The following is a 72089-nucleotide window of genomic DNA, read 5'->3' as shown; positions in this document are numbered from 1 at the left end:
TTCAAAGAGAAAATAATGACACCATATGCGGTCCAGCATTACGTTATTCAACGCTCAGTAGTGGATTTCGCGTACGCAAACTTCAGTCAACCTTTCGACAAACACATCTGCATAACGAGAACCTTACTCACTAAGTATAACTACAGACTACCATTACAAATGAAAACTCATCCCATTCTATAAACAATCAAACATGACACACATTTATTAAATTATCAAGACTTGCGAAAGAAATGGTTAATGTCAAATATTGCTCATAATCTTCCAATTGTCAATCTAATAAATAAATATTCTAATTCCTAAATCAAATATCCTAAGTCAGCGCTGGCTTATTCCTAAACTAAGCTTTCATATCTTAACATTCTGGGTCGCGTATTCCTGAAATGAATTGTTGATTTGTTTCATCTTCCTATTAAAATTTACATCTGGTCATTTAAGTATACAGTATATCATAGTCTTCTGATCATGGTCAAAATTCGGTATATCAGTAAATTATTCCATCACTCACGGTGTTAATTATACACCCTCATCAAAAATACAATCATTACATTGTTCAAATTATCGTGGAAATGAACTGAATATGAATAAAAGTGTTCTGAATACTAATATTGTGACATCCCCTTTCGGAGAACAATCATTGAACGAGAAATGCAACCATGCAAGCTAAGGGCGCCAATCTTTAAGTTGATGACTTAAAGATAAAAATTTATAATCAAGCTTGGACGGACTCTTATCACAGGGGTGGGGTGAAAGTGCACTAATCATTAAGCAGGAGAATTAGAAATCAAAAGGCTAATTAAGGCAGATTGATTAAAGTGAACTAGAAAAATACTATTTATTATATTGAATATAAATGACGACGGTTTAACGAGAACTGAATTTAAAATAGGAAATGAATTTAACAAAAAGTTGAATGACTCTACTTCGCGAAAACTTGCAATATTTTTAACTCGCTTGCTCACCATGTAGTCTTGTTCTGCTGGTCCTTGGAAAGCTTCCATCCTTGTAGCTGGAACATCACCGGTCGTCTTTGAGATATCTTCATCTGCAGCTAAGTACCATTCCTGCCTTGCAAATTGCATCAACCACTCATTGGATGATGGCTCTGAAACTATCACTCCCTGTTATGCTCTATCCCATATATTGGAGATGAGCCCTAAGTCATAGTTAGAAAAACCTCCTTGGGTTATGTGGAGAGGATACTCGATTAATAATCCTTCCAACTTTACTGAAAATGTGCCCTGAAGTTTCATTTCTATCTAGTTTAATACTACCTATTGTCTTAGACTGGTACAAACCGGTCTAGTAGCCGAGCTGTACGTACTTCCTGATGAGAGTGGCTATACACCCCTCATTCAGAAATTCCTAAGTACCACGTGGTGGTAATGAAGTAATTAATGTAGAAGTGATAAACTATCACACTAGTCCACTATGGTACAACAACCATAAGACAAGTTCTCAGACCTACAGCGAATACAAGATCGAAGAATCAAGATGATTAATAATAACGAATGCAGAATACCAATCATGCCAAGAGCTCCAACACGCCCTTTTATAACCTTCTCTGGCTCTAATTACAGGTCGCTACACGTGGTCCAATCAGTTGACACGTCTCTCCCCACTCCAGATATTAGAGTAGATGGGTCCCAACCAAGATATCAACTGTTCTTCTATTAGCCCTTTCACTCAGTATCCATGGCAACATGACGCTCCTTTGAAAATATAGGCGGTGATCAGTTTGAATTAATCTGGTCGAAATACGGTAGCTGTCGTTACAACGCTTGAACACGTGCTCGCTTTTCCCAGAATTTGATGTCTAAATTTGTCCTTCCTTCTTCCTCGGTGATGTGGCAAGATAGAGGAAAATCTACTGCAAGTTAAATTTAAACGAATGTCGCAAGAATCTAAGTTAATATTAGGATATTCAGCCCTCGTTTACAAGTCGTAATTACAAAGTAATGAAATGATAGTGAGCAAATGATTAAATATGAATTATAATAAAATTACATACCAAGATAAATATCATGACGTTAAATTCCTGAATTAATTACACATAATAAAATTAACATAATTACACCGTGACGTCTGGAACGTTACATACGCCCCCATGAGTTCTTAACAAATATCACATGAGATGAGAACTCACACACTTACTCCCACATTGACTTGAAATACCTCTATTACCTGCCCATTACGAGCGACATTATTTTCATACAATTAATTATATCTCACTGTCTCCATATCTCTCTTAGACTGCTTACCATTGCGAATGTCTGTTATTTCAGTTCATCTTGAGGTTTAGATACTAAATTATTCCCAACATGAGCAACTTTCCATTTTTTAAAACAAGATTATCTTTGAGAATATAACATAATATATATACAATTCAGATTTCAAACTCTCCCGAGTGTCTATTAGTCCTTTTACTCTTCATCTTTCCGACATTCTTTGCTAGATAGCAGTAACACATTCTCTTCCAATCTTTTACATAAATAAAACCATGTAAAACAAATGATACAACCAATTTACACCTTAATCACTCTCTCGAATGTTTCAACCTTATCTTGAAGCAGGATGCTATACACTTCACACGAATACACACGCGATTTAAGCTCACGGTAAAATTATTGCAAGTTAGAAATGCACATACGGGAAGATTAATTATTTGCCGTCGTCAGCTTTAATTAGCCTTCGGTAACATCTCAGAAAACAGATAAGATATAAAATTTCATGGCCTCACATACAGAAAACAAATGATCTATTGTCAATGAACGAGCGTAAATCTACCGCTACACACAAACACCTCCCTTGTTTACAAACACAACTAGGAAATACCACCACAATTGAGAGGAAAACTCATTCCGCTCGTAGTCTGACATAACAGGTAGCAACTTCCCCGAGTTACTGACCTATATCTCACAATCCGGTTCAGCCACCTCACACGACAGGTATCTCCGTAAACTACTAATGTTATATGAACCATTCATTACGCTCTCGCCATCCGCTAACTTGTAAGCACAGGGTCCTAGTTTTCTATGTACTTTATAAGGACCTTGATATAAAAGAAAAAATTTCTTTGTTACCTTATCCTCACTGTTTGATAACATGGGAACTCTCACCAAAACCATATCACCTACCTCAATGTTATCAAGTACCTTACGTTTCTGCTGCCTTTTACGTTTATCTCCAGATTTAATCAGGTTCTCCCGTGCCAGTCGGACGTAAAATTCAGCATTACGAGGTGGTTCCTCAGGCAAACCTAACACTCTCACTAGTTCATTCTGGGGCTTACCACCAAAATGAACTTGTGACGGCGTCAATCTAGTGCTTTCATGTTGAACTGCATTGATCCATGTCTCTATGCGGGATAAATGAGCCACCCAGGCTGTATGCTTATCGAACACTAAGCATCTAAACATGCTAGATAACTCTTTCATAACGCGCCCACACATATTGCCCTGAGGGTACCTAATGGATGAATGAACCTGTGTAATACCTAGCTCTCTAATTATGGACTTCCATTTTCTCGAAATAAACTGCGGTCCACTGTCTGATAAGATTCTAAGAGGAGTACCTAATTCAGGGATATACTTCTCTTGGATTATACGACTACAAGATTTTCCAGTGGCTTTTCTCATACCGTATAATCTGACCAACTTCGAGAAGGCATCAATAATGACTAAAATATATTGGAAGCCGAACTGTCCCTTTACCACATGTCCAAACAGATCAGTACACAACAAGTCACCGGGTCTTTCTGAGATTACTGCCTGACGAGGTCCTGCTAAATAGCGGTTAGGAACTTTGCTACGCTGACACAGATCGCAAGTGGAAAGAATTTTTCTTATATCTCTTCCCATCTTGTCCCATATAAAATTCTGTCGGATCTCATACAGAACTTTATTAGCTCCATAATGTCCTAATTCCTTGTGGATAAACCAAATCAATTCCACACGTAGCGCTTTGGGTACACAAATCCCCCAGAGATCCTCGCCACATTTCCTGGCTAGAAACCCGTTAACCAGTTTGTACGTGTGTCTACCATGCGACACAGTGAGAGCTGCTCTCCTCCCTGAAGTACAGACAAAGGTTCCCGACATTCTTCGTCTACCGACTGTTCAACCAATAGGTTACGTAGTCTAATTAGAGCAGTTTCATTTTCCTTAGACAGACATGTACATATCGCACACTGAGAATAACACGGCCACAACTCAAAAGAGGTAAATTTTACAGGAGAGAGATTTGAAAGTTTGCTTCTTGTATATAAAATCAGATTATTCATAAATCAAAGTAACTGTTTACTACAATTACTTCGGTATTTACACTTTTTAATTTGGTCTACATACACTTTGATTTATGCAATTGTATGCGAGATAATCTGATTTATATTAATAAAATTTGTACTTGTGGCCTTATAATACCAGCAAGGTAGAAGATTTACTAACATTACTTCGAAATTGTAATGGAAAGTATGAATACCAACTTGCATAATGATCACAAGCACACTTTATTCTGCAACATTTACTACACAATAACTTAACCAAAACCAATTTTAGTATATTCAAAGTACAATAATTATGTCAACATAATTCTACAGCTCCTCACATTGGTAATCAGCTTCCGTAAGGTCCGCTTGTCTGTCCTCTTCATTTTGATCATGAGCTTGTAGGCTTTTAAAGAACTGGTGATGAACTCTAGGAATGACACCAGCTGAACACAAGTCGAGGAGGTCCTTAAGCTTGCTCAAAGATATTTTGGGTGGACATGAATAAGCCTGTTCCAGAAGTGGTAAACTTGGACGTCCTCGCAGTTTTCCTCTTACGTGTATTGTTTTAAAGTCCTGGTCTTCGTAGTCTGTTTTGTAGAACAGAACGTTGGGTGAATCCTTTCTTGTTTCGATGATTTTGAAGGAATTCCATTTCACTTTCTGGCCATCTTCGTTGACTGTGAAATTCTTACCCATATTCTTTGCCAGTTGTTTAAAATCTTTAATGTCCTCCGTCACAAGCTCTCTTACAACGTAGGGCTTTCCTTCTTTCTTAGCTAACTGTATCAGAGGCACCCACTGCGTTGGTGTATAAATTGGGCCTGATTTCAAACTCCTTGCTTTCTGCTTCTCGATTGTAGAATGCATACTATCTCCTTCGTTCTGTGTATGTCCAGCTATCAAATATTTATGGGTAATTTGTGGAATACTAAGTGTCTGTACAGCAAAGAGGTACAAAGATGCTATAAATTTATTCTTATTTTGTCCACCAGCATTATCTGAATAAAATACAACACGTTGATTCTGGCAATGTTCTTCTAGAAAAGTCAAAACACAAGTTCCAATTTCATTGACTCCACGATTAGCTATGGATTCGTTCCAAAAGAAACAGTACCCTTCCTTCTTTCCGATATCATAAACAGTAAAATTATAACAATTCAACTTTCTCTTATAGTGCAAAACTGAAATATCACCACATGGTGCTTGAAGGACTGCCTGTAAATCAAAGCATGATACAGTCAATGACCCTTCCTTAGCAAGAACACTATCTTTGGATTTCTCTTCTCTACTTAGAAGTTTGATTCTGCAATGATCTTCATACATTGCTCGTTTCTGTTCCTTTTCTTCATCACTGGCATTTTTGTAACTTTCACAGAGCGCATACTGATCTTTCTTTGGCACAAAAAAAGAAATATTGAAGTCTGTATTGAAAATTTCCCTATATAAACTGAGCTTCACTGAAGGAAGTCCGCTTTTGGTTTGATTTTCCAGATACAGTCGGTACATCTCAGCAACTGTTAAGCTCCCATCTAGATACTTATACTCTTTACTTGTTTGAGCTCGAAGATAATGAGACTCTTTTCTGGGGAACGAGCGTATATGGTTTCTAACCTGTTCCTTCAACGCCTCATCAACATTATGCTTTGTGTGTTTTCCGCGTTTCTCCTTCTCTAAAACTCCATGTTCGTCAACTTTATTCCAGCAGTTCCTTATGAACTTATCTCCTACATCAAGAGTTTTCATAAAAAACTGCTTACAGACCCTTATTTTATTTCCATCTACAAGGAAGTAGTACGCAATATTACTTCCCCTCTGGCTGCCTTCTTCTGAATATCTGTACCTTGGTTGCACTTTTTGGGAGTGACCCCTCTAGGAATGTGTCTATTTGCAGCGGCAAGTATTGCTTTAACAAATCTACAGTAGTTGTTGACAACAGGAGGAATCCATCTTATGCTGCTATCAAGATCAGCAGAGAAACTGTCACAGTTAGCTTTGACAAAATTCCACCGCGGAAGAGGAGACGATCTAATAATGGGGATTTGAGCGCCTATTTCCAAAAGAACAGGGCGGTGCTGACTGTGTGGGAAGTTTGTGAGCACTCTACGAATAGCAGGTAAACTGTATCCCTGGTGATCAGTGGACACAAAACATAAGTCAGGATTGGTTTCTGTATTCCACCCTGCTGATTTAAAGGAGCCCTTTTCCTTTGGGTTGAAGATGTGCTGAATATTGGACAAGTCTGACCATTCAATAAGTTTTTCTCCACAAAGGTCATTTGATCTGTATCCCCATTGGGTGTGATGGCTGTTAAAGTCACCCACATAGGCAGCAGGATGTGCAAAGTTTGGAAGCATATTATCAGGCCATGGGATACCTGGAGGTTTATAAGTGTTCACAACTGTCAAGTTGTTAACCTGAGTCACAATGTTAGAAATGTTGTTCTCATGGTGTGTAGACACTAGATGAGCATCCATGATGGAGTTGCAAACATAGGTCGCAGAACCGTATGATTGATGATAAGCAGCGGGATGATCCTGTATTGTTCATGTCCATTTTGATACATCCAAAATCACAGAATAAGGCAAAACTGATGAACACAACGCACAGAAGTTTCTCTACTATAGTCACTAAGGAATTCCCTCCAATTCAATGTAAATAATAAGTACATTATTAATGACAATAAGGAAACTGGATTTACATTGTAGCAACAAGAGCCCTCCATTCAGAAATGTGAGTGTAATAAGGCCACAACTTAAGATGCGTACCTGCACAACAGTGAATTGGTATGGAATGCAAGTATAATACAGCCATATGTCAAAATGTGGCTGTATTGTTCTCACCACTAAGATTAAGAAACCAAAATGTTATAAGGAATTATCTGCCCTCAGATGGAAAAAAATTAAAATATATGTATGGCCATGTTACACTAAATAGAGCATGACTAGATGATATTATTACTTGAATAAAACGAAAAATTTTTTTTTTGAGATGTGGCCTTATAATTCTCAGTATGCGATATAATAATGCCCTCACGTGGTTCTAGAAGGCTACCTTCTTCGCACAACTTCGGATCACGTGGCAATAAATCAGCAAGGACATTATTCTTTCCCTTAATGTGAGTTACCTTAAAATCATACTCTTGTAGGGCGAGTATCCATCAACTAACTCTGTTAGATGATAATTTACACTTGGATACAAAAGAAAGAGCATGATGATCCGTCCTAATTTCAAATTCGGTACCTAAAACGTACATCCTAAATTTACTCAGGGAGTATACGATAGCTAGGAATTCAAGTTCCGTTATAGTATAACGCTTTTCAGCAGCACTTAAACCTCTTGAAGCTAAAGACACAATCCCTAAATTACCATCATCATCTACTTGACATAGTGCACCAGCGATACCACAGTGAGATGCGTCCGTCAGCAACACATACTTCCTATCGGGCATGGGGTATCTCAAAACAACCGCCTGCCTGAATCCTTCTTTTAATTTTAGGAAAGCTCTATCATGACCTTGTGTCCATTCCCACTTACTGCCAGCTTTCAATAGTTCTCTAAATGGCTCTAGTAAGTTACCAAATCTCATTACAAATCGTCTGAAAAAATTACATACACCAATATACGATCTGAGCTCCTTAATATTTCTAGGTGTCGTAGTATTCAATATTTTTTTTAATTCTTGTGCTCTCAGGCGTCACTCCCAGTGCCGATACACGGTGCCCCAAAAAAAGTCACCTCTCGTCTACTGAAAACACACTTGTCAAGTTTCAGAGTAAAACCCGCATACTCTAATTTAGAAAAAACCCTCTCCAAGTGGTCCAAGTGCTCTTCAAAGGTACTAGATGCTATAACCAAGTCATCGATATAAATCGTAGCATAATCTCCAGTATCATCTGCCAAGGCAATACTTAGTGCGCGAATTAGAGCTGCCGAACTCGTACGGGTCCCAAAAGGAACACGCCTAAATTGGTACAAACTATGCTTATAGCTGAAAGCAGTAAGAGGCCTGTCTTCTGATCTCAAAGGTATCTGCCAAAAACTACTCCTAAGATCTAACGTAGAAAACCAACTCTTACCCTGAAAACTCTGTATCAACTCTTCAATGGTTTGTGATCTCAACTGATCAGCACCAATACGTCTGTTCATTTCCCTGCCATCAATACACAAATGTATTGATCCATCAGACTTAGGCACGACAATTAAGGGATTAACGTATTGACTGTTTGATAATTCAATCACATCGTCTGCTAACATAGCTTGAATTTGATCCTCTACGGCTATGGCATATTTGTGTGGTATCGGATACCGCGGTCCGCTAAATGGACTTTTATCCAGCACAGAAAAAGAATGCTCGTACAGATGGGTAACACCAGGTTTCTCAGAGAAAATCTCCACGTGTTCATATAACACTTCAAATAACTTGTCCTTCTGGACTTCATTTAACTGATTTCTACCTACGGCTTCTTTCAAGCCACATATTTTATCCTCATTAATCCACAACTGGCACAACTTCAGGCCCTCACTAGCCTCTTCATTAACTTTAGAAACCTCTCTCATTCTCCACACTGTACTAACTTCCGTTTTCCTCTGAATTTCCTCCTCAAACTTGACCTTGATATCCTCATTATTCCACCTCAAATTTAGCACTAAATCATTGTAATTTAACTGAGCCAATTTTAACGTTAACCAGTCAGATCCCAAGATAAGATCAAATATCAAATGCGGAATTACCAAACATATCTGAACGCTAATAAAATTATTAATACAGATCGGAACAGCTACTTGTTTACAAATTTGCTTAGACCTCTTTCCAACAGCCGTAATGATGAAAGTAGACTTAACAGGCATTTCCTCCAACTGAATACCCTGTTTCACTAATGACTCATACCACAGAGAACTAATACATGATATTTGGCTACCAGAATCAATCAAAACTTTAACCCACGCCCCCCAGACTTTCAATTTAACAACGGGATTGACTACTTTATTACTTGAATCTCCATTATTCTGCTCGGGTTCATACAGTAAATCGTCTCTAACATCTAGGTCATATGGTAACACTTTCATGACAAGACACTTCGCTACCTTCGTACTAGGCTGGAATTCTGACCTAAGATTACAGCCTCTAGTTAGTTTAAATGTTCCCTTTGTGTATTGACGTTGGACTCATTAGTACATTGCTCTGGCCCCCGTTGGGAATTTCCTGTCCTATATTCAGGTGCTCCGCTCCTACTGTTATGCTGAGGTCTGAACTGATTGCGAGCTTGGTGATTCTGTGTTCTTCCGTTATGTCTCATTCCGTTGTGATGACTAAAGCTCTGTATATTCTCCGTTCTACTCCTAAGGTTACCTAAAGCATCAAAACTGCCTAGTAGGTTCTCCATCTCCTGAATAGTACCAACTCTTTGCATGCAGGCCGCTTCTCTCACCCTGTCCGGAAAATGTCTCAAACGTAGTCTTACTACATCAGACCCCTCGGTTATACCATCTAAGTTCTGACAAATCATGACATGGGCCAGGAAGTATTCGGTCATAGTGACTCCCTCATGCTGTTTGTACCTCCCAAATACCACCCTTTCTCTCTCCCGAGCTTGTATCGCTTCATTCCAGAATTTCTCTCTAAACTTATTTCTGAATTCTTTCAGGTTCGTCATCGTTTGCCTATATACCATGAACCAAGACCGAGTTTCTCCTACAAAAGCATGGTCAATATTTTCCATAACGTCTTCCCAGTCCATAGACCCTTCCTCTAGACGCTTTTCAAATCGTTTTTCTATCATCTTAAGGAAATCTAGCGGGTTCGTTTGTTTCCCATTAAATTTAGGTAGTTCAATTTCCCTAATGTAGCTATTTCCTAGACATTGCCTTCCCGTGAAAACCTGTTTATCCTTTGCCACCTGTTTTAACTGATTTTCTGCTTTCTCCATCCGGCATTCTACATCTTTGTCTCTCCTATTAATTTCGCTCTCCAAATTAACCTGCTTCTCTTTCAATGTCCTAATTTCAATCTTATTCTCTTCAGCTATCGCAAACCTTTCTTCACTTGCCCGGGTCTCATCTTCTATTCTAAGCTTTACTGTGTCAATCTCTTGTTGGACGTGGTCTTTGAATACCCGTATTTCCCCTTTTTGAGTCTCAACTCTCTTATCAATACTAGTGACCTGCCTCATTACTTCCTCCCTAGTAGAGTTGTTTTCCTTCCCCATTAACTCCAGGAATTTACTTCTCTGCTCCGCAAACTTTTCTGCTACCTCTTTCCGTTGCCGTTCACATTCACTTTTCTGTCCCACTAATCGCTTATTAAAATGTTCATTTTTTACCACCAGATCACGTAACTGCCTTCTGTGTTCGTCCATTCTCCGATTCGCTTCCTCCTTATTTTCCCTCATCTCCCTGCTTAATTCAGCTTTAGTTTGCTCTAACTGTTCTTTAAGTTCATATTTAATATTCTCAATTTTAGTGTTAGTTTGTTCTAATTCACTTTTAAGCTCAGATTTAGTTTGCTCTACACCTGTTTTAATTTGTTCCAATTCATTTTGTTTTCAGATTTACTGTCCTCTATCTTACTCAACATTAACTGCGTCATTCCCATTAACTGATCATTATTATTACTTTCATTGTTAGTGTTTACTTACGCTTCGCCCCCCATCCTACTATCATCTGACTCCATACTGACTTCTTTCTGCTTGCCTTCACTCTCCATACTACTTACACTTCTATCTTCAATTTCCTCTACTAGACTACACAACTCTTCCTCTGAACTCAATACGTTATTGCCTTTTATCGCCCGTCCACTGCGCAACATCCTCTCCTCTTTCGTCTGATCAGCCATGACCCTCCCCACAATCAAACACTCCTAATACAACGTGGATATCCAAATTTTGCCCATAATACGAATTCTGATATCGTTACTGTCATTAACTGCTCCGTACTTAATGATTTACTCGCCCTACGTTGGAGCGGTATTTATGTGACTTCCCCTTTCGGAGAACAATCATTGAACGAGAAATGCAACCATGCAAGCTAAGGGCGCCAATCTTTAAGTTGATGACTTAAAGATAAAAATTTATAATCAAGCTTGGACGGACTCTTATCACAGGGGTGGGGTGAAAGTGCACTAATCATTAAGCAGGAGAATTAGAAATCAAAAGGCTAATTAAGGCAGATTGATTAAAGTGAACTAGAAAAATACTATTTATTATATTGAATATAAATGACGACGGTTTAACGAGAACTGAATTTAAAATAGGAAATGAATTTAACAAAAAGTTGAATGACTCTACTTCGCGAAAACTTGCAATATTTTTAACTCGCTTGCTCACCATGTAGTCTTGTTCTGCTGGTCCTTGGAAAGCTTCCATCCTTGTAGCTGGAACATCACCGGTCGTCTTTGAGATATCTTCATCTGCAGCTAAGTACCATTCCTGCCTTGCTAAGTGCACCGACCACTAATTGGAAGATGGCTTCGACACTAACACTCCCTATTATGCTCTATCCCATATATTGGAGATGAGCCCTAAGTCATAGTTAGAAAAACCTCCTTGGGTTATGTGGAGAGGATACTCAATTAATAATCCTTCCAACTTTACTGAAAATGTGCCCTGAAGTTTCATTTCTATCTAGTTTAATACTACCTATTGTCTTAGACTGGTACAAACCGGTCTAGTAGCCGAGCTGTACGTACTTCCTGATGAGAGTGGCTATACACCCCTCATTCAGAAATTCCTAAGTACCACGTCGTGGTAACGAAGTAATTAACGTAGAAGTGATAAACTATCACACTAGTCCACTATGGTACAACAACCATAAGACAAGTTCTCAGACCTACAGCGAATACAAGATCGAAGAATCAAGAAGATTAATAATAACGAATGCAGAATACCAATCATGCCAAGAGCTCCAACACGCCCTTTTATAACCTTCTCTGGCTCTAATTACAGGTCGCTACACGTGGTCCAATCAATTGACACGTCTCTCCCCACTCCAGATATTAGAGTAGATTGGTCCCAACCAAGATATCAACTGTTCTTCTATTAGCCCTTTCACTCAGTATCCATGGCAACATGATGCTCCTTTGAAAATATAGGCGGTGATCAGTTTGAATTATTCTGGTCGAAATACGGTAGCTGTCGTTACAACGCTTGAACACGTGCTCGCTTTTCCCAGAATTTGATGTCTAAATTTGTCCTTCCTTCTTCCTCGGTGATGTGGCAAGATAGAGGAAAATCTACTGCAAGTTAAATTTAAACGAATGTCGCAAGAATCTAAGTTAATATTAGGATATTCAGCCCTCGTTTACAAGTCGTAGTTACAAAGTAATGAAATGATAGTGAGCAAATGATTAAACATGAATTATAATAAAATTACATACCAAGATAAATATCATGACGTTAAATTCCTGAATTAATTACACATAATAAAATTAACATAATTACACCGTGACGTCTGGAAGGTTACAATATCAGTGACCTAAGTTACATTGAAAATTATCTGAGTTCGTTGGTGCAGACTACAGTGAAGAAAATGAAATATTGAATGACGCACTAAGCTTCTCGGTCCAATTGCCACTTAAGTATGGCTCCTAGCTAAATATTGGCTCTAATAATATTTCAGATTAATAAAGCATCGATGATATCCTACGTAAATCTCAAATAATTTCCCTACTCTAGCTATATAATTTCTTATGTAACGTATTCCAGTTCAATATGCACGTAGTCAATAAGTATTTTTTCATATATGGATGTGCAAGTGCCTACATTAAGATATTTCAACACTACATTACCATACTAGTTACATCCTAGTTTGATCTTCCACGCCATTAACATTCATTCAGAATACGACACAGTCATGCATTCATATACCCATCACCGGTTGTTATAATAGTCAAACCACTTTCACACTTCATTAAAATATGCGTAATTTTATTGTCCATACCGTGCTATAGTTCCTCCCTGGGGCATACTTATATTCCGTAGTCGCTTTACTTGTGCTCCTATATCGCACATTATATATATATACGTTTTATACTTCCTGTTAATCTGCGCAATAATACATTTAAAGTATCATATATACTTCATTATTTCATTACTAACCTTCGTTTCAACCCATATTTAATTCATTTAACATCTATAATTATCGCGTTTAACCTCCAATATTAATTAAACACAACGATACGTATCACTCCAATAGCGCAGAATTCGTTCCTCAAAACGCATTTTTACATACAATTTAACGTATAACCCCAAATTCAGTATCTATTTTTTAAAATATAATAACACGGCAAAGAGTATGGTAATTTAACTTAACCAATTCAAACATGCGTCCCTCTGTGACGTAAACAGGGTTTGACTGGTATTCCCCCTGTGGGTGGGGGCGGTAGAATAACACCCACCTGCCTGTCGTAAGAGGCGACTAAAAGGGGCCTCAGGGGCTCTGAAATTTGGAGCGTGGGTTGGCGTCCACGAGGTCCTAAGCTGAGTCCTGGCATTGCTTCCACTTACTTGTGCCAGGCTCCTCACCTTCATCTATCCTATCCGACCTCTCTTGGTCAACTCTTGTTCTTTTCCGACCCCGACGCTATAGGTTTGCGAGGGCTAGGGAGTCTTTCATTTTCACGCCCTTCGTGGCCCTTCTCTTATTTTGGTCGATATCTTCATTTTTCGAAGTATCGGACCCCTTCCATTTTTTCCCTCTGATTAGTGTTATATAGAGGATGGTTGCCTAGTTGTACTTCCTCTTAAAACAATAATCACCACCACCACCTTTGACTGGTATTACATCATTCATGGATCTTTCTAACTAACCGGGATTCTATGAAACATATGTTACACTACGTCACACTTTTAAATCGTATTCTTACTTCCTTGGATAAGATGATATAGTAAATACGTTACCAATCTGTCACGAGATATCGTCTTAAATATTTCACCATGCACTTTCTTGTATTCACTGCACACTTAATTATCTCACGTTTAGGCTATTCAGATCTATTGCATATACTGGTAATACTCTACATAAGAAATTATACTACTTAATACTATTACTTAGCTCGCCATTCAATATCTCGGGCCTTAGTTGCTCTTCGGTCTGGTCACAGGCCTTGGATTGAGAACTGGGCAGGTTCTCCATCACTGGTATCTCGGGTAGAGTGACCTCCTCCACCCGGGTCGGGTGGTTTTAACTGCCAGGATGACATCTCCCTCCAGGTTGGTCTATGCCGATTTAGTAAGCCATTATCGGTTCAGGAACACAGTAGACAATATCCATCGATACTGGAAAATGTGAATTCATCATGGTTCTGCGAAGTATATATATATATATATATATATATATATATATATATATATATAATGATTGCCTCTTTATTTAGGCTATCGTTGCTATTATTTCCACTTAATATAGCTCAATTTCAAGCTCTCGCGACTCAATCAACTTCTTGTTTCCGAACGATTTTGCGTGTAAGTATTTTGACGACCTTTTCGAAATTTCTGGATTTTATTTCTTCTTTACTGTATTTCAACGTTTATCTCTTCGTTTTCTTCAATATTATCGACCTCTGAGCTTAAAATTCACGTTAGATACTGCAAATCTTGCTTATTTTTTTAGAGCGATGTTCAGGAAGTCTTATCCTTACGAGGTCAATTTTTTAAGTCAGTTTTTATAATAATCCGATTGACCCTTCTTATTTTTTTAAAACAATTCTATCGATTCTACACCATTGTACACCGCCTTCATAGTGGTAGGTTCAAGTTAGTCATGGCCTTCTGACATATATAAGTATCGATATCCTACTACACATTTCTTTGCCTTGGCTGGCCTCTATCTTCCGTAGGCGCCGTTTTGTAATACGTCCAGTAAATGCATCTGGTACACTGGGAAATATTTGATTCTTTCCAGGAAAAAGTAATAATTATATGTATTTACCCGTCACACTATACATAATGATGTACACGAGTTCGGCAGTCATTGAGACTGTGACCCCAAAAGCAGTGCATTCAACACTAATCTTGGTCATGTTATACTTTTTACTGTATCCGCTCACCTCCTGAGTCCCAGACTAGCCTTAATCTCGGGGGTGATCAGTTCGTAAAAGATGTTAAAAATTTTTAATCAATAACAATAAAAATATATATATAGGCGCACCAAATGAACACAGCGATGAACGGACCATGCAAATTAAGGTAAAGGGGGACGGCTCATTCATAGATACTAATTATAGACTCCACAATAGGACTGGGAAGTGACAACTTAAATTCTTTTTTTTTTTTTTGCTAGTTGCTTTACGTCGCACCGACACGGACAGGTCTTATGGCGACGTTGGGACAGGAAATGGCAAGGAGTGGGAAGGAAGCGGACGTGGTCTTAATTAAGGTACAGCCCAAGCATTTGCCTGATGTGAAAATGGGAAACCACGGAAAACCAATTTAAGATCTGCCGATAGTGGGGTTCGAACCTACTATCTCCCGAATACTGGATACTGGCCGCAATTAAGCAACTGCAGCTATCGAGCTCGGTCAACTTAAATTCCATGGGCATACTGTACTAACTACAATAAAAAGATATGAAAACTGTTTCGTATTGAATTTGCAATAAGGAGCAATTTATTTACATAATTCGCACATAGCAGGTGATTACAATTATTACACTTAGAAATTTCCATCCTTAAAAGGAATACATACATTTGAATTCACCTCACTACTCTGGTAGTGTGAAATATTCGGTGAATTCGCCGCATTGGTTACTGGGGATCAAATCCACATCCGTGTGAGTGGACGTTTCACTGCTGGAGATCTTCTATCGGAGACGTGGACACTAGAGTAACTATTTACTGTCCTCTCCACGTTCCGTTGGACATGAGTCACTTCCGATATGTACATTCTAGTAGGCCGGATCCCCACCGTGGAAATGTTATCGTATCTAAAAACGGGAATTTATTGCACGGACAAACTCTAGCCTATATTTCCAGATTCAAAACCATGCCAGATGTAGCTCCTTAACTCAAAGCTTATTTCAATATTTACATTTGTCAATATGACAAGACATACGGAAAGGTTCATTACTATGATCGCACAATATAGACAAGTAGTATAATTGGACAATTCAGCGGCCGCATGCGCCTCCGGCTCTCGGGAGAGGCCACCGCCTCCCGGGGGAATTTTGAATTTTGGCGGGAAATTTGAATTTTGGCGCGAGATTTGAATTTGTAAACAAAGCCACTTGCTTTTTGACAGCTGTCATCGACAACAACGCATCGCTAACCTCACTGCTGCCATCTTGACGGGCCTAAACCTCAGAAGTACCAACTGAACCTTACTAGCGCGAGATTTGAATTTGTAAACAAAGCCACGTGTTTTTTGACAGCCACGTGCTTTTTGACAGACAACAACGCATCGCTAACCTCAGTACTGCCATCTTGACAGGCCTAAACCTCAGTATTACCAACTTTACCTAACTAGCTCGAGATAAACAAATCCACGTGCTTTTGTGACAGCTGTAATCCGCCATCTTTAAACTACAGAGCACCGTGCTGCCCTCTTTATCGCAGTAGCTGCAAATTCGTCACCGGTCATCGGCAGTGCTGCCATCTTGGCGGGCCTAAACCTTAGTGCTTCCAACTTAACCTCACTAGCGCGAGATAAACAAATCCACGTGCTTTTCTGACAGCTGTCATCCGCCATCTTCAATCTATAGAGCACAGTGCTGCCCTCTTTAGCTACTTACCTTTGAAATGTGGTGGCGGATAATTTGAAAAATGCTTTTTGACAGCAGCCATCTTTGAGCACCGAGCTGCCCTCTTTAGCTATATACCTTTGAAATGTGGTGGCAGGCAATTCCACGTGACAGCAGCCATCTTTAATCAAGAGAGCACTGTGCTGCCCTCTTTGTGGTGGCGGGAAATTCCTCGTGCTCTTGTTTGGGAAACAAACTCACGTGCTTTTTTCTGACAACTGTCATCTTGCATCACAAACCTCAGTGATGTACTCTTTAGCTAGATACCTTTGAAATCTGTCATCCGCCATGAATTATTTTTGATGAGTTTAATTTCTTTCCGAGCGATTGTTCTACATTTCTGAAATTGGGCATTATTTTCAGGCGTGTGATTTTTTTGTAGAGGTAGAAAGCGTGACTTCTATTCTTAATAGCCTCCTTACAAGTGTCGTTCCACCAAGGTACTGTTTTCTTAAAGGGAATTGAGATTGCTTTTGGAACACTCATGTCCGCAGATTCTGTGAAATCTTGAACAATAGTATTTATGTGCTTAGAAGGGAAATCATTTGGAGGGGCTAAGTCTTTTAGGTGATTATTGACTGTCTGCCTAAATTTCGTCCATTCTGCCTTATTTAAGTTCCATTTAGAGTTGTTAATAAATAAGGAGGTGACAGAAGAATTTTCATTATTGATTAGTATCGGGAAGTGGTCACTATTTCTTTGGAGTGTTGAATAATCAGACCAGTTGAAAAGGGTTGCTACGTCCGATGTGCAAATGGTTAGGTCTATACTACTACAGGTGCCGTGGGCTATGCCAAAGCGAGTTGGAGCAGTAGAGTTAATTAGAATTAAATCAAATTCATCAAGTATCTTTTCTATCTCTTTTCCTCTTGCATCAGAATTATGGCTACCCCATAACGTGTTGTGGCTGTTGCAGTCACCTACTAGGATGAATAGTTTAGGTAGTTGGTGGATAAGGTTTCGTAGTTCGTCACCTTGAAACAAATAACTGATTGGAATATAAACATTTCTGATACATAGAGAAGGTGGTAGATGGACTAAAATTCCTACAACTTCCCAATTAGTGTTAGCAGTAATTTCTTTGGCATAGATATTTTTTGATATAAGTTGCTACTCCTCCACTTCACATTAGTTCTATTTTTGTGATAGACACTGTAGAGTCTTAGATTGGCAGCAAAGTCTTTCTGAAAGTTTGTTTCTTGGAGACAGATAACAGATGGTTGGTGTTCATTTATTAGGAGTTGTAGATATTCTAACTGTGATCGATAACTCTTAATATTCCATTGGCGTAATGTTGTCATAATAATGATTAAAAGCAGAACGAGGTTTATCTCCATTGTTATACTGGGAAGGAATTGTCGTCACTGGAATAGTCTGGCGTTACATTGATATGGGTTGGGTCTTCACTTTGACTGGTGGATTTCAGTAGTTCTTTTACTATTCGTGTGCTTTTGTTTCTTATGCTCTTATCGGTATAGTAAGGATAGAGTTTTTGAAGGGCTTTAGCAAGGCCTTCTATGTCTTGTGTGTAGTTTGAAGCAATTGCTGATATGTCCTTGGCATCAACTGTATTTTCAAGGAAGGATTGGAGCTGTAGGTGGCTGAGGGGGAATATTGATGGGTCGGCTTCCAGAACTTGTTTTACTGGCAGGAGCATATCACTAATTAATTTTTGCGTGTCTGTCTTGGGTTTCTTGGAAGTGTGATTTGCCTTGGGGTTTTCGATTTGTTCAGGAGAGGCCAGTATGGATTTGTTGATATCAGGATGATTAGGATTAGTTGTTTCACTACTAGGTAGTGAAATTGGCCATTTACATCCAGGAAAATTCATTGTTGTAGGGGTGGCGTGTGTTTACTGTACATAGGTGCTGCAATTTCGCTCTCAATTTGAATTCTGGAGGAGGGAGGATCATTACAGACTTGGCTAAGTGCTAAGTCAGGATTGGTCAGTGAAGTGGCTTCTTGAATAGGCCTATCTTTTTGAAGAGAGCTAGAAGTACCGATGTCTTTTTTTGGGTTCTCGACCTTTGACTTTTGTGAAATCTCTTGGAGCTGAGGAAAATGATTCGAAGAAGATTCATCTTTTGGAAGTGATACGTTGTTAGGACAATCTTTGGACAGATGTCCTTCGGTATGGCAAAGAAAACAAGTGGGTGAGTTGGATGATAGGTGAATCCAGTAGTTTGTACCATCGTATTCGAGATAAAGGGATTCGGGGAGTTTATCAAAGTCTTCATTTTGAATGTACATTTGTCTTCGAAAGATTAAAATGTGGGAGAATCCTGGAATTGACAAACCTGCTCTGATTGGAGTAATCCTAGACATGATTTTCACACCAAGTGTTAACAATTCCTCTTCAATAACATAGTTTGTGATCACAGGATAGACGTTGGATAATATAATACGCTTGTTTTTTGTTAGAAGGGGTCGTATTTCCAGTTATACATTGTTTATTAAGATCATAGGTTTTGTCAATATCAGATCTTCAACATTTTCTTAGTAGAGAGAAAGATGCATATCTTTCCGTTCGATATACGTGAAACAAACCGAATGTTGCTAGCGGTTGTAAGTTTCCCTATAGCTAGCACATAATCCTTGATACTGATCCCATCTTGAGATTCGATTACAATAGCTTGTTCTTTGGAGGGGTACGACTGTATTGCAGCAGAATAGCTTAAGCTTGAATTACGTTCGTTACTAGGCCTACTTGTGACGGTTGTCATTTGGTTACCTGATACACTGTTAGGATGTGGAGGGTTATTTACGGTGTTGTTATTATTTGTTGGATTACTTGGTGTCTGTTGAGGAAAAGTATCATTGATTTTTCAATCATTGAATTCGATAGATGCCGACCTCTATCAACAGAGGTGGCCATTTTTAGTGAGTCAGCAAAGGGTTTTAGGTTATCTACATAGTTCTTCACTGCTCACAAAGACCACGGATATAATGTCAGGTATCTTACTTACAAGAATGTAGTAGGTGATCTAAATATTTAGTTCTGATCAGTCTTACACTAACGTAACGATTACGAACCTCTATTACATAGCAAAACTTGAGCAAGATAATTACTCGCGAACATCATCCGTCACTGCCTTCTCTTTTTTCTTGTCACGAAGTTATTCCGCTGAATTCAAACAATTTCTCACTGCAATAATGCTTTGTTTGCCATTTGTAATTTTATATTTAAATCCCATTATTCTCCCATAAGATTCCGCCAAATATAACAGAATGTGTATGGTATATGTTGAAGCCGAGGACTCGTTCCTGTTTCCCTGACGTCGTGTGTGTGAGTCTCTTGGAGCCGGCTGGTAGAGAAGAGCAGCGCGAAGGGATCACTGTGTGCCGACGTGTGCACACTGCGAACGGGGTTCGACGGGTTGAGTGAACAGCGGATACTATCCCGACCTGCGAGACTGACGTGTAGGCTGCTGACCGGGACAGCGCTGTTCTCTCTGGATTAAAGATGGCTGCTTGTCAAAAAGGAATTTTTCAAATTATCCGCCACCACAAAGAGGGCAGCACGGTGCTCCCTTGATTAAAGATGGCGGATGACAGCTGAAGAGCACGTAGAATTTGTTTCCAAACAAGAGCACGTGGAATTTGCACTGTTCTCTCTGGATTAAAGATGGCGGATAACAGCTGTCAGAAAAGCACATGGGTTTGTTTCCAAACAAGAGCGCGTAGAATTTGCCGCCACCACATTTCAAAGGTAAGTAGCTAAAGAGAGCAGTACCCAAACCAGGGAAAGACAGCTCAATTGCAGAAAATTATCGCCCTATTGCTTTAACTAATGCGATGTGTAAACTCATGGAGAAAATAGTCAACAGAAGATTACGCTGGTATCTCGAGCACATACATTTCTTCAGTAATGTGCAGAACGGGTTCCGTAAAGCACACTCCACAACAGACACTTTGATAAGTCTGGAATCTGAAATACAGGAAGCGTTCCTCAATAACCAACACCTAATAGCAGTCAGTTTAGATATTAATAAACCATATGACATGGTATGGAAAGACTATGTAATCAAAGTACTAATGACACATAATATATCTGGAAATATCCTATATTTCATTTATAATTTTCTCCAAATGCGCCGAATTCAAGTTAGAGTAAATGGAATGCTGTCAAAAGAAGTAGTAATCAACAATGGAGTCCCACAAGGATCAGTTATCAGTGTAACACTGTTTCTTGTGGCAATTAATGGTATAGTCTCTAACATCCACTCACCAGTTAAGTGTTGCCATTTGCTGACGATTTGATAATCTTCTGCCCAGGGAAAAGCATTATGACAACTCAACTCATATTACAAGAATCAATTGTAAATATTCAGAACTGGACTAAAACCACAGGGTTCAAATTTTCTAAAAAAAAACCAAATGTATTCACCTCTCCAAAAATAAACATATCATCCCTAACCCTGAATTATATATAGAAGACCATAAAATTGAATCAGTTAAAACTATTAAAATTCTAGGACGTTTATTTGATAACAATACCCCATACCTTAAAAATCTTAAAGACGAGTGTCAAAGAAGAATGAATATCATGAAAATTCTCTCAGCAAAAAACTGGGGAGTAGACTACCATATCCTAATGAACACATACGGAGCCACAATCAGAGGCAAACTGGATTATGGCAGTATAGTATTGAACCCGAATGGTTCGGATCATTGGTATAAAATATTATAAATTATAGAAAATTACGGGAGAATGGAGTGAAGTTACAGGAGAGGCCGGATGTGTGTTGAACGTTCGCTTGCCTGAGCTTGAAGCTAGAGTCCACGTGTCGAGGTCATTGGATGGCGCAATATAGAAGCTATGGAATATTCCACGCTAGAGGGGAAAGGAAGTGTGATCGAGCTACTTAGATTTTAAGTTGGTATCCCTTCTGAGTAGCAAATCAGAGCATAGCATGTTCGAGGTGATGGGGGAAAGAAATATGGCCGCCAGTATGAAATCCCTCCAATAATGGATAAATTTTCGCCAAGGAATCAATTTTAGGCTCTTATTTAGACGAGAATTTAAGACGATATTTTCCTGATAAACTATTGCAACCAATAAATGTAGTTACATCAGAGAGGATATTGCACCATTGATGAGGTGTGCCGACGTGCCGGAAGATAGCCACGCGCTGCTTTTGAGGAGCACTCTGCTACGCGATTTGGTACGGGTCGGAAGGACGGTGCATGGCGCTCGCCATTTATAGAAATCTTGAGCATTTCTCAGCCTAATAACTGTAATAATGTTAACGTATAACTGGATCCGACGCACTTTACTTTCACTTATTTAATGAGAATAAAATAAAAGTATAGAATTTGAAGAGCTTTGGGACGCTTTGTTGTGCCACGTGTCGTGTATCGCCGAATATTGCAGAGACAGAGTATTCTTTTTATTTGTGTAAATAAGAGTGAAAAGTGTATTTATAAGTAACTCACGTCTATTTTTCCTGTGTGATTTTAGTGTGATAATATGTGTGAAGCAGTGTGAAATATAAATGCCAGCAAGTATGAAGAGCATGAATATCCAGGAAGGCATTGGTGCAAATCTTAATGCCACCAGTACGATGCACTAATCCACATCATGGGGCCTACATGAGGATCCAGATGTTGTGTGGCTCAACGGGACGTCACCGAATTCGATAAGTACTACCTGATTCATTATATGTCACTTATGCACGGCTTGCTGTTAACTTGTAAATAATTTTTCTTTTTCTTGCATGAAAGTTCATTTTTATATTTTTTTCCTGCTGTAGCAAAGGGTAGCTAGCTGTAGGGAATAATATTATAAACTGATGCGTGGGGGGAAATAATTTGTATAGAATAAGACTCGTGTGTGAATATGATCTTCTTTAACACCATGATTATGTGCGTGGAAATACGATCTTCGATAGTACTAAGATACGTGTGTGGAAATACGATTTGCTTCGTGCGTGATCTTCCGATACGATATCCGTGAGTGTGTAAATACTTAAGTAAGATAGATGGCATTCAGTATGTGTTTATAATCCTGGGAATAGGGTAAGACAGGTATGGCATGTGTATGATATTATGTTAGATCATCGAGAGAAAATTTATTGACGTTGTGACGAGTCGAACCCTTGGCCACCTGTGTACATTACAGTGAAATTTTAGAATCCATTTATCACTCAGTAACCTCTATATTTTGACCATTAGATGAAAATGTGCTGTGAGATATTCTGGCATATAATTCAAGTGAGGTTTAGGGAGATAGTTCGAAGTAAGGCCTTTAAGAGTCATATACCAGTCGTAGGAAACGAGCCGAGGATATTGCGGAATGTAATATGAAAATATAGTGCCGGCAAATTGATAAGTGTTTCTTGAGAAGATATGAAATCCACGAGAAGTGTACAAGTTAAATATGTGATGTGTAGAATGAATAAGATGCATTGAAAGCGCTGAATACTTGAGAATAATCGTTGTCGTTCGCCCGAGGAGGCCTAATAATATGAAAGATGATTTAAAAGAGACGTGGATTAAATTAGAACGAAGAGATATTCATTTAGTGTCTACATAAATTTTGCCGTGTCAGTGGAGTAAACAGATGCGAGTTATGCTCGGAGATAAGAATGTCGTTTACCGGATGGATATGTGTATTAGAGGAGTTTCAAACTGCGTTGGCTAGGGTCCTATACAATGTAAGAATTAATGTAATTTATTATAGAACTCTACTCGATGAGATTTTAGGAACAGCACATTGATATTAAAATATTAATTACACTTCGTGACAGCCCATTGTGTTGAGGGAATGATAGGTCACTCTAGTGTTGCGATGCTGAGGGTCTGGAGTTCGATGCCCGACCAGGTCAATGGACATGATGTTCCTGTAATGATGTGTTTGATTGCCTTTGTGTGTTGTACATATGATGTGTAATCTATTACGCACTTGTCAATGCAAATTCTGGTTTTGCAGTGGCAAATTTTGGTTTGATGTGTGAATTCATTTCACTTGTGGTTGACATTTTTGCGACAATATGGTTCTGCCCTGTTGTCATAGAGTCAGTGTAGAATACGTTGTGATTTTTTAATTCAGTGTAGGTCCTTTGTTACAGAGTTGGTGTTTAATTTTGGTATTGTTTAAAACAGCTGAGTGTGCGTACGTGAGATATTTTTCTTTCCAATGATGAATCAGAATAGTAACTTAATTAAATCCGTGTCAGGGGTATTTGTCGATTCGGTCGCGTTTTCCGTGTTAGTTGTACATATATGAGAGGAAGAAGCAATGTATAAGAATGAGTTAATGAAATGTTGTGGACTTAATGAAGTTAGGAATGAGTTTGTAAAATAATTGAGGATTAATAACTTAACAACATAACAAATTTGCGGCCTTAATAATTTAATGAGGTAGCGAAATTGAATGATTGAATAATTTTTGATGGTTTCGGACTTAATGATTTAATGAGGTGATGACCTCAGATTTCATGATCACTAATGATTTAATGATTTTAAATTCATACTTGTAGATTTCATGAATGATAGAATGAGTGCTGGGATTTTAAAATTTCAAATAGCTTCATGATTACATGATGATAATATTGTAATAATTATAAATAATCGTATAATTATGATATGATTTTATAACTTAATAACTAAATGATTCTTGGGAGTGCGAAAAGTGGATATTGATTTTAAACTCAGGCAATGGACAAATGCATTTTGAATTTTTTCTTTTTGGATTTCAAAGGTCACTCTGACAAATAAATGATGGATGTAATGATGGTCAACTACATTAATATTATTATTATTATTATTATTATTATTATTATTATTATTATTATTATGATTATTATTATTATTATTATTATTATTATTATTATTATTATTATTATTATTATTATTATTATTGAAATATGGTGTTTACCAAATATCATGGAAACCGAATAATGAATTTGAGCAAAGAGTTAGTGGAGTAAAGTAATGTTGGTAAATGACAAGGAAATGTAATATGAGCTAAATTAAGTAATGCGTTGGATGAATCTTTAATCCACTGATAAGATTGATGGTTATGGTCATAGTTGACAAAGTAGAAATATTTATGTTGATAATTGGGTTGACGAAGTTTTCAATAGATGATGATTTTATGGATTGACCTAAAGTAAATAATTGTAAAATTTTGAATTAACAAAAAAAGTTCATATGAGTTGGCGAAGGTATGACGTATCCATGTACAGTCCGAACATTGTTTATTGATGTAGGGATGTTTACTTTGCCAGAGTTTAATCTTTTATTCTAATAAAATCTTGTTTTACTAAAAAGGTTCTCATTCAGATCTTTTTATTTAATCTTCTCTCTTATCCTTCCCGCTTAATAATTTGAGGTTAGTTTGTAACATTAGAAGATGTCTCTGTGGGTAAGACCCAGTCAGCGACCCTGTGATTGTCTCATGCCGGTGCCACATTTCAAAGGCTGGAAGGGTAGAGGGTTGAGTATATTGTTCTGCCAGACCATCTACTCTTAAGATCCTAGATACCAGCCAATCTTCAGCTCTTCGAATTGCTCTAGGAGCCCATCGCACCAGCCCCATAGCTAGTATAGAGATTGAAGCCAACGAGCCACCACTTGAAATCAGACGTAAACAGCAGAGTCTGACATACGCACACAAGATAGCTGGCTCAAGTAACCAATACTTGAAAAAACACCTACTTTCAAAGAAACATAAAGGAAAACTCACTGGATCTCAACCCCAACCTTTTAACATCATAATATACAATCTTCTCAAAGAACTAAACCTCAGCCTTCCACCCATTTTATTTCCACACAACTCAGTAGATACGCCTCCATGGAAAGCTCATTTGCCTCCAATCAACTGGGAATTGAACAACAATCTTAAAGCTTAAACTGACACAGCAAAATTCCAACAGTTATTTAATGAAATTGGTAATCGATACTCATCATACAGTGAAATTTATACTGATGGATCAAAATTCAATGAGAGAAATGGTTGTGCAGTGAAATATGAAGACTATAGTAATCTCTACAGATTGCCAGATCTTTTCACAGTTTTTACAAGTGAACTGTATGCTCTTAAACAGGCCATGATTCATATTTCAAAAGCAAGCTACAATAACTCATTCATAATATTCTCTGATTCCAAAAGTGCATTAACTTCAATACAAAATCCATCAACAACACACCTCCTTGTTAAAGAAATTCAGATGCTGTACGACAAGATCAAGATTGCAGGAAAAAATGTTATTTTTATGTGGATACCATCTCACACAGGAATACTGGGCAACGAATCAGCTGATCAAGCAGCTAAAGAGGCTACTAGTCTTCCAATCAACAAGTGTCAAATTGCCACGCCACATTCTGATATCATCGCTTATATCAAAATCAATGTACACGAACAATGGAAAATGAACTGGCTTAAATCTTCCACTAGCGACCTCCAAAAAATTAATATGATATCTACGAGAACATATCCTCTCCAAACCCTCACCAGACATGAACAAGTCTTAATCTTCCGACTAGGGATAGGACACACGAAGATCACCCACAACTATCTGCTAGGAAAGAAACAACCTCCCACCTGCAGCAAATGTAACAGCTCTCTCAGTGTCAAGCATATCATCTCAGAATGTCAACTGTATGACCATTGGCGCCAACACCACAACCAACTGACACTGGCTTCTCCAGCACAGAGTCATCAAGTCATCAACTTCCTCAAGGACACTGGCTTGCACTCCAAAATCTAATTACATCATACTTATTTATTTTTTCCTTTACAATATTATTATTATTATTATTATTATTATTATTATTATTATTATTATTATTATTATTATTATTACTATTACTCTGTAATCATATGTAAGAGTCGCTAGGAGTTAAAGCGACTATAAACAACCCTAATACAAAAAGAAGAAAGAAAAAAGAAATTCAATCCTTTCAATTTCAGTCATAAAAAAAGTTCACCAAAATGACAGAAATCTCGAGTTTTATTTCCGGAGTGTCGCCTTAATGTATGGGCATGTTTTTACAAATAGTTGTGCGTACCCGTCGTTATTGTGGTGATTATTGTGTTAGGAAGTACAATCAGTAACACTAACTAGAGGGAAGAGGGAAAGGTGCGACACTTCGAAAAATGGAGATATCGGCCAAAGAAAGACAAAGACCACGGAGAGCGTGAAAATGAAAGGCTCCCTAGGCCTCAGACGCTCTAATACCGTCAGGGTCGGAAAAGAACAAGAGTTTACCGAGGGAGGTTGGATAGGGCAGAAGAAAGTGAGAAGTCTGGCACAAGTAAGTGGAAACAATGCTCATCTATGAGCCCTGTGGTCGCCAACCAACGCTCCCAATTTTAGAGCCTCTGAGCTCCGTTTAATCACCTCTGGGGATACCGTGGGTGTTTCCACCCACAGGGGGATTACCCAGACACTGGAAACAAAAACATGTATTTGTTAAAATTTAAGTTATACAATTTTTTGCTGGAGAATCTCTTGAACATATGTTTTTCTTAGCAGCAGAAGGAAACTCCTCTGTCTGGTGGGGCTAAACTGTGACAGTCATCACATACTACGGGCAAGAGAAATCTTTTGTTAAGATTAAAGTTAAGAATATGAGCTGTGTGCGAATGCAAAGCCCGACTTTCACAACGCTCTAAACATATTCATGATTTTACGTTCCACTAACTACTTTTCGACTTTCGGATGTAAACATAGTGACTCCACCACATTTACAATGATATTGGCACCTCGAATGTACGCATACATTATGTGGTGGTTTTTTTTCCTTCCCCGGGACGGTAAGGCCATCTCTCAGACCAGTTGTCTTCGCGTGTTCATTGTCTGTGAAGGCACTCACTGGCCAATTAGACCAATACAAACATGTTTGCAGTCCTTGAACTTAACAACTGTAAGTATGTAGAAAATACTGTCTCGTCCGAGAGTTCCGTAGCAAACTTTACAAGGCATTTGTAAACATAAGTAATAACACTAAACATAGAATGGAAATTTAAATTAATTATATGACTTCAACATGTCTAGATGTTCCTCCCATCAGTCATCACCATCACAGTCTGCGAAATCATAGTTGTCCATAGAGGTATGTGCAGGTCTCTATGTATCGTGAGGATACAATAAACGTGTGTGTCGTCACGCCTAATCACCAAGTGGATCGACTAGTTGTCCGTGTATGCTTTAACCTAGTGTGGCGGAAGACTTTGTGGAGGACTTCTAAAGACTCTTCCGGAAACAGTCTTACGCGTAACTCGAAAGTCAGTAATATATTAACTCCATAGACTAGCAACATGTGAAAACTGCTTGACAAGTAATACCACTTGTATAACCTGACGTAAAAGTCTGTGGTGTCGCAAATAAGACTTTTAAGGCTGTCTACATCAATAACTGCCACTTGCAACTGACAGCAGTATTCATGATAGCCTGTTATTTCAGAAGTCTTTTTAGGATCAGCTAAAAGCTTTCTGGCCGTATTGCCATCGTTGGGATCGCTTCCGTAGCGTAACGGTCAGTGTTATTAGCTACTGTCTTCAGAAGCCCGGGTTCGATTCCCGGTACTGCCAGACATTTAAGAATGCCAGGAGGGCTGGTACATGCAGCTCACCTCTATTCGGGGTGCACCACTTCGGGATGAGGACACGAGTTGACTTACTTACCATCGCTGGAGGACCCAAAGCCTTGTTTGAGTTTATCAACATCGAGGCCCATTTTCTCTTTAAACGTAGTTTGGATTCTCTTTTGTTTTCTTCTCCAAAGCACCTTATTGTATGGACCCGCAACCTGCCAGAATTTGAAGGGTAACAAACATTCATGGCTTGAAGGGACGACAGAGCAGCTTTTATCACAAGGTTTAGCAGAATTCATTTTCGTTGGTTTCGAACCACCAATGAAACGATTGGAGGTTGCGTCGGAACGTTGTTTCATGGTGCATCCTCCTGAAAACTACGTCACAAAAGTCAAACTTACGCACAAATGCACACAAAGTATTGAAAACCCTAAAGAGAAATGTTAAAGGAAAATATTACCGCTGTTTTAACATATCCCTGATATAGCAGAGGAAACAGGTTTGCCAAATGTTCGTCGTGATGTACCTATAGAGAAACCGTGTGGTCCTAAGCACCGATGCACGCGCTGGACGAGTTGACTGGCAAGTGGGACGGTAACGACTCGGGTTGCTCGAACAGTGTCTCTGTTGACTGTGGGGTGCGCTTTATATCTTAGCAAGTTCATTCTGTGCTACACACAATTGTTTGTATTTGTTTATCTTTGTCCTTTGGTCGACGCACTGTGCGGTGGTGTGACTTTCCGAGAAGGTAATGTGGCCTATACTAGGAACTGCCTCAGTGCAGGAGACAGCCTACCAGCCCCTACACCTCCCGAATATAAAGCTGCAAAGCTACCGCCTACTAAATCGAAGCTAATTATTTCTTCTTCAGTGAGCCTCTGTGGTGTAGTAGTTAGTGTGATTATCTGCCACCCCCGAAGGCCCGGGTTCGATTCCCGGCTCTGCCACGAAATTTAAAAAGTGGTACGAGGGCTGGAACGGGGTCCACTCAGCCTCGAAAGGTCAACTGAGTAGAGGTGGGTTCGATTCCCACCTCAGCCATCCTGGAAGTGGTTTCCCGTGGTTTCCCACTTCTCCTCCAGGCAAATGCCGAGATGGTACTTAACTTAAGGTCACGGCCGCTTCCTTCCCTCTTCCTTGTCTATCCCTTCCAAACTTCCCATTCCCCCTTACAAGGCCCCTGTTCAGCACAGCAGGTGAGGCCACCTGGGTGAGGTACTGGTCATCGTCCCCAGTAGTATCCCCGACCCAGAGTCTGAAGCTCCAGGACACTGCCCTTGAGGCGGTAGAGGTGGGATCCCTCGATGAGTCCGAGGGAAAAGCCGACCCTGAAGGGTAAACAGGCAAAGAAGAATAAGAAGAAACACTGAACTGTCACCACTGCTTCCACTGTGAAGTTGAATTTACGTGATGTTCAGAACGTTCTGTGTGCGCGCAGTCGAGCTACATGGTTAAATGGGTAGCGTGTTTATCTTTGCTCAAAGGGGTACCGGGATCGATTCTCGGCAGAGTCGGAAATTTTAATCATATTTAGTCAAGTCCGCTGGCACGTGGGTTGAGTGTATGCGTTGTCTCCATCATTTCATTCTCATCTCGAAGAGCAGGTCGCGTACGGGAATCAAATCAAGACACCTGCACCTGGCGAGCCGGACTTGTCCTCGGACCCTAAAACTCATGCGGCAATTTATTTGTTGTGTGCCTCAAAACAAAAGAGAGCATTCTCTTGTTAGTCGTGGACAAGCAATTCCTCTCAACACGTGGAGAATTGTTTGTACATCGGACGCACACATAGCACATGAAAACTGGAAACTATCTGGAGATGGATAGGGAAGGTGGCGAGGTAGCCGTACCTGACCACCCAAAGGCAAATAAAGGTGGAAAGAAAACTACCGCAGAAGAAGACACCGCTCCTCACTTTCATCTTTACTGACCCCACCTTTAATAGGTTTGCGAGGCCTTCCATTTCTTCTCCAATCACGTTCATTCTACGCTCTGTTTACTGTAAATAGAGGATGGTGGTCCAGTTGTACTTAAAACAACAATCACCACCAGTACGACTGCTCGTGGGTTGCATGACTGAGAAATTGAGGCCGCCTTACTCTGAAAATATTGCTTATATTTCCGGAAAACACCATATGCTTGACTGTTCTCTTCCTCTACCGCTGTTCACACTTACTGGTGGCCCTTCCTGACGCCAACCACACGTGGACGGATGTATTGACTATTGCGTGCTGCCTTGAATGCATATGCATAGGAGTGTGTTGAACAAATACAAACACCCAGTCCCTGAGTCAGGAAATTACCTACGCGCTATTAAAATCCACGACCCGACCGGGAGTCGAAAATGAGGCCCTCTGAATGGAAGGCCTCAATTCTGCTAATCACTCAAGGAAGCGTGTGGTCGATTATATAATAAAAACAGACCAAACCCCATGGCGCAACATCCCCTACGGGCCATGGCCTACCGAGCGACCGCCACCCAGCCCAAAGGTCTGCAAATTACGAGCCGTCGTTTGGTGAGCACGACGAATCCTCTTGGCTTCAAGAACGGGGTCGGTTAGTCACCGTCAGATAGCACCTCAATTGTAATCACGCAGGTTGAGTGGATCTCGAAACAGTCGTGAGAGCCAGGTAACAATATCAGGGTAAGAGTCAGGCACGCTACCCCTACACCCCGGGACCGCTGGTTTAATTAGTATTATTTATCGTTTGATTATATGATTTGTAAGTTTCATAAGCACTGAAGGCAGCATTTAAAATTCAATTTTCTATACTTAATACTATTTAAGTATGTTGCCGTTGATGCTTTCACGGTCCGTACTGGGCTTATGGCGTGTCAAGAAAGTCTGGTGAAATTCTTTACGAACTGTGCTCTGCGTCATCAGAAGAAAATCTCGACTGTCCACGAGAAAGGCTTCAAGCTCTTCTCGTCACCACACGCTGCCCGTTCGAGTTCACTGGAAGGCGAGGAACTAAATTACACAGCTACCCATTTTTACCCTACTATATTTTCTATTTTTGTTACTCATACTTATCTTGACATATCAAGTTTATTTAGGCGGTTAAAATTAACAAAATTTCTAAATTCGTTTCAGATTGAACACTTAAATTAGACTCTCAGACTACTTGCAGTACAAATGTAGTATTTCATTTCCACACCACATTCTTCATAAAGCTTCAGGTGCACTACATGTTTTGTTTCCTGGTTCAAAACTTGGTTGTTAAGCGTGTGAGAGGCAAAGGAATAAATTTTGTTATTATATTTCTTATCAATTGACGTCTTATACAGTAACAACATTCTTCCTTATAAGAAGCACTGCGTTGATACTTTTCCCTTGCTATGACTCAGGGTATTTCCGAAAGTTTTAAACTACTATATTTTGTAAGTGGAAATTAATGTGGGTGTTTGAAGCTCGTCAGGTTACAACTGGTATATTTTTTAATTCTACAGGAAAACGCTTTAGAGAAAAAGAAAAGCTGAACTGGGTGTTCCCAGTTAAGACTGAGAGTTAAATGTATCCACAGGACAAGGAACGATATGTCATCTTAGGCAGCCAGTATATACTAACACCTAAACGTACGCACCCGATATTTTGCATCCTAGGTATTCCTTGCCTGTCGTAAGAGGCGACTGAAATAAGAAATATTGTCAAGTATGGAGCGTGGGGACCCCGAGCTTGTGCCAGGCTCCTCGCGTTGAACTTTAAAACTCATCTCTCAGAACGAGACAAGCAATCCCTGTACGTACATGAGCTTTGCCACGCCACATACATTCAATAATTCCAAATTTCCTTTTTCCGTTCAGTCTAAAGAAGGAAATAGTCAAAACACTCAGTGACGAGGTTAGAGGCACAAACAGAACTCCGAAATAAACCGCAACAGGCGCAGAATACCTGCGTGAGATTCACATGTAGCTTGGAATTCTCTGATCATGTTACCAAGTCCTAAATTGACCTCGGGTGGAAGACAGCCGCGTTATTTCACAACATTGCACCGAACCCTTGCCTTATAATGCCCAACCAACTTATTAGCCAACTGAAATAGTAAAGGAAATGACGGACGATTAGGTTCTGTACTACAGTAGTTGGTGAGCAAACCAGTATTCAGAATGGAATCCGTAATTTGAGAAACCTCACATGTCCATTTTTTGAGATTATTGAGTTATTATTGGATTCTTGTTCTATGAGGCAAGACAGAGCAGAACGCGGAGGAATATCACATGTTCGTTCACTACATATGTTATTACATTTTGGTTTAATTTTCCTTCTAAGCTGATGGTGAGATGGAAGTCTTTTTTTTTTAAAGTTATTTCTCAGGATATGTGGGGGTTTCTGAAACAACCAATTCAATGATATATTTTAACTGAAAACGTTAATTATTCGTTATTTCTATGATCAACATTTTATTACATAAATTTGTAAAAGTTTGATGAAGTTTTTAATTGAGAAGTGAAATTAAATCACAGCCTGATCTTCCTTACTAAAGCAAACCAAACCCCATGGCGGTCGAGTCCTGAAGCGACCACTGGTCAGCCCGCAGGCCTGTAAATTACGACCTTACTCATGGCTTTCCGAACGAGGACTACTATCTCACCCTCAGATAGCTCATCAATTATAACCATGTAGACAGAGTTGAACTCAAACCATCTCACATGTAGTTAAAAATTTCTGACCTGTTCTAAAACCACATTATGAGATTTTTTGGGGCTATTTTTGTTCCAACACCTCAGCAGGACCCTCTCCCAAGAAACAAATGCTATGGAAAGGCATGATTTCACGAAATAACGAAACAAAGTGTTTTTAATTAAAAATGTATTTGGTACAAATAGATATGGTTTACAGCACAGACTTTCACATCACAAGGTAGCTTCAAGCGCTCAGTAGTGCTTGCCCTTGACACCTTTCACGTGGCCAGAGCTGCCCGCGGAAGAGGACGCAGAGCTCTTCGCACTAGCGCCAGATTCAGAGCCATCACCGCCACTTCCCGAGGAGCTGCCTGCCTCAGCGCCTGATGACGAGCCGGCGTGAGCACCAGCGCCTCCTGAATGGGCGCCTGAAGAACTGTCTGAGTTGGCACCAGCCGAGCTACCACCTCCCAAACTTCCAGATCCTGAACCGCCATGAGCTCCTCCTATACTACCAGCTCCAGCTCCTCCATATCCTCCAGCACCAACACTTGATCCGCTTCCTCCATATCCTCCAGAACCTCCTAGTCCTCCAGCACCACCATGAGCTCCACCATGAGCTCCTCCTACACCGCCAGCTCCATCATATCCTCCAGGACCTCCTAGTCCTCCGGCACCACCATGAGCTCCTCCTATACCATTAGCTCCAGCTCCACCATATCCTCCAGCACCACCACTTGATCCAGCGCTGCCACTTGAGCCACTTCCTCCATATCCGCCAGAACCACCACTTGAACCAGTGCTGCCACTTGAGCCACTTCCTCCATATCCTCCAGAACCACCACTTGATCCTGTGCTGCCACTTGAGCCACTTCCTCCATATCCTCCAGAACCACCACTTGATCCTGTGCTGCCACTTGAGCCACTTCCTCCATATCCTCCAGAACCACCACTTGATCCTGTGCTTCCGCTTGAGCCGCTTCCCCCATATCCTCCAGAACCACCACTTGATCCAGTGCTGCCGGTTGATCCACTTCCTCCATATCCTCCAGAGCCTCCTAGTCCTCCAGCGCCACCATGAGCTCCACCGTGTCCTCCAGCTCCATCATATTCTCCAGAACCTCCTAGTCCTCCGGCACCACCATGAGCTCCTCCTACACCGCCAGCTCCAGCTCCTCCATATCCTCCAGCACCACCAACTGATCCGCTTCCACCATATCCTCCAGATCCACCACTTGATCCAGTGCTGCCGCTTGAGCCACTTCCTCCATATCCTCCAGAACCTCCTAGTCCTCCAGCGCCACCATGAGCTCCTCCTATACCACCAGCTCCAGCTCCACCATGTCCTCCAGAACCTCCTAGTCCTCCAGCGCCACCATGAGCTCCTCCTATACCACCAGCTCCAGCTCCGTCATATCCTCCAGAACCTCCTAGTCCTCCAGCGCCACCATGAGCTCCTCCTATACCACCAGCTCCAGCTCCACCATGTCCTCCAGAACCTCCTAGTCCTCCAGCGCCACCATGAGCTCCTCCTATACCACCAGCTCCAGCTCCGTCATATCCTCCAGAACCTCCTAGTCCTCCAGCGCCACCATGAGCTCCTCCTATACCACCAGCTCCAGCTCCACCATGTCCTCCAGCGCCACCATGAGCTCCTCCTATACCACCAGCTCCAGCTCCACCATGTCCTCCAGAACCTCCTAGTCCTCCAGCGCCACCATGAGCTCCTCCTATACTACCAGCTCCAGCTCCACCATGTCCTCCAGCGCCACCATGAGCTCCTCCTATACCACCAGCTCCAGCTCCATCATATCCTCCAGAACCTCCTAGTCCTCCAGCGCCACCATGAGCTCCTCCTATACCACCAGCTCCAGCTCCACCATGTCCTCCAGAACCTCCTAGTCCTCCAGCGCCACCATGAGCTCCTCCTATACCACCAGCTCCAGCTCCACCATGTCCTCCAGAACCTCCTAGTCCTCCAGCGCCACCATGAACTCCTCCTATACCACCAGCTCCAGCTCCACCATGTCCTCCAGAACCTCCTAATCCTCCAGCACCACCATGAGCTCCTCCTATACCACCAGCTCCAGATCCACTTCCAGCACCACCATGACCTCCTCCGGTAGAAGAGCCAGCTCCTAATTCACCAAATTCGATGCCACCTCCTGAACCGCCATGACCACCAGATCCACCTGTAGGGAGAAGTAGATTATTGGATAGTCTACATTTAGTTTTATTGTCAGCCTACAGTTTAAACGTCCACCTTATCAGTCATCGGTGGACAATCTCGACAAAGTATTGTCACATGTAGACCTCAAATTCGCGAGCTTGATGTAATCGATATCTGAAAGGTGGACATGAAATTGCTCACTCCATGTCATAACTGTAATGCCGCACTGGACAGCGAGTGGGCAAAACAAACTCAACCGCTGAAACTGTTCACTAGAGGTCCATTTGGCTGGCAGATGGGAGCGTCTTCTGAATTTTGAAATAGGTATACAGACCGCCTAAGTAGTATCACATCCAAACATCTACAGGCCTGTAGCTGAAGATATGGGAATATTTTCTTGAAACTGTACCTAGCAAAAAAAGAGGTAGGTCAGCAATCAGGAAAATAAATCTTCTTAATGAAACAGCAGAGAAAGTGGGGCTGCAAATCTCCTTTGAGAAGACGAAATATATGACGAACTCAAACATGATTCAGAATGGATGTTAAGGACCATGCAAGGATTGGAAGAGTCAAGAAGTTTAAGTACATGGGTGAAGGAATCCAAGAGAATGAGCTAGAACAACAAGCGACAAATATCCACATCCGGAAATTAGAGAAGAGTTCCAAATGACTAAAAACATCTATGGTAAGAAGATGCTGAGTTTCGGAGCCAAATTAAGACATTACAGCGCTGTTAGTAGAAGAGAAGGCTTATATGCATCGGAGAACGTGTGCATGAATCGAAAATGACACTACTAAAGAAGTATACAGCGAGATGGAACCGATAACAACAGCAATTAGAAAGATAAGACGGCTGTTTTATGGACACAACCGGCTCACAAACAAAACCTGGAATTTTCTAAAACCAAAGGCATCTAAGTTGAGATGGTTCCAAGAGTGTGAGAAAGATCTCAGAGAGGTGGGCATTACGGAGAATGAAGTTTCAGAAGGGAGGTGAAAAGCTATCAGTGTTTCATGGTGGAGACAGAACCCAGAGGAGCGGAAGAAAGTGCTGATCGTTGGGTTCAACAGATACTGGCAGGACGTCAAAGCCGGCAGATGAAATGAAATAGCGTATGGCTTTTAGTGTCGGGAGTGTCCGAGGAGAAGTTCGGCTAGCCAGATGCAAGTCTTTTGACGTGACACCCGTAGGTGACCTGCGCGTCGTGATGAAGATGAAATGATGATGAAGACGACACATACACCCAGCTCCCGTGCGAGCGAAATTAACCAATTAAGGTTAAAAATCCCGACGCAGCCGGGAATCGAACCCCGGACCCCTGTGACCAAAGCCCAGCATGCTAACCATTTAGCCATGGAGCCGGACGCCGGCAGTTGAACAAGACACAGACATTGAAAATGAGATTGATTGTTAAGACGCAGTCCATAGAGGCTCAGTTCGAAAAACAAAAGAAAAAGGGCCTGAAAATGTGTTTTGTAAGACGTACTGCTTTAATCATTCTGCTGAAGAGCTCATATTTATTTCTTCAGATTTCCCATTTATATATACACTTTCCTAGTTTTTAGCTAGAATATAACAATATAAGGAGACAAACAACACGTTACTAAGAGTTTGCATTCTATTATAGCAACGTGTAGACTGACGTAATGTACACAGACGATGAAAGATTGTTATGAGACCCCTGGGATTTACTATCTCCTCCTTCTAAATTCTTGTGCGGTTCTTCGAGAAATATTTACATTATAGCATATAATACGACCTACTATAGTGTACTGTTCGGAGACCATTACTTACTGTAGTTCTAGCAGTGCGCTTTAGTATAATCTTCTTATAAATTCTTGGCGTTACCAACAAGGGCACAAGAAATCATAAACAGTGATAGACAATGGTGATAGAACGACGGCATTTTGGTGGACGGAATGAGGAAGTAGCCGTAGTGCCGCAAAGAAGATAACGATGTCAAAATAAAGTAAATATGAGAGCTGGATTAAAGCCACTTATATATATTTAGCAAAGCCAAGCTTTTCTGCCAAACTGCATTGGCCTGAGCCGGAGTTTTAATTTAATGTCGTTTGGGTGACGCATGCACTTCAAGCTTCCTTGTCCTGGGAGCGGTGCGGAACTGTAGACGCACCCCGATGGGAATTTACGGCGACAGGCTAGCTACTTTAGGTAAGCTAATGTTAGTTTTAATACTTGACACTCGAAGTCTTCAGCGCCACACGCTAGAGACTGATAGAAAAATATCAACATCTTAACAGTATAGCGCCAACGGCCGTAGCCATGTTGACACACCGGATCACGTGAGATCTGCGAAGTTAAGCAACATCGGGCGTGGTCAAGAAGTGGATGGGTTGCCACGCGCTGTTGGTGGGGGTAAGGGAATGGAGGAGCGGAAAGCAACTGGCCGCCCTACCGTACGTAAACTCTGGCTCAGGCGAAACCTCTGCGGAGGTTCGGACCTGCCTTCGGGCAGAATACACCCTTACCTACCCTAACATTATAGCCACTTGCACATCGTCTTGCTAATAAAAATAGAGCCAGTATATGAAATCAATATATTTTAGTCTTGGGTTTCGGCATGTATACAGTTTACTGATGGCGCGTGTAGAGTTTGTGTTCCGATAGCCCAGCATGAACACAGTTGTCTGTGATGGTGGTACATAGGTGAAGGTTTCGCGAGTTCTGTGGTATTCTTCATGAATACAACGTGTGTTATACGTCGTGAAAAATATTTTCCCTCGTTTGTCGTTGATGCACTTACTCTCAGTGTATATTCAGTCTTCAGCCCTAAGGCTGGTTGGATCCTCAACACCTCTGCCATCAGCTGTCATAGACGGCCTAGGTATCACTGAAGAGGCGTACTAGGTAAATGAGGAGTGAGGTAGTTTCCCGTTGCTTTCCTCGTATGCGAGTTTAATTATAGAACTTCAGCGACGGTAAAATACCAGTTAAATTTTGCTGATTAATTTAGATTAGGCTTTTTAAGTAAAGAACAAATAGTTAGTCGCCGTGTATTTTGGTGAAAACCATGGCTGTACTATCACGAAGCGTCACTGAATGAAACTGTAAGTATATTGTTTAAAATCTGCTATAGATTAAGTTATGATGGTGTCACTGCCATGAATATCAATTTGGAAGTATGTGGGAGCGTGTGGTTGAAAATATTCTTGAGAGAGCAACCGACCTCAATTCGGGAGGTTGTGGGTTCGGATCCCACTGGTGTCCGGTTGGCCATTTTTGCTCTGTATTTAACGTCTCCTCAACACGTACTAAATGTACGTAACACGACCTAAAAGGTTGTAAGTCGGTTTCGATTCTTGAAAGATCTTTCTCAGGTAGACCTTTCCACGAAAAATGCAGCCTTATAAAATGGTAATGTTGACTTTAGAGAGTGTAGTGGGGCTACGAATGTTTAAACTAAAACGTTTTGCAGTTGGGGTAATGAATATGTGCACCGCACGCCACTAGTTATACATGTATTTCTGGAGTACAGGTCCCCATGTATTTCATAACTCTGTTGGGCGCAGCTCTGTCTCCACGTCTTCCCTCACAAGTCGAGCATAGCTTTGTTAAGTAGAATATATATAAGTGGCTTTAATGCAGTTACCGTATTTATTTATTTATTTTAATTCAATGAGCCATGAAAACTTAAGTTCATTAATTAAGGTAACTATGTAATTGCGAGAAAACACAATAGTACATGCTGTTTGTCCAGAGCGCATAATTCTTCCTTTGGCAGCGTTCAAAATGTTAATTAATGTTTTCCCGTTAAAATTATTCGTTATTACTTTGCTTATAGCCTCTCTTTATATAACTAATACGTCCAACATCAACATCTCATAAAAGCATGTATTTACGTCCACCAAAATGGCGTCGTTCTTCCATCCATGTGATGTACATTCGTTGCCTGGTTACGGTGTTCCCGCTAAACTGCTTACACTGTTACCAGAGAGATCGCCGGCCGAAACACATACTTTACGCGAACCTTTTCTTGAGCCCGATTTTTTTGGGGTGAGGAGTAAAGAGGGAGGCTGCCAGTTCCAGTTATACCGCCAACTGGATGGAAATGAAATCTGAATTGAATCGATAATATGATCGATCGATATGAATTTTATAAACATTGATTATCTTACGCCAACAACTGTGTCACACATACATTATTTAACATTAAATAACATTTCTCGATGCGAATCTTGTTCCTAGCATGAATTATATAGTTTGGCTTTGCTGTGTAAACAACAACAGTACTAGGTCGTAAGGTGTACGCCAGATGTCGCACAGCGATTCATAGTTTGTGTGTCAAAGGTTGCCAATGTGGAAGATAACCGAGGTCTACCGATTCAGCACTAGAGAGCTCAGGGCTCAAGAAAAGGTTCCCTTTTGATTAATGTTATTCAAGGTGTAACTTGCTGCTTCTAGATGTAAGATAATCGGAAAACGTGTTCCATTGTTGGACTACCGGACGGTGTTGGTGTTTCGCAAGGAACATAGTCTCTTTATGAGAAGAGTGTACCATGTGTTAGCGCCATGGTGTACAAGTAGCCTCTTACACGGAGGCACCAGCCAGTCCAAGAGTTTTAATACTGGAGCAAGGGCTGATGGGGAGTCACTATTGGTATCAGTTGAGAGGACGAAGTCGAGAAAAAGACGGTGTCGTTGTACTGATCACGGGAAACCTGCCGTCTATCTGATTGGGCAACAGCCACCTTGGCAGGATAAAATGGGTGGTATGTGCTCTGAGTTGCGATATTCATCTACACATTCACATACACCACTTCCCACAAGAAGTATTCTTACAAGTTCGGTTTCACTTGTTGAAGAGCCGGGCTGAGTAGCTCGGACGACAGAGCGCTGGCCCTCTGAGCACAACTTGGCAGGTTCGATCTTGTCTCAGTCCGGTGGTATTTGAAGATGCTCAAATACGTCAGTCTGGTTTCGCTAGATTTACTAGCACGTAAAAGAACACCTTCGGGCCAAAATGCCGGTACCTCGGCGTCTCCGAAAACCGTAAAAGTATTTAATGTTACGTAAAAACCAATTTCATTATTATTATTATTATTATTATTATTATTATTATTATTATTATTATTATTATTATTATTATTATTATTATTATTAATATTATTATTATTATCATCATGACTTGTTGAAGATCAACTGATAAAGTAATAATAATATTAATGTTATTTGCTTTACGTCCCACTAACGACTCTTTTACGGTTTCCGGAGACGCCGAGGTGCCGGAATTTTGTCCCGCAGGAGTTCTTTTACGTGCCAGTAAATCTACCGACACGAGGCTGACGTATTTGAGCACCTTCAAATAACCCCGGACACAGCCAGGATCGAACCTGCCAAGTTGGGGTCAGAAGGCCAGCGCCTCAACCGTCTGAGCCACTCAGCCCGGCAACTGATAAAGTAAGAGCAGAAAATAGTGAGGAATAGTTACTATTTAAATACAATCTTCTAAATATATATAGGCCTATGATATAAAAGATAATTTACTGTGTACACTCATATTTCTCTTTTATTTCACGTTACGTGTATGAAACTTCGAAAGCAGGTTAAGTTTAATTTTTGTCTGCCTCTTTGTTACGTGAAAATGACTTAACAGAATTTGTCGAACCTCAGGTATTTAATATCGAAGATAACCATGCTTTGGACTATTCTTTTACTTTTTAGTTAGATTGCGAAGACTGGCAAAAGCTTATAAAATTGTGAAAAAAGGACACAAAAAGAAATGAATATATTTTTAAAACCAAAACTTAAATCTAGAAAGCTGCAGTGTAGAGTGGCGCAGGAAGGAGACCAGCAAATATTAAGTCAAATTTCTCCCTGTATCCAAAAATTGTGTACCAGGCGAGTTGGCCGTGCGGTTAGGGTCGCGCAGCTGTGACCTTGCATCCGGGAGATAGTGAGTTCGAACCCCACTGTCGGCAGCCCTGAAGATGGTTTTCCGTGGTGTCCCATTTTCACACCAGGTATTAATTTAGGGCACGGCCGCTTCCTTCACATTCCTAGGCCTTTCCCATCCCTTCGTCGCCATAAGACCTATCTGCATCGGTGCGACGTAAAGCAAGTTGTGAAAAAAATGTACGCAAGTATTCGCGATTTTGTTACTTTCATAGATCTGTCTCTGTCTCAGCGATGCTAGTAATGCCGTTCCTTCTGCAGCCAGTCCCTGCTATGAATGGTGTGAAAATGTTGCTCATATTGTCGGTTGGGGCATGCATTTCAGTGGGCTTGGCAAACTGATATGTAATAGCAACTTCTGGCTCGGTGAGGAAAGCAACGGGAAACTACCTCACTCCTCATTTCCCTAGTACGCCTTTTCAGTGATGCCTAAGCCATCTATGACAGTTGATGGCAGAGCTGTTGAGGATCCAACCAGCCTTAGGGCTAAAGACTGAACATACACATACATTCGCCATTAATTCCCTTTTTAATCTTATAAATATCATTTTCTAAAAAATATACACAAAAGCATGAAATTTTTATATCCGGTACATTGTTACTTTACGAGCTAAATAAAGATATTCACGAATTTAGAATTTAAAACACAGTCCATCAACGCCAGGCTTCCCCCTGTGGGTGTGAGTGGTAAAATAAGCCCACAGTAACCCCTGTCTGACGTAAGAGGCGACTAAAAGGGGCCCAGGAACTCAAGTTTGGAGCGTGGATTGGTGATCACGGGGCACATAACTGATCCTGCATTGTTTCCACTTGTTTGTGGCATGTATCCTATCCGACCTCTCTTAGTCAACACTTGTTCTCTTCTCACCCCGACGGCATTAAGCTTGTGAGGCCTGAGTCCTTTGCCGATAACATCATTCTGTCTGAAATCTTACTTTTCGCTCCAATTAGCAGTTATACTTCCTCTTAAAATAATAATCACCTCCAAAATTTAACAAATCAGCTTCTGCAAAAATATGACAATAATTTGAAAAGGATTTTTAATCTGACCGACATAAAAGGTTTTGTCACATAAACCTTAAATTTAGATTAACACGCTCCATCCACAGAGCTACAATATCTCTTAGAGATAAGTGTCAAAGACAAGAGCAGTATTCACTGAAATACGGAAGGTAACACTCTAGTTTAAGAACAACAAGCTGATGTTCTTCCTAACCTTTTCCACAATACCTTGCGGTGGACAAGGCCGTGAAATCGACCCATTTTTTCGGCCCGATGCCTTCTCGACTTCAACATAATATATGAAGGCCTCATTGCTGCGTAATTCAGTGAAGATGTACAACCCCGCTGGGGGTGGGAGCGTTAGAATTCATCCAAGGTATCTGCTGCCTGTCGTACAAGGCGACTAAAGGGAAACCTAGCGACTCTTAACCTGTTAGCGTGGGTTGGCGACCACGGAGCCCTTAGTTGAGTAGTTTACACTTACTTGTGCCAGGCTCCTCACTTTTATCTATCCTTTCCGACCTCACTTCGTCAACTCTTGTTCTTTCCTTACCCCGACGGTATTAAGTTTCCGAGGCCTGGGGAGTCTTTTATTTTCACGCCCTTCGTGGCCGATACTTCTATTATTGAAGTGTGGGACCCCTTCGATTTTTCCCTCATATTAATGTTAATACAAGATGATTGCCACCACAGTCAATGAAAAGTAAAACGTCTCTGGAATGATCACATATAAAGGTGAATATACTTTATCTCACTGATAGGACGTACACTCTTTCATCTCCCCGGACGCACTGTGCAATTACAGAGTAATTGTGTTTATAACTGTTTGAACTGCCAGGAGTGCTGTTGACACCTGATCTCATTGACATACAACTTTATCATTGAACGTGAACATCTCACTTTCCACAAGAAGACGCATACCCCTGTTAATGTGTAACTGGAGAAAATATCTACCAGTATTTGGCATGGGACGACCTTCACTTCACATTTACATAGTCTGCATGTCGCCTATTAAGTTGAGCCTTGAATAAAGTCAGTAGTAATGTCTAACATTATAAGAGTACTAGTGAGAATGCAAGAAAGAGTATTACTTACTGCCGGAATGACTGCCAGAGTTGGACCCAGAACCAGATCCACCTCCGAAGGAAGATGACCCAGACTGACTTCCGGAACTAGACCCAGAGCCAGAATGTCCTCCACCGAAGGATGAAGATCCAGACTGACTTCCAGAGCTTGATCCAGAGCCAGCACCTCCCACTCCTCCATTGGTATAGGAAGACGAAGATGATCCTGACTCACTGCCAGTTTTGCCACCGGCGCCATCACTGCTCGACCATGACGAGGACGACGACTTGGAATAACTGCCGCTACCAGGGAGTCCGAACGGCGCATCTGCGTCAAGAGGATTACTGCGTCTTACCAAACAATTGAGCCAGTGCCGTGGTGTCTGGACGCTCCGGGTTCTATGCCCGGTTTGTCTAAAGAATTCTACTCTAAACTGAACGGGATTCACTCAGCCTGGTGAGATCACTCTAAGAGATGCCTGATATAAGATATTGCGTACCCGATTCGAAAAGCCATGGTGTCACCATACTACGTAAACTTCCTTTCTTACGATCTCCGTGACCTTTACTTAATAATAACAATAATTACCACACTCGTCTCCACCATACCTAAATATTATATTTAACAAACACTATGTCTCAATTCACTATCACCGGGTGAGTTGGCCGACCGGTTAGGGTCGCGCAGTTGTGAGTTTGCATCCGGGAGATAGTGGGTTCGAACCCCACTGTCGGCAGCCCTGAAGAAGGTTTTCCGTGGTTTTCCATTTTCACACCAGGAAAATGCTGGGGATGTGCCTTAATTAAGGCCACGGCCCCTTCCTTCCCATTCCTAGGCCTTATCTATCCCATCGTCGCCATAAGACCTCTCTGTGTCGGTGCGACGTAAAGCAAATAGCAAAAATAGCAATTCTCTATCAGACACCTTGCGAAGAATATCTTTAGAAACCGTATGGATTCACGCAAAAAACGATGTATTGATTCACGATCAATTGATTGATTCATCATATCTAGGAATCAAAAGGAATGAAAGGAGTGCATGTCTTGAAAAATGTTCTCGTTCCCTTCAACTTCCCAGCGTTTGCATTGGGAGAGAAAAGAGTAGTTCACTAGAAGGATGATGGAAACGAAAATGGAAATAGTACATCCTGAGGAAAGTACGTTGAAAATACTTGGTCCAGATAAACAGCTTCCCTAGAGGATGTAGAGCTCTGTTGATTAATTGAACTTAAGTTATTTTAAACGAGAAATATGGAAGACTTACTCGTTTATTCACCAAGGAAAAATCTGAGAGAAAAATAATAACTTATATCGAGAATTCAGATAACTAACAAGTCCTCAACAATCCTGAAGAAATATACCCATAATTATTCATAATCATTTCTTCTTGGATGCATTAGCTGGAAGAAGAAATACAAAAAATGTAGTTGTCAATTTGACTTGTTCAATTTGCCCTGTGATGAAATGAAGTGGCGTATGGCTTTTAGTGTCGGGATGTCCGAGGATATGTGCGGCTCGCCAGCTGCAGGTGTTTCGATTTGACACCCTTAGGTGACCTGCATGTCATGATGAGGATGAAATGATGATGGAGACGACGCTTACACCCAGGCCCCGCGCCAAAGAAATTAACCAATGGTGGTTAAAATTCCCGACCCTGCCGGGAATCGAACCCGGGACCCCTGAGACCAAATGCCAGCACGCTAACCATTTAGCCGTGGAGCCGCACTGTCCTATGATAAATCTAACATTTGCAATTCGAAACGTTGATAGCATGAAAACAAGTAATGTACAATGGTAGATTGTTTAGTTCTTGCAATAAAAACACAGGAGTTATTGCAGCATGACTATCACTGAGAAAGGTAACAACAGCAACAAACAAAAATGTACGGTTCCTGTTTTTGGACCATTGCACCTACTGACAATTTCTCTCTAATGCTGTTTCTTTTATTCTAAATATTGAACAGCTGGGATTATCTAATTTCTACTTCGAAATCTTCCTCCACAGATAGAACTAATTTATTTCTTATTTGTGATATGAATATTGCAAACATTCCATCTCGAGCACCGGTACCGGTACGTTATTTCGGTTCTTCCGAGCATGGCCATAGAGATGTGAACGTTCCATCGTTGCTAAAACAATTTTGTGAGCAGCTGAAGACACGCTATAAAGTAAACATGTCCTCTTAATATCACTTTCACTTCTCCTCGGCACCAAGTCATCGAAAAAAATGCAACTAAATATTATAAAATTTCAGCTAATTCCGGGCCAAATATGAAGGAATTATTAAAATTCATTATACGTATAGTGAAATCAGTTGAAATCTTGAGAAAAGCATACGTCCAGTCAATTTATGGCTAGATATATCGGTAATTCAAAGTAACTCGCTCAACTGAGTGATAAGTTAAAGTAAGTATTCAGTGTGTGAGAACTGACAAACTTAGAATCCCGTGGTATCTAATAAGTTTGTGTCCGGAAGTTTAATTTTAAAGTAAAGTCAACTACTGTTGAGTGAGGAGGACCGTATTCGAACTGAGAGTAAATAACGCGCAATGCTTCAGTTTATATAACGCAGATCACAGACTGAATTGAACATTATGAATTATACACGTTAGATTTGCCTTCGTTTGCATTAGTTGAACAGTATTTACTTACTATTAACATCTACAAATGATTGAGAGTTCTTTAGGAAACTACCGATTCGAACAGAATTGGAGAAACAAGGATGTGAATTATTGGGCGCATTCCATTGTTAAATGAGCATTCCCGCTCGTGAGATCAGTTATGTCAAAGAGAATGTTCCACGATTCTCAGAAGTACTCTACAAAGGAGGTTAAGTTGCTAAGATTATTTTCAATCAAAACAACGCACACAGCTACATAATTATAGTAATGAACTGGGTTTTGTTTTATATGAGAACAATAAAATGAAAATTGTGAATGATAATCGCTTGTCATGAATGAAAAGAAATCTAACTGCAGTGCATTCGAATCTATCTGATAATCATACGCCAATAAGTAAAGTAAACATTAAAAGCAGAAAGCATAGTTCTTCAAAGAAAGACACACAAGGCGAGTGTGGTATCAGAATATTAAAATATTCATTTCGGTGCATAATATTGTACTAATTGAATTGTATATGTTGCAGGTTACTCTATGATGGATCACATGGAGAATTGTCATATTGAAAGACCCGCTAATATGATGATGCAGGCCTAAACCGGGATGGAGCCCCGGCGGGCCTGGATGATGTGGTAGTATGAAGGAATGACAATGTTCCGAGGACCGGGATGACCGAATTATATCTTCAAGAGCTCACCAGTTAACCCGGCATTACTCGCTAGGTCTTTACGTGCGCCATTACTCGCTGGTGAGCGCAGCGCTCGCCTTTATGTTTAAAGGCCATAATATGTCCATATAATATGGAGGTATTTTTAATATGTCCATTTGAGATAGTTATTTATTTAGGAACACGGCCGAGTGGAGTGGCTATGGATGCAAGCTCAACATTCGGGAGACGCGTGAGTTCGATCCCCACCGTTAGCTGTCCTGAGAATGGTTTTCTGTTCACGCTTCCAGGCAAATACCGGGGCAGTTTCTATTCACAGACTACAGCCGATTCCTTACACCTATTTAGCCAACTTCGTTCACCATTATTTATTTCATCTTTATTAGCCCTTCAATTGAGGTTGGCGTCAGGAAGGGCATCCGGTTGTAAAACGAGCTATGTACATTGATATCACAGTTTGCTATAAAAGAAAGTTCCTCTCCTTCCCCAGAACTTGCAGACACTCTGAAACAGAGTTATGATCACTTCCGTAAACCTCATCTGTTTCATACCATCAGTCTCGATGTTCAAGACCTTCTCTCCTTCGTTTCACACAACCACGAAAGTATCTGATCACTGGATGCCACAATAATTGTAAATATTGTCTAACAACACCCACAGTATAAACATTTCGCATTAAACACAAGCATAAAACAAAACCTGACTTATTACAATGAGCCAAATATAAGTAGCACAGTTCCTCGCTACTGAGCGCACCGCTCACCAAACATACACTGCCGTGCCTAATAATGAATTACGGGTGTATATTATCAAAGATAATGTAAATGACTGACACATCCCCTTCATAGTAATCTGTTACAAAGGTACAGGGACCTACAAAGGTGGACGTTTTGTAACATTCCAACAAGAAGCAATATACTACGAAGGTGAGCGCCGCGCTCACCATGCGAGTAACCGCGGGTTAAGATGAGTACAAAAGACTTCTCCTTTATTTGTTCTTTTATATTCTACATTGTGTAGTTACATATTTTCTTTCGCATTTATGAGCGTAACGTGTTATACATAAAGCAACTTGAGCGACGATATAGGATCATCTATATTCATTTTATAATGTCGATTGGCGATCTAATCCACCTAAATGATGACATGACTGGAATTCGAATTGATGATATTCTAATTTCATCTAAGATTCGAGCGCACATTTATAGGTTGTAATACGGCAATTCATTATGAGTTAGCTATCGTTTCCGTGATACGGTTTCTTTTAGATGAAATTAATTTGCCAATTTCTTCATGAACAAGTCTTATTGGAAGTATTTAAAATGTATTTATTATGTGGTGAAGTGCAAGGAATTTTCCTTTATGAATCAGATATTTCATATGGCCCGACCGAGTCTTCATAAAAGAAACGTTTCATTTAATCGCATGGATACAGGCTATAAGTTTAGAATTGAGAATAGTAGTTATGAGCTTGAATGAAAGATTTTTATAAGCATGATGCGTATATGGTTTTGTTGAATGTTTAGAGTCGTCGATGTGATTGATTATGATATGGTACGCGATTGTTATGTTGGATTATTTATTGGGAAATATGCATTACGTATGATGTAATGTTGTCTCGGAAAATTCCAAAAATGTTGAAATTGGAATATAGTAAAGTAGAGGATTATCATGTGAATATCAATGTGATACGGCGGAATAGACAAGCGGTTAGGATTTCATAATTGTACCGTGAGGGTACTGTTTTCCGAAGAAGTTTTCGAGATGGACATATGAATGATCGTCAATAAGAATAATATGATACATGAGTATGAGACAGGCATTACATAAATGATAATAGTGCATATTGGATGAAGTTCTTCCAATTAATGTTATCCCAATAAGACGTTTAAGTTACACTTTGATTAAGAATAAAGTGAGGGTCATACTACCCAATGTACAACCTACGTATTTTCCCGTAGAGTAACTGTAGTGTTAGTGCATGTGTCTTGTAGATGTTGGCAGAATTTCAGTAATCCAGAGTAGAGACCGTGGACGAATCCAAATGTTGCTGTGTCTTGATAATTTCAACTAATGATTGTTCATTATAGTAGCATGTGGATTTGAATATCCATTTTTCTTTAGGTGCAGCAGCTTGAGGACACCATATTTATGTTGTTCTTCTGTTTTAATAATTCTTCGATTTTTTATCCGTGGTTTGCTGAAGAATCTAGTTACGAGTGTTCTGTAATTTGTATTTTAGATTCCATGGCGTTGCATGTATTTACTTTACTAAGTGCTCAAGTTGTTAATTAGAAGTCGTTATTTTTTGGGACGGTTGTTAATGATATTAATGAAATACTACAGGACATGATTGTTGGCGCAAAATTGACATAGACATGAACGAATGAATATTTTTTTTATTTAGGGCGGATAAGATAAATAATTAGAGATGATTGTATCATCAATTGCATGTTTAAGGCTTCAGCAGCTTTCTTATTAACAACGATAATTCATTGACCTACCTTTATTCATTTTGCCGGATTTGCGCGTATTTATCTTTAATATGAGGTAGTTTTGCCATTATTGTAAAGGTAGAGTAAGATTATAGCGCCATGTGAGCGGAAGAGATAATAGGCTAACCAAGAAAAGAATGTTTAATGTATACCGTAGTTTTTAAAGTACATAACTTATTGTACGCAATGTTTACTATTTATCCACCCATGTTATAAGATTTTATTTGATTATTGTTAATTATATTGTTATCGATGATTGATTTCATTAAATCGGAACATCCTTCCAATTGAACTAGATTTTCAGTATTTTTATTTGTAAATTAGGGTTTCTCTTAGCCTCATGTAGTTTAAAGCTATAATCTCTCATGATGGTAATATTAACGTGCTGATGATTATTATGAACTCTAACCGGTGCCTAATAGAACCTTCAGGCCCATGAGTGGAATCTTGTGTATCAACGTTGAGTAATGCCAAGGCGTATTTACAATATTTCTTCGAACACCATTATTATACATTTGCGCAATTACGGTTACAGTTTACCCCTTGGATTTCAATCCTCGAGCATGAAAGGTTATAATATTGAATGTCAACGAATCAAATACCCAACTAAGTATTTCCCACATTCGATAGTGATCAACTTCAAACATCACGTGAATTTTTGCTAAAATGGGATTATACTCGTACTTCAAGAGATTTCACTGCGTGAATAGACAGGGAGCTTAGTTAGTCACGCTGTATACATATTGTGTGAGATGGCTCTTCACAATGGTAGAAGCACGGTAATTATTTTCTATAACTCATTATTCTTATTGTAGGAAGAAGTTCCAATAATTGCGCGCTGTTCCACGTTCTGCCAGCCACTTTACCTTGAAGGTCGCACTGGAGAAGGCAAACAACCCTTCAGAATGAATTGTGAGATAATATCTGACACCTCTAAGCACGAACCTGCTTTCAAACAACGAAGTTCTCCTTTATTACTGTTTCTAGGATAGCGGGTTAATTTCTCAGCAACACTGTAAGTGTTACATTGCCAAAGTGATTCATAAGCAATAGGTAGGTTTTCAATAGTGGAGTACCTGTGTTATCAGAGAGAACAAAACAATACAACCTTCTAAAGTGCAACATTAGATCTGTGAGTGAGAGGATGCAGTGTCTACTGCCGAACACGGGACTGCGCCTAGGATTCGGGAGAACGCACTCTCGGCAGCCCTCCAGATAGTTTACCGTGGTTTCCTATTTTCATGAGTACCTTAACTAAGGCGACATTCGCGTCCTTCGTATCCCATCGTCACCATAAGAGCTATCTGTGTCGGTGCCGCGTGAAAAATAAGAATAGAAAAAACCAAACCCCCCTGACACTACAGCCCTTGAAGGGCGTTGACCTACCAAGCGACCGCTGCTCAGCCCGAAGGCCTGCAGATTGCGAGGTGTCGTGTGGTCAGCACGACGAATCCTCTCGGCCGTTATTCTTGTCTTTCGAGACCGGGGCCGCTATCTCACCGTCAGATAGCTCCTCAATTCTAATCACGTAGGCTGAGTGGACCTCGAACCAGCCCTCAGGTCTAGGTAAAAATCCGTGACCTGGCCGGGAATCGAACCCGGGGCCTCCGGGTAAGAGGCAGACACGCTACCCCTACACCACGGGGCCGGCTAAAATAAGAATAGGCTATACAATATTTTCAACACCAGAGACAAAGGCACGAATTCGATCAAAGAGATTGCAGAAACAGACGAGAATAAAACAACCATCACGTTCTACAGCAACAATTGGTAGAGCATTGCGACATAATTCGTGATCAGTTCAGTCTTCAAAGGACACATGATTAGCAACATTGAGGCAATATGTCCCAATATGGCCTTGAACACAGCACAGTACTTGGGAAATTTCAACGCTGGGTTCAACAGGGAACCTATCACCCTATGTGGTATCGCTTTGTTTTGTACGAAGCAGTGTCTAGTCATGTCGAACTTATAAAAATTGTCTCCTGATTAATCGTTCTTTCGACTACAGTAACTCATTCAATGTAAACGAACAAACGATGGACTATATAGTACGTATTAATCTGCTGCCCTGTGGTGACATCCTGAACCGCACTGCATCGATTTTCTTGACCGTGTCCGTTACCTCTCTTTTCTAATAGTTGCTCAGTTGGTTTCACGAGGGTGAGTGAACCTCACTCTAACCGTCAGTTCAGAATTAAAATAACACATATCTGATTTACATAAATGATATACAGATAACAAACCATATAGGTACTCTAAATATCTTTCATTCTACTGTCTATATCATTTCTTAGTTTAAAAAAAATAGAGACCGCTAATGAAACAGAAAAAACAGAATAATCAGTTCTAAGTAGTAAACAGAGAAAGTGCGTAAGGATTTAGTAAATTACAAGTTTATTTAAACTATCCCTTAGCTTTTCCTCTAAAATAAATTACGGACGACTCGAGTATAAAATACCCACATCTACAGTCTACTTTTAAATCTGCACAACAGGTGATGAACTTACCAATATATGCTCCACGTCCGCTGTGGCCGCCCTTTACCCCTGAAACAGTAATACAATATTTCAGTGTCTAGTGCAAGAATATACCTCTTAATACCACATTAACATAAAAAAGATCATCTTTAGGGGTATTTCTTGTGATGTTGGGCAATATTAAAATGACAACTGTAGAATTAGCCTACGTAGATTATTTCCAAATTAAATTATATTTATCGGAATATCTATTTATCTATTCAATTTAATGTGATAATATTTGAATGAAATGTCGTATGGCTTTTAGTGCCGGGATATCCCAGGACGGGTTCGGCTCGCCAGGTGCAGGTCTTTCTATTTGACTCCCGTAGGCGACCTGCGCGTCATGATGAGGATGAAATGATGATGAAGACAACACATACACCCAGCCCCCGTGCCGTTGGAATTAACCAATTAAGGTTAAAATCCCCGACCCGGCCGGGAATCGAACCCGGAACCCTCTGAACCGAAGGCCAGTACGCTGACCGTTCAGCCAACGAGTCGGACATATTTGAATGATTACTGTCCTTGAACAAACTGTTGAATTAAGGAGGACCAAAATGTTAGAATGTTGCCAAAATCGGTTCCATTTAACTTGACATTATTTAAGAAGATCGAAAATGCCAACCGACTGTGCTATGATTCGATTGCGGAACAATCAGCTTAGCAGACGAGAACCTAACGATTGATATTACTGGTATGTTACGAAACCATGTTTATAATAAAATTATTGCGATCATTTAGAGCTGCAGCTATGGCATTTTACAATTGACACCTGAGTTCGTACATGATAATAATTATAATATTAATTAATTAGTTTTGGCTAACTCATAATAATGTTATTGGTTTTAGATCCCAAAACCTGCATTTTTTATGGTTTTCGGGGACACAGAGGTCCCGAAATTTTGAGCCGCAGGAGTTCTTTTACGTGCTAGTAAATCTATGCACAGGAGGTTTTTCGTTAATAATTTCGAAACCAACATTGACCGATTAATTAACCACTGGTACCTCCGTTGTAGTTTCTGGTTTGGTGAGTCAAGGTTAGGTATGGGAAATTTGTTCCCTATAATGACGGTGAGATCAGAAGGCAGTCAGCGCCTTGAGGAAAACTGAGGAGAATAGTTAGTTCAAAATCTACTGTCAGCATTTCTGGAGGTTAGTGCCTGTTTTTTCCAATGTTAATTATCTTTTTTTCTAAAATTACAAATCAGCAAATACTCTTCAATTATACGCAAGTACTCAATATTGTCGAGCATCATGGCCAAAGGTGAAAAATAGCACTGCACGTTAAAAATGTTGTGTCACATTGAACAAACTTTCCAAGGAAGTAGCAAGTTGGGTTGAAAAATTTAGGCAAGAGAGAATTCTAATCTGTGAATGAGGAAGACATTGATTTATTTGTAAACGACATAAGCCAGAGGAATTATATTTGAATTACTTACTAAAATTTCTTCGCCCGCCTGGTGGCCATGATCGTTAAGGCGCTGAAGTCTAAACGGTCCGACACCGAGGTTAGCTGGTTCGAGTTCCTTTGGTCGAAGAAATTGTTGGCCGGCAGGGTACGGGAGGTGGTGGTATACAATTTCTAATCACTAGATTGCGTGCCAAAAGCCTGGATTAAATTCCAAACCTCTCCGCAGTGTTCATATGGAGTGAGAGCATATGTCGCTGGTGATGGTGATTCTTCCGTCGAATGGGGATGTTAAGCCTTGACCAGACCCATTGGTGCAATTCAGCAGGAGTAGGCTATGTGCTGGCACAGGGTTTCACCCTCTCTCTTCCTACTTGATGAGGTTGACGTCAGGAAGAGCATCCGGTCATAAAAACCCGCCCCGACAGATTCACCTCACCTCATAACTGACCCTGTAGATAAATGAGATAAGGGTTGGACAAACACTTGGTACAATTTCTTCCCGGTTCTCCATTTTCCCCGAACAACGTTTGCCCTCTTCCGTCTCAATCCGCATTACATTTGCGAGGCGCGGGTCTTACATTTTCTCACCCTTCGCAGTCCCTGCCTTACTTTTGCCCATACTTTAATTCGTCGACAGTTCGGACTTCTACGTTGTTGATTTTTTCCCTCCTGGTTAGTGTTAAGGGAAGGTGGTTGTCCAATTGAACTTACGATAATCATCATCACTATCCGAATTGCTGGCTAACCGAGAGAATGAATATGTGCGTTATTATATAGAATTACCGGCTCCTTGACTGAACGATGAGCGTAGTTCCTTTCAGTCCAGAGGTCCCGGGTTCCAATGTCGGCCGGGTCAGAGATTTTAACCTTAAATCGTTAGTTCCCTTTGTTACGCAGTCCCCAACATCCCTGCAACGCATAGACCACAAGTAACACCACAACAATACTCTGCTTCCCCTTCACGACAGATGCCGCCCAATTAGCTTCACGTCGCAGCGACGCAGATAGATCTTACGGTGACGATGGGAGAGGAAAGGCCTAGGAGTGGCCTTAATTATTTAATGAAAGTACAGTCTGGTGTGAAAATCGGAAAACACAGAAAACTATCTTCAGGGTTGCCTACAGTGGGCTTCAAACCCACTATCTCCCCAATGTAAGCTCACAGCTGCGTAGCCCTAACCGCACGGCCAACTCGATCGATCCACCCACCCTTGTTGGAGGGTCTGCCTTAAAGGGCTACACCAAGATAGCAACAGCCACAGAATATTTAAAGAGCTAGATGGATGTCGGTTCTATTCTCTGTCAAGAAATAAGGAAATTTAGACATTGTTCTTTCGCTTCTGTGCAGCATGGTCCTAGGGCACATTCTTCGTCCCACAAAAATTAGCACCATTTCATACAGCGCCCAAATGCCGAGGCCTGAAAGGCCATCTATGCCACCTTCTTAAATCTACGTTTCCTAACGTGTAACTGGCTGTTGGTGATGTGAAGATGTCCACGAAATGCACTGAGTGCGAGATAAAGAGAGCTGTACGTACCTTTGTCCGCCGCGGGGTAGGCGGAGGCTGCTACCAGCGCCGTCAACACAAGGACAGCGACCTGTACTGTTGGAGTCATGCTGCTGGAGTGATGTCGAACCCTCGAGTACCGCATGTTTATATACGAGGCAGAGCAGCAATACCGGGAACTAGGCAGTGCCGTCACCAGCTGATCTGGTCCCTGGGATGTCCGAGAGAGAGGTCACTCTAATTGTCTGCTCGCACGCCCTCAGCTCTTGGGACTGGATCACAATTACATTTGTTAAGACGGTCTATAATTAAGACTTAAGAACACTGCACGCCTGTCGTTCTTAAATAGGCTATCACACAAGGACAAAATTAATAATTTTGGACAGGAATCCGGCAGTTTCCTAGTTTGTGCTAAAAAGAAATTGCCGGTATATAAAATTGCATGCCTTTATTTACATGTCGTGATTCAGACTGTACACATTTATATATAGACTAGTACATAAGCCTGTCTTGTTTAGTCGGCATTACTATACATAAAGTAATTGGAAATTCTAAATGAACTATTAATATATGTTGCGAATAAAAGTTACACTTTTCAGGATTTATACGGCAGTGGAATGGAATCAAAACAGGTGTTGTAGTATTTCCTGACAAACCTTTATAGAGTGTAGTTGTAGCTCTAAATTGTACTTTGATCTCTATGGATCTGCGTACTTTTCAGGAAGGTACATACAACTGTCCAAAACGAATAACAATCAATAGCGCCACAGGCCCTCATTCCACCTCCCTTTCCGTGCGGACCAACATTCTGATGATAGAAACACTTTCAACGAACGAGATTCGAACCGTGAAACCACGGTGTCAGACCATAAGAATTCGACGCGTTAACGACCACGGCCACCATTTTTTTTTAATCTGATGTTCATCGATAGTGATAAAGCCCAGAAGTGAAAAAAAAAATTATTCCGCTGGAAGATAGTATTTTTCACTGAGCAGGTCAAGGTCATTGCACTGTTCTTGGAACCCATAACTTCAAGTCCCATACATATCTATGGAAGGCAAAAGAAGTCAGGATGTACGCAGGGCTGATAGATACAGATGTGTACCTACGTCCTAATGGCGAGGTATGAAATATAAAAGTGAGGGACTCAGTTTCCGTTATTACGTACGAGAGTTAAAATATCTCTTTCTAACGTTTGACTCCACAAAATTAAAAAAGTCTGCTGCGTGTCCAACTTTTATAGTATAGTGCCACATATCAGGGGCTACCAGAATGAGAATCATTGAAAATAAATTAAAAATAGCTTGAAAACGTGACTGTAGTAATGTTAAGGTATTTCATCTGTAATAATTTACATGCGGGAGACGCGTGAGTTTGAACCTCACCGTCAGCTGTACTGGTTTCTATTTTCACTTCCAGGCAAATGCGGGCAGTTCGTATTCACAAGTCCTTCCATCCCCCTTGCCTATTTCATTCACAATCTCTATTAGCTCCTCTACTGAAGTTGGCATCAGGAAGGGCAAACGTGCACTTTATCAGGAAACGAGACTAAGGAGTGGACACTCCGTTTAAGTTTTCCAGTCCAATGAGTCGCTCAGCTGAGCCCGATGATACTGGAAGGTGTTCTCTCCTCAGTAGATCTGAACTGCTGCAGACACCTCGATGTCTCCCAAAACCACAGACAGATGCGATATGAACCTTCCCGTTTTCATCGTGCACAACGTTGAATCTCATTCACTCGAAAAATGCTAGGGTAGTGGGCCATTTTATAATTTTGGTGGACAATCCCAGAAATCTAGTACAATGCTATGTTTGGGTCCTCAAGTAGCTCAATCGTAAGGCAAACCCACATACCGATGACGGTTCCACAAGGCGGGATGACGGGTGACATAGTTCCTCATTCATCCAGAAAGGACTCTTGCAGCAGGACTGAACCTATGAGTAGCAACACGAGTTGTGCTCAGTGTCGCCCATACCGCAAGCAGAATGTCACTAAGACTTTACTCTGGCCTGTGACAGATGAAAACATTACTACATCCACCAAAATATTGCAGCTCGCAAATATTTCTATTATATTCTTAATACTCTCAAAGAGGCACACTAGAATTTGCTGGCGATTTTCTGGACGGCCAACAACAGAATAAAGCCAAATATTTTTAGGGCCAACGTAAAAGGAGTGATGTTGCTCTTAACAAGCGCGTGATTAATAATAAATGTTCGGGTGGAAATAAATGAGCCAACGCTTGGTCCAGCAGTAGCGAGACTGCCTCCTACCCGGAAGCCCTGGTTTCGATTCTTAATCAAGATAGCGATTTTTACCTCGATCTGACGAGTAATTCTAGGTCCATTCAGTCTCCGTGACAGAGGTTATCTGAGATTGGTCTAGAAAGCCAACAATAACGGCCGAGAGAGTTCGTTGTACTGACCACAGCTGCGGTCGCCCATCAGGGCTTGATTGCTTGGTGTTCACAATAAATGTGAGCTCCTTTGTGCAACAAACAAAGGTCGTTGTGCTTCTTGTGTCATCTTCGGGGAACTAACTCAGTTTGTGCCCTAATTTGACTGCTCTGTATACTCAGATATTGTTTTAATATGGAAAGTGATTAAAAGTGTGGGTACAATTTTTAATTAGGGACTTCATGTGTATTCTGTTCCTGAGATGTCTCTGGTCCGTCGCATGTCATCATCTCACATGAAGGATTCTGCGGTTAAAAGTTAATATAATTATGCTGAAAATAGGTACGTGTCGCATAAGAACGGAAACCTCGTATCTGAATTTTTCCAAAATACTGTTCTATTATTCTGTTAAATGTCCACCTCGTGGCCATGATCGTTAAAGCGCTGAAGTCTAAACGGTCTGACACTGAGGTTAGCCGGTTCGAGTCCCGTTGATCGAAAAACTGTTCACCATCAGAGTGCTGGCTGGCAGGGTAGGGCAGCTCGTGCTATACAATTTCTAATCACTAGATTGTGTGCCAATTCCAAACCTCTCCACAATGCTCATATGAAGTGGGGTCATATGACATGTTAATAGTGATACGTCCGTCGGATGGGGACGATAAGCCTTGAGCAGACCCCTTGGTGCTATTCGACAGTGTGACTTCCCCTCTCGGAGAACAATCATCAAACGAGAAATGCAACCAAGCAAGCAAAGGGCGCCAATCTTTAAGTTGAGGACTTAAAGATAAAATTTATAATCAAGCTTGGACAGACTCTTATCACAGGGGTGGGGTGATAGTGCACTAATCATTAAGCAGGAGAATTAAGAATCAAAAGGCTAATTAAGGCAGATTGATTAAAGTGAACTCGAAAAATACTATTTATTAGATTTAATATAAATGACGACGGTTTAACGAGAACTGAATTTAAATTAAAAAATGAATTTAACAGAAAATTGAATGACTCTACTTCGCGAAAACTTGCAATATCTTTAACTCGCTTGCTCACCATTTAGTCTTGTTCTGCTGGTCCTTGGGAAGCTTCCATCCTTGTAGCGGGAACCTCATCGGTCGTCTTTGATATCTCTTCATCTGCAGCTAAGTACCATTCCTGCCTTGCAAATTGCATCCACCACTAATTGGAAGATGACTTCAAAACTAACACTCCCTATTATGCTCTATCCCATATTGGAGATAAGCCCTAAGTCATAGTTAGCAGAACCACCTTGGGTTATTTGGAGAGAATGCTCAATTAAGAATCCTTCCAACTTTACTGAAAATATTCTCTGAAGTTTCATTTCTATCTAGATTAATACTACCTCTTGACTTAGACTGGTTCAAACCGGTCTTGTAGCCGTGCTGTACGTAATTACTGATGAGAGTGGCTCTACATCCCTCATTCAGAATTTCTAAGTACCACGTTGTGGTAATGAAGTAGAATGCTAACGCAGAATCAAACGAATAATAATACCGAAGAATGCAGCAGAGTCCAGTAGTAGAGATGAAGCCAAGAGCTCCAGCATGCCCTTTTATAACCTATACTGGTGCTAATTACAGGTCGCAACACGTGGTCCAATCAGATGACATGTCTCTCCCCACTCCAGATATTAGAGTTGACGGGTCTTAACTCTGATATTAACTGTTCTTCTATTGGTCCATTCACTCATTATCCATGGCAACATGACGCTCCTTTCAAAATATAGGCGTTGATTCGTTTGAATAATTCTGGTCGAAATACGGTAGCTTACGTTGGGACGCGTGAACACGTGCTCGCTTTCCCAGAACTTGGTGTCTAAATCTGTCCTTTCTCCTTCCTCGGTGATGTGGCAAGATAGCGGAAATCTACTGCAAGTTAATTTTAAACAAATGTCGCAAGAATCTAAGTGAATATTAGAATATTCAGCCCTCGTTTACAAGTCGTAGTTACAAAGTAATGAAATGATAGTGAGCAAATGATTAAACATGAATTATAATACAATTACATACCAAAATAAATATTATGACGTTAAATTTCTAAATTAATTACACATAATAAAATTAATATAATTACACTGTAACGTCTGGAACGTTACATACGCCCCCATGAGTTCTTAACAAATATCATATGAGTTGAGAACTCACACACTTACTCCCACATTAACTTGAAATACCTCAATTACCTGCCCATAACGAGCGACATTATTTTCATACAATTAATTATATCTCACTCTTTCCATCATATCTCTCTTAGACTGCTTACCATTGCGACTGTCTGTTATTTCAGTTCATCTTGAGGTATAGATACAAAATTATGCCCAACATGAGCAACTTTTCACTTTTGTAAAAAAAAAACAAGATTATCCTAGAAAATATAACATAATATATATACAATTCAGATTACAGACTCTGCCGAGTGTCTATCTGTCCTTTTACTCCCCACATCTCTCCGACATTCTTTGTTAGATAGCAATAACACGTTCTCTTCCAATCTCTTACATTAAAACCATGGAAAACAAATGATACACACAATTTACACTTTTATCACTCTTTCGAATGTTTCAACCTTATCTTGAAGCAGGATGCAATACACTTCACTCGAATACACACGTGATTTAAGCTCACGGTAAAATTATTGCAAGTTAGAAATGCACATACGGAAAAATTAATTATTTGCAGTCGTCAGCTTTAATTAGCCTTCTGTAACATCTCAGAAAACAAATATATAAAATTTCATGGCCTCACATACGGAAAACAGATGATCTATCGTCAATGAACGAGCGTAATTCTACCGCTACACAAACACCTCCCTTGTTTACAAACACAACTAGGAAATACCATCACAATAGAGACGTAAACTTATCCACTCGTAGTCTGACATAACAAGTAGCAACTTCCCCGAGTTACTGACCTATATCTCACAATCCGGTTCAGCCACTTCACACGACAGGTATCTCCGTAAGCTACTAATGTTATATGAACCATTCATTACGCTCTCACCATCCGCTAACTTGTAAGCACAGGGTCCTAGTTTACGATGTACTTTATAAGGGCCTTGATATAACAGAAAAAATTTCTTAGTTACCTTATCCTCACTGTTTGACAACATGGGAACTCTCACCAAAACCATCTCACCTACCTCAAAGTTATCCAGTACCTTACGTTTCTGTTGCCTCTTACGTTTCTCTCCAGATTTAATCAGGTTCTCCCGTGCCAGTCGGACGTAAAATTCAGCATTACGAGGTGGTTCCTCAGGCAAACCTAACACTCTCACTAGTTCATTCTGAGGCTTACAACCAAAATGAACTTGTGACGGCGTCAATCTCGTGCTTTCATGTTGAACTGCATTGATCCATGTCTCTATGCGGGATAAATGAGCCACCCAGGCTGTATGCTTATCGAACACTAAGCATCTAAACATGCGAGATAACTCTTTCATAACGCGCTCACACATATTACCCTGAGGGTATCTAATAGATGAATGAACCTGTGTAATACCTAGCTCTCTAATTATGGACTTCCATTTTCTCGAAATAAATTGCGGTCCACTGTCTGATAATATTCTAAGAGGAGTACCTAATTCAGGGATATACTTCTCTTTGATTATACGACTACAAGATTTTCCAGTGGCTTTTCTCATACCGTATAATCTGACCAATTTCGAGAAGGCATCAATAATGACTAAAATATATTGGAAGCCGAACTGTCCCTTAACCACAGGTCCAAATAAATCAGTACACACCAAGTCACCAGGTCTTTCTGAGATTACTGCCTGACGAGGTCCTTCTAAATAGCGGTTAGGAACTTTGCTACGCTGACACAGATCGCAAGTGGAAAGAATTTTTCTTATATCTCTTCCCATCTTGTCCCATATAAAATTCTGTCGGATCTCATACAGAACTTTATTAGCTCCAAAATGTCCTAATTCCTTGTGGATAAACCAAATCAATTCCTCACGTAGCGCTTTGGGTACACAAATCCCCCAGAGATCCTCGCCACATTTCCTGGCTAGAAACCCGTTAACCAGTTTGTACGTGTGCCTACCATGCGACACAGTGAGCTGCTCTCCTCCCTGAAGTACAGACAAAGGTTCCCGACATTCTTCGTCTACCGACTGTTCAACCAATAGGTTACGTAGTCTATTTAGAGCAGTTTCATTTTCCTTAGACAGACATGTACATATAATAATGCCCTCACGTGGCTCGAGAAGGCTACCTTCTTCGCTCAACTTCGGATCACGTGACAATAAATCAGCAAGGACATTATTCTTTCCCTTAATGTGAGTTACTTTAAAATCATACTCTTGTAGGGCGAGTATCCATCTACTAACTCTGTTAGATGATAATTTACACTTGGATACAAAAGAAAGAGCATGATGATCCGTCCTAATTTCAAATTCGGTACCTAAAACATACATCCTAAATTTACTCAGGGAGTATACGATGGCTAAGAATTCAAGTTCCGTTATAGTATAACGCTTTTCAGCAGCACTTAAACCTCTGGAAGCTAAAGACACAATCCCTAAATTACCATCATCATCTACTTGACATAGTGCACCAGCGATACCACAGTGAGATGCGTCCGTCAGCAACACATACTTCCTATCGGGCATGGGGTATCTCAAAACAACCGCCTGCCTGAATCCTTCTTTTAATTTTAGGAAAGCTCTATCATGATCTTGTGTCCATTCCCACTTACTGCCAGCTTTCAATAGTTCTCTAAATGGCTCTAGTAAGTTACCAAATCTCACTACAAATCGTCTGAAAAAATTACATACACCAATATACGATCTGAGCTCCTTAATATTTCTAGGTGTCGTAGTATTCAATATTTTTTCAATTCTTGTGCTCTCAGGCGTCACTCCCATTGCCGATACACGGTGCCCCAAAAAAGTCACCTCTCGTCTGCTGAAAACACATTTGTCAAGTTTCAGAGTAAAACCAGCATACTCTAATTTAGAAAAAACCCTCTCCAAGTGGTCCAAGTGCTCTTCAAAGGTACTAGATCCTATAACCAAATCATCGATATAAATAGTAGCATAATCTCCAGTATCATCTCCCAAGGCAATACTAAGTGCGCGAATAAGAGCTGCCGAACTCGTACGGGTCCCAAAAGGAACACGCCTAAATTGGTACAAACTATGCTTATAGCTGAAAGCAGTAAGAGGCCTGTCTTCTGATCTCAAAGGTATCTGCCAAAAACTACTCCTAAGATCTAACGTAGAAAACCAACTCTTACCCTGAAAATTCTGTATCAACTCTTCAATGGTTTGTGATCTCAACTGATCAGCACCAATACGTCGGTTCATCTCCCTGCCATCAATACACAAACGTATTGATCCATCAGACTTAGGCACAACAATTAAGGGATTAACATATTGACTGTTTGATAATTCAATCACATCGTCTGCTAACATAGCTTGAATTTGATCCTCTACGGCTTTTGCATATTTGTGTGGTATCGGATATCACGGTCCGCTGAATGGAGTCTTATCCAGCACAGAAAAAGAATGTTCATACAGATGGGTAACACCAGGTTTCTCGGAGAAAATCTCCACGTGTTCACATAACACTTCAAATAACTTGTCCTTCTGGACTTCATTCAACTCATTTCTACTTACGGCTTCTTTCAAGCCACATATTTTATCCTCATGAATCCACAACTGACACAACTTCAGGCCCTCACTAGCCTCTTCATTTACTTTAGAAACCTCTTTCATTCTCCACACTGTACTAACTTCCGTTTTCCTCTGAATTTCCTCCTCAAACTTGACCTTAATATCCTCATTATTCCACCTCAAATTTAGCACTAGATCATTGTAATTTAACTGAGCCAATTTTAACGTTAACCAGTCAATTCCCAAGATAAGATCAAATATTAAATGCGGAATTACCAAACATATCTGAACGCTAATAAAATTATTAATACAGATCGGGACAGCTACTTGTTTACAAATTTGCTTAGACCTCTTTCCAACAGCCGTAATGATGAAAGTAGACTTAACAGGCATTTCCTCCAACTGAATACCCTGTTTCACTAATGACTCAAACCACTGAGAACTAATACATGATATTTGGCTACCAGAATCAATCAAAACTTTAACCCACGCCCCCCAAACTTTCAATTTAACCACGGGATTGACTACTTTATTACTTGAATCTCCATTATTCTGCTCGGGTTCATACAACAAATCGTCTCTAACATCGAGGTCATATGGTAACACTTTCATGGCAAGACACTTCGCTACCTTCTTACTAGGCTGGAATTCTGACCTAACATTACAGCCTCTCGTTAGTTTAAAGGTTCCCTTTGTGTATTGACGTTGGACTCATTAGTACATTGCTCTGGCCTCCGTTGGGAATTTCCTGTCCTATATTCAGATGCTCCGCTCCTGCTGTTCTGCTGAGGTCTGAACTGATTGCGAGTTTCGTGATTCTGTGTACTACCGTTATGTCTCATTCCGTTGTGATGACTAAAGTTCTGAATATTCTCCGTTCTACTCCTAAGGTTACCTAAAGCATCAAAACTGCCTAGTAGGTTCTCCATCTCCTGAATAGTTCCAACTTTTTGCATACAGGCCGCTTCTCTCACCCTGTCCGGAAAATGTCTTAAAAGTAGTCTTACTACATCAGACCCCTCGGTTATACCATCTAAATTCTGACAAATCATGACATGTGCCAGGAAGTACTCGGTCATCGTGACTCCTTCATGCTGTTTGTACCTCCCAAATACCACCCTTTCTCTCTCCCGAGCTTGTATCGCTTCATTCCAGAATTTCTCTCTAAACTTATTTCTGAATTCTTTCAGGTTCGTCATCGTCTGCCTATATACCATGAACCAAGACCGAGTTTCTCCTACAAAAGCATGGTCAATATTTTCCATAACGTCTTCCCAGTCCATAGACCCTTCCTCTAGACGCTTTTCAAATCGTTTTTCTATCATCTTAAGGAAATCTAGCGGGTTCGTTTGTTTCCCATTAAATTTAGGTAGTTCAATTTCCCTAATGTAGCTATTTCCTAGACATTGCCTTCCCGTGAAAACCTGTTTATCCTTTGCCACCTGTTTTAACTGATTTTCTGCTTTCTCCATCCGGCATTCTACATCTCTGTCTCTCCTATCAATTTCTCTCTCCAAATTAACCTGCTTCTCTTTCAATGTCCTAATTTCAATCTTATTCTCTTCAGCTATCGCAAACCTTTCTTCACTTGCCCGGGTCTCATCTTCTATTCTAAGCTTTACCGTGTCAATCTCTTGTTGGACGTGGTCTTTAAATACCCGTATTTCCCCTCTTTGAGTCTCAACTCTCTTATCAATACTAGTGACGTGCCTCATTACTTCCTCCCTAGTAGAGTTGTTTTCCTTCCCCATTAATTCCAGGAATTCACTTCTCTGTTCCGCAAACTTTTCTTCTACCTTTTTCCCTTGCCGTACATATTCACTTTCCTGGTCCTCTAATCGCTTACTAAAATGTTCATTTTTTACCACCAGATCGCGTAACTGCTTACTGTGTTCGTCCATTCTCCGATTCGCTTCCTCCTTATTTTCCCTCATCTCCCTGCTTAATTCAGCTTTAGTTTGTTCTAACTGTTCTTTAAGTTCAGATTTAGTTTGTTCTAATTCACTTTTAAGCTCAGATTTAGTTTGTTCCAATTCATTTTTAATTTCAGTTTTACTGTCCTCTATCTTACTTAACATTAACTGCATCATTCCCATTAACTGATCATTATTATTACTTTCATTGTTAGTGTTTACTTCCGCTTCGCCCCCCATCCTACTATCATCTGACTCCATACTGACTTCTTTCTGCTTGCCTTCACTCTCCATACTACTTACACTTCTATCTTCAATTTCCTCTACAAGACTACACAGCTCTTCCTCTGAACTCAATACATTATTGCCTTTTATCGCCCGTCCACTGCGCAACATCCTCTCCTCTTTCGTCTGATCAGCCATGACCCTTCCCACAATCAAACACTCTTAATGAAACGTGGATATCCAAATTTTGCCCATAATACTAATTCTGATATCGTTACTGTCATTAACTGCTCCGTACTTAATGATTTTCTCGCCACACGTTGGAGCGGCATTTATGTGACTTCCCCTCTCGGAGAACAATCATCAAACGAGAAATGCAACCAAGCAAGCAAAGGGCGCCAATCTTTAAGTTGAGGACTTAAAGATAAAATTTATAATCAAGCTTGGACAGACTCTTATCACAGGGGTGGGGTGATAGTGCACTAATCATTAAGCAGGAGAATTAAAAATCAAAAGGCTAATTAAGGCAGATTGATTAAAGTGAACTCGAAAAATACTATTTATTAGATTTAATATAAATGACGACGGTTTAACGAGAACTGAATTTAAATTAAAAAATGAATTTAACAGAAAATTGAATGACTCTACTTCGCGAAAACTTGCAATATCTTTAACTCGCTTGCTCACCATTTAGTCTTGTTCTGCTGGTCCTTGGGAAGCTTCCATCCTTGTAGCGGGAACCTCATCGGTCGTCTTTGATATCTCTTCATCTGCAGCTAAGTACCATTCCTGCCTTGCAAATTGCATCCACCACTAATTGGAAGATGACTTCAAAACTAACACTCCCTATTATGCTCTATCCCATATTGGAGATAAGCCCTAAGTCATAGTTAGCAGAACCACCTTGGGTTATTTGGAGAGAATACTCAATTAAGAATCCTTCCAACTTTACTGAAAATATTCTCTGAAGTTTCATTTCTATCTAGATTAATACTACCTCTTGACTTAGACTGGTTCAAACCGGTCTTGTAGCCGTGCTGTACGTAATTACTGATGAGAGTGGCTCTACATCCCTCATTCAGAATTTCTAAGTACCACGTTGTGGTAATGAAGTAGAATGCTAACGCAGAATCAAACGAATAATAATACCGAAGAATGCAGCAGAGTCCAGTAGTAGAGATGAAGCCAAGAGCTCCAGCATGCCCTTTTATAACCTATACTGGTGCTAATTACAGGTCGCAACACGTGGTCCAATCAGATGACATGTCTCTCCCCACTCCGAATATTAGAGTTGACGGGTCTTAACTCTGATATTAACTGTTCTTCTATTGGTCCATTCACTCATTATCCATGGCAACATGACGCTCCTTTCAAAATATAGGCGTTGATTCGTTTGAATAATTCTGGTCGAAATACGGTAGCTTACGTTGGGACGCGTGAACACGTGCTCGCTTTCCCAGAACTTGGTGTCTAAATCTGTCCTTTCTCCTTCCTCGGTGATGTGGCAAGATAGCGGAAATCTACTGCAAGTTAATTTTAAACAAATGTCGCAAGAATCTAAGTGAATATTAGAATATTCAGCCCTCGTTTACAAGTCGTAGTTACAAAGTAATGAAATGATAGTGAGCAAATGATTAAACATGAATTATAATACAATTACATACCAAAATAAATATTATGACGTTAAATTTCTAAATTAATTACACATAATAAAATTAATATAATTACACTGTAACGTCTGGAACGTTACAACAGGAGTAGGCTATGTGCCCGCACCGGGTTTCATCCTCTCGCTTCCTACTATTATATATCACGTCATTCATGTCATATCATTAACTCTTCTGATGAGGTTGACGTCAGGAAGGGCATCCGGTCATAAAAACTCGCTACGAAGATTCATCTCACCTCATACCCGACCCAGCAGTGAGACAGGATAAGGGTTGGACAAACAAAAACTGTTACATTATTCTGTTGTGGCTACACCAAGCATCCGGAGTGTTAACGTAAAAAAATATCTCGTGTACTGTGGCACTTGTCTTCAGGTACCTCGCAGGAACAACACTAAAATCTTACAGCAACATTACTTTTAGTGATGATCAGTATCAAATTTTAATTCATAATTTGTAACCGGCACAACTTTGTTTTCCATTTTCAAGCATCTCTCCTGTAGGATATGTACGAGTTCTCCATTCTCAGGTGGCGATGTTTAGCAGGTCAAAGCATAGACACGCTTAACATATGAGCAACATGAAAACTGAAAGAAACTACTCAGTATGCAACATTGTGCTTCCTAAATACAACAATACGAAAAATTAATAGAAATTACATCATCTGTTAGGTTGGTTGTATGCTCAAAAAGCACCACCAAAGATGATGTGGTTATAGGGAAACCGCAAAACCGATGGAAAATCCAAAATGAGGCGTACTACGCAAGATGAGGAGTGAGGCAGTTTGCCATTGCTTTCCTCACTGGGCAAGAAGGTGCTATTGCAGCACGATAGGTGCTACGAGCAAAACCTTTATTAAAACTCAGACACACTGAATGTCACTACTCGGCACCACCCACACACCAGCCACTGCTACTGTCACAGCCATGGATGAGACTGGGGCTTCGGTGGAAGCTACACTTTACTTTGGACTGTGCCCAGAGACTGATGTAAAAGTACTGTATTTGTAACGTTCCAGACGTCACAGTGTAATTATGTTAATTTTATTATGTGTAATTAATTCAGGAATTTAACGTCATGATATTTATCTTGGTATGTAATTTTATTATAATTCATATTTAATCATTTGCTCACTATCATTTCATTACTTTGTAACTACGACTTGTAAACGAGGGCTGAATATCCTAATATTAACTTAGATTCTTGCGACATTCGTTTAAATTTAACTTGCAGTAGATTTTCCTCTATCTTGCCACATCACCGAGGAAGAAGGAAGGACAAATTTAGACATCAAATTCTGGGAAAAGCGAGCACGTGTTCAAGCGTTGTAACGACAGCTACCGTATTTCGACCAGAATAATTCAAACTGATCACCGCCTATATTTTCAAAGGAGCGTCATGTTGCCATGGATACTGAGTGAAAGGGCTAATAGAAGAACAGTTGATATCTTGGTTGGGACCCATCTACTCTAATATCTGGAGTGGGGAGAGACGTGTCAACTGATTGGACCACGTGTAGCGACCTGTAATTAGAGCCAGAGAAGGTTATAAAAGGGCGTGTTGGAGCTCTTGGCATGATTGGTATTCTGCATTCGTTATTATTAATCTTCTTGATTCTTCGATCTTGTATTCGCTGTAGGTCTGAGAACTTGTCTTATGGTTGTTGTACCATAGTGGACTAGTGTGATAGTTTATCACTTCTACATTAATTACTTCGTTACCACCACGTGGTACTTAGGAATTTCTGAATGAGGGGTGTATAGCCACTCTCATCAGGAAGTACGTACAGCTCGGCTACTAGACCGGTTTGTACCAGTCTAAGACAATAGGTAGTATTAAACTAGATAGAAATGAAACTTCAGTACACATTTTCAGTAAAATTGGAAGGATTATTAATTGAGTATCCTCTCCACATAACCCAAGGAGGTTTTTCTAACTATGACTTAGGGCTCATCTCCAATATATGGGATAGAGCATAACAGGGAGTGATAGTTTCAGAGCCATCATCCAATGAGTGGTTGATGCAATTTGCAAGGCAGGAATGGTACTTAGCTGCAGATGAAGATATCTCAAAGACGACCGGTGATGTTCCAGCTACAAGGATGGAAGCTTTCCAAGGACCAGCAGAACAAGACTACATGGTGAGCAAGCGAGTTAAAAATATTGCAAGTTTTCGCGAAGTAGAGTCATTCAACTTTTTGTTAAATTCATTTCCTATTTTAAATTCAGTTGTCGTTAAACCGTCGTCATTTATATTCAATATAATAAATAGTATTTTCCTAGTTCACTTTAATTAATCTGCCTTAATCAGCCTTTTGATTTCTAATTCTCCTGCTTAATGATTAGTGCACTATCACCCCATCCCTGTGATAAGAGTCCGTCCAAGCTTGATTATAAATTTTTATCTTTAAGTCATCAACTTAAAGATTGGCGCCCTTAGCTTGCATGGTTGCATTTCTCGTTCAATTATTGTTCTCCAAGAGGGGAAGTCACATATTAATCAAGAAATGGCAACAGGCGGTAATTACATCACAGTGATTGTAAATTTAAAATTTCCATGAATCCATTCGTCATCTTGATTACCGCTCTTAACCTTCATCCGCTGTTACACAAATCGCAAGGTCCAGAGTCAGAGCTGTACTGTTGCCTGCCTCAAATTCCAGGTGTTTATTTCTCTCGCTCAGATGATTGAGAACGAGAGTATATCCTGTCTCTACAGGTAACGCAGATGAGGAGAGAAGAGCTTTCGAATAGTTCTATTATCTGTCTAATCTAAACTATCTTTATCTCTTTTGGAGCAAAGGACATGCAGGAAAGTTTCCCATTCCGTACGTTCTCAGTCAGGCCATATTTTCTTTTGTTGCACAGTCGGTTGCTAACGAGATTGAGCGCCGCTTCCTTCAACAGAACATTGCTACACAGCGTATGTCACACTAACCACATGGACATTTCTTCTTGTTTTGTTATAAGCGGTAGTTGGTGCTAACAACATCAGTGCTGTCTCCAGCCCGGAGTCGCAGCCTGCCCTTAGGGTCCACATTAATAACCAGGGTATATTTAAGGTTCTGCCGTCTGAAAGGGACAAACTGTGAGAAAAAATTACATTTCAGAAAGCTTACTTAGAATCGAACAACGATTATTCTAATAATATCAAAAGATTTCAAATCAGTCGATCATTATTCTTCCCGTGAACTCAGACACTCGTTCGGCACCAGTTATTTATACGGAGAAGTGTGTCATCATGTGTGCACGGAATTATAACAAGGTCATCGTACCTATAAAGACAGAGGAATATTTATTGAAAAGTAATACAGTTAGCCCGCTGTCACACAGGGCATCGAACGATCAAGAGCAACCAACTGACATCGAGTACTAACGACTAAATTTATTTACCTTGTCACACTGCTCATCGATCGAGAGGGATCGACTGCACGGAAACAGCTGATACTCCCGCCCAGTACCGTACAGGCTACAGATGTATTCATATTCACGAGAGAAAAAGAATGTGTTATGAAAGCGATAATTCGGGTGGAAATATGATTCTAACCTATGAATATATTAGGAGAAAGGAAAGAACCAGACGATCGCAGTGGACAAGGTAAAGAGCCATGGAGATTCCACCAAAGTGTGCCTTCGTTGTGGAATGACGAAGAAAAATTCAGGAACTAGTACCGAATGCCCATCAATAATTACGGTATAAGGAATTAGAGGGAAAAATGAAGTCAATAATAAACAACATGCAAACAAATTACAGGAAAAGTATAAGTTCTGAGGAAAGGCTGACACTATCGTTAAATTCAATATTCACAACGATTTTTTTAGGTTTAAAGTTAGAAGTCATCACCTCCGAAACAACTACTGTATGTCCGTGGCAAAATATATCAAATAAAAGATTAGTGGCAGGTACATTTCTTTTCATTCTACAGGATTATAATAAAGTATTGATAAAAAGGACTGAAAACTGTTATGTACATCAATTTGAATTCATAATTTGAAGGTGCTACAATCAACAGTGGAAATATATTTATTTAGGCCTATAGGTTTCTGGACATTGGTGACTCATACAGATTTAGGATTGCTCACAATACATCAGTGGATTTGTTCCTATTATATGTGATGCCATTCATAGAGCACTATAGCCAGAATTCTTGACAGGGTGAAAATTCCAACAAGAGCCTCACAACAGTGGCTCATTGTACTTCAAATATAAGACTAATACCATTTATGCTTATTTGTTTTAATGATGCTGGATCTTGGGGCATAATTACTGTCTTTTCAAATGATATTTTGAGGTGTTTATTAGATGGAGGTTAACAGCTTTTTTTTTTTTTCATACCACTTGGTGAGATCCCACCTACCAAAATAATAGACATATCAAGAAATGCTAGAAATAGTGTGTCAAGTTTCATTACAATCCTGATAATTTTGAAAGAAAGAAAAATGCACATATGCTCTGAATATTGTGAAAATGATAAAAGCAATGTAGTTCCTTACACTGTTTCTCTCCCTCATGATCCTCTGCAAATCTCTTGTCGCCTCTCCTCTTTGTTATTGTGCTATGTTGAGAATAGTATCATATTGTTTTCATGACAAGCATGTTGCTGAATTTCTGTAGGCCTACTGTGTTTTGTGCAAAGAATCCAGGGTCCATATCCAAACTTTGCAAGAATGACAGTCCTGTCTTAATTTATATCATTGAAGACTACAGCAGCTTCAAAAGCAGCTAATTTTACCAAATGGCTGTGAAGAAAGGTTCTCTCTTTAGGGTTCTGTGTATTCACATATGTGTACATTTCTTGAGGAGTTCAGGTGAGGCTAGTGCTCTGTCCACTAGCTTAATAACTATAGGAAAAGCTTCTGGAATATTGTTCTAATAAGTGCGTTGGCAGTGTAATAGACTGATACTTGTCACAACTACATGTAAATTACACACAAGGTCTTGTTTATTACCCTCATCACTAAGCATAAAGTACTGTCTCCCCAAACTTTGCACTAGCAAGCTGATCTAATTGCTCACTTGGCAATAATAAACCAATTAATATAAATCCTGCACTTCCATCCAAGTTACTGGTAAACTCCCTGGTACAGAGTAACATCTTTTTCTGCAAAGGTCTGGTAGGACTCTCTTTCTTACCTCAATGTTGATTTTGCCTTTCTGTGTATTGTTCATATGTAACTTCTTTACTGATATGAACACGACCAAGCCTATCTATCCATCCTGAAATACTTTCCTTATGAATCAGTTCAAGGAAAATGAAAACTTTGCCTTCAATTTCACCAAAAATGAGAACCAACCACTGCAAAAAATAATAGGTGCTGATAACAAGCACCTTGCCTTCTATTTTTAGAAGTGAAAAGTATGCCTTTCTAACAACTAAATACTATTGCCATCTACAGTAAAATGTTATTTAGGCCTGTTACTCAGGTGGTAAATGATTTAATTTTGCTATATCTTACATTGCCTGTCAAAGCTGTTTGTAAATACCGATTATATAAATTAATGTTTGACAGAGTAGGGTGTATGGATCTTGTAAGATCTTGGATTGACTTACAGGGTAATTAATCTACTCAACCTTTTATTACAAGCATGTAACTGTCATATGAATATATTTTTTATAAATAATGTACATGTTCTGCCATCATATCCTCTTAATATCACATCACACAAAATACAGTTTTTTATGTTGTAGATTAAAATCTACAAAACTTTGGTAGAAAC

At 40.2% G+C, this 72089-nt stretch overlaps 1 protein-coding gene across 3 annotated transcripts; it reads right to left on the bottom strand.

Annotated features, from left to right (window-relative positions):
- Window positions 1–33331: 33331 nt before the first annotated feature.
- Window positions 33332–54680, bottom strand: LOC136879175 (uncharacterized). 3 transcript variants are annotated; one of them, XM_068228950.1, is made up of 5 exons: window positions 54564–54680; window positions 51603–51641; window positions 43343–43639; window positions 34916–35353; window positions 33332–34861 (listed from the first exon to the last, which is right to left on the bottom strand). In XM_068228950.1, exons 1-5 carry the CDS (start codon window positions 54676–54678, stop codon window positions 33414–33416), a joined length of 2337 nt encoding a protein of 778 aa, XP_068085051.1. In that variant the 5' UTR covers window positions 54679–54680; the 3' UTR covers window positions 33332–33413. The 3 variants fall into 3 exon arrangements, with proteins under 3 accessions (XP_068085051.1, XP_067009043.2, XP_067009044.2); XM_067152942.2 differs by having other exon boundaries at window positions 33332–35353; XM_067152943.2 differs by having other exon boundaries at window positions 33332–35353; window positions 43355–43639.
- Between the last annotated feature and the right edge of the window lie 17409 nt (window positions 54681–72089).

The sequence above is a fragment of the Anabrus simplex genome, chromosome 8, assembly GCF_040414725.1.
Source record: "Anabrus simplex isolate iqAnaSimp1 chromosome 8, ASM4041472v1, whole genome shotgun sequence".
Lineage (NCBI taxonomy): Eukaryota > Metazoa > Arthropoda > Insecta > Orthoptera > Tettigoniidae > Anabrus > Anabrus simplex.
This window is presented reverse-complemented; position numbering and strand designations above follow the sequence as displayed.

Bases quoted from the DNA above. Each gene is read 5' to 3' on its own strand.
- LOC136879175 (XM_067152942.2), bottom strand. From the start codon at position 54,678: ATGCGGTACTCGAGGGTTCGACATCACTCCAGCAGCATGACTCCAACA. The intron at 51,642-54,563 runs GTACGTACAGCT...TTACTGTTTCAG, and splicing joins CTACCCCGCGGCGGACAAAG to GGGTAAAGGGCGGCCACAGC. The intron at 35,354-43,342 runs GTAAGTAATACT...TTCTCCCTACAG, and splicing joins CTCTGGCAGTCATTCCGGCA to GTGGATCTGGTGGTCATGGC.